The sequence below is a fragment of the Arachis hypogaea genome, chromosome 5 (assembly GCF_003086295.3).
Source record: "Arachis hypogaea cultivar Tifrunner chromosome 5, arahy.Tifrunner.gnm2.J5K5, whole genome shotgun sequence".
NCBI classification, from domain to species: Eukaryota; Viridiplantae; Streptophyta; class Magnoliopsida; order Fabales; family Fabaceae; genus Arachis; species Arachis hypogaea.
The window spans coordinates 10,761,713-10,822,660 of record NC_092040.1 but is presented as its reverse complement, the minus strand read 5'-3'; the positions used below and the strand labels follow the sequence as shown (position 1 = coordinate 10,822,660).

At 36.0% G+C, this 60,948-nt stretch overlaps 6 protein-coding genes and 1 non-coding gene across 12 annotated transcripts in view; 1 reads left to right on the top strand and 6 right to left on the bottom strand.

The window, feature by feature from the left end:
• Positions 1-4,208: 4,208 nt before the first annotated feature.
• On the bottom strand, positions 4,209-13,750 carry LOC112800725 (uncharacterized). Of its 5 annotated transcripts, none has more exons than XM_072236683.1 (27): positions 13,397-13,750; positions 11,625-11,998; positions 11,378-11,539; positions 11,098-11,263; positions 10,902-11,018; positions 10,659-10,789; positions 10,391-10,541; positions 9,887-9,951; positions 9,459-9,557; positions 9,240-9,355; positions 8,637-8,811; positions 8,429-8,539; positions 8,255-8,333; positions 7,981-8,124; positions 7,759-7,872; positions 7,480-7,601; positions 7,305-7,387; positions 7,093-7,217; positions 6,887-7,004; positions 6,670-6,807; positions 6,284-6,380; positions 6,064-6,189; positions 5,702-5,794; positions 5,505-5,610; positions 5,066-5,208; positions 4,889-4,978; positions 4,209-4,772 (listed from the first exon to the last, which is right to left on the bottom strand). In XM_072236683.1, exons 2-27 carry the CDS (start codon positions 11,787-11,789, stop codon positions 4,644-4,646), a joined length of 3,165 nt encoding a protein of 1,054 aa, XP_072092784.1. In that variant the 5' UTR covers positions 11,790-11,998; positions 13,397-13,750; the 3' UTR covers positions 4,209-4,643. The 5 variants fall into 5 exon arrangements, with proteins under 5 accessions (XP_072092784.1, XP_072092785.1, XP_072092782.1 ...); XM_072236684.1 differs by having other exon boundaries at positions 6,887-7,007; positions 9,887-9,954; positions 13,376-13,738; XM_072236681.1 differs by having other exon boundaries at positions 9,887-9,954; positions 11,625-12,181; positions 13,397-13,723.
• A 6,497-nt stretch (positions 13,751-20,247) lies between these two features.
• LOC112800724 (laccase-11) lies at positions 20,248-22,780 on the bottom strand. Its single transcript, XM_025843096.3, has 5 exons — positions 22,618-22,780; positions 22,343-22,494; positions 21,886-22,259; positions 20,860-21,783; positions 20,248-20,597 (listed from the first exon to the last, which is right to left on the bottom strand). Exons 1-5 carry the CDS (start codon positions 22,738-22,740, stop codon positions 20,467-20,469), a joined length of 1,704 nt encoding a protein of 567 aa, XP_025698881.1. The 5' UTR covers positions 22,741-22,780; the 3' UTR covers positions 20,248-20,466.
• Positions 22,781-31,880: 9,100 nt separating this feature from the next.
• LOC112800723 (laccase-11) lies at positions 31,881-34,437 on the bottom strand. The gene is made up of 6 exons (XM_025843095.3): positions 34,245-34,437; positions 33,967-34,118; positions 33,636-33,880; positions 33,423-33,551; positions 32,372-33,298; positions 31,881-32,232 (listed from the first exon to the last, which is right to left on the bottom strand). Exons 1-6 carry the CDS (start codon positions 34,359-34,361, stop codon positions 32,102-32,104), a joined length of 1,701 nt encoding a protein of 566 aa, XP_025698880.1. The 5' UTR covers positions 34,362-34,437; the 3' UTR covers positions 31,881-32,101.
• Positions 34,438-38,831: 4,394 nt separating this feature from the next.
• On the bottom strand, positions 38,832-51,581 carry LOC140184807 (uncharacterized). Its single transcript, XM_072237986.1, has 5 exons — positions 51,458-51,581; positions 40,298-40,605; positions 40,191-40,201; positions 39,698-40,063; positions 38,832-39,345 (listed from the first exon to the last, which is right to left on the bottom strand). Exons 1-5 carry the CDS (start codon positions 51,579-51,581, stop codon positions 38,832-38,834), a joined length of 1,323 nt encoding a protein of 440 aa, XP_072094087.1.
• Positions 45,074-45,181, bottom strand: LOC112804809 (small nucleolar RNA R71). Its single transcript, XR_003203427.1, has one exon. It is a non-coding gene; the product is annotated as a small nucleolar RNA R71 (small nucleolar RNA).
• A 603-nt stretch (positions 51,582-52,184) lies between the features above and the next one.
• Positions 52,185-53,716, bottom strand: LOC140184806 (uncharacterized). Its single transcript, XM_072237985.1, has 3 exons — positions 53,008-53,716; positions 52,344-52,744; positions 52,185-52,235 (listed from the first exon to the last, which is right to left on the bottom strand). The coding sequence occupies exons 1-3, from the start codon at positions 53,714-53,716 to the stop codon at positions 52,185-52,187; spliced, it is 1,161 nt and encodes a 386-aa protein (XP_072094086.1).
• Positions 53,717-58,740: 5,024 nt separating this feature from the next.
• The window catches only part of LOC112800722 (ultraviolet-B receptor UVR8), a 2,842-nt gene continuing 634 nt past the window's right edge, over positions 58,741-60,948 (top strand). Inside the window, exons 1-4 of one of the 2 annotated variants that reach the window (XM_025843094.3) lie at positions 58,741-59,559; positions 59,831-60,047; positions 60,130-60,436; positions 60,614-60,948. The exon at positions 60,614-60,948 is cut by the window's right edge and continues 634 nt beyond it. In XM_025843094.3, the coding sequence (XP_025698879.1) occupies positions 59,243-59,559; positions 59,831-60,047; positions 60,130-60,436; positions 60,614-60,948 (1,176 nt within the window). In that variant the 5' untranslated portion in view covers positions 58,741-59,242. Of the gene's footprint in view, positions 59,560-59,827; positions 60,048-60,129; positions 60,437-60,613 lie in introns of both variants that reach the window. The other variant, XM_025843093.3, reaches the window with a different exon arrangement.

The window sequence follows — 60,948 nt, the reverse complement described above, 5'->3', positions numbered from 1 at the left end:
TTCCACCCCTAATTGCAGCATCTGCACTCTGATTAAGTTGGTAGTATGAAACTCACATGGTGTCTTGGCAGAGAAGATCATTCTCAACAGAGGCACATGGGATATGTAGGGAAGATGGGAGTAGAAATTAGGAGTTGTGTTTTTTTATCAGGAGGAGTTATGTACTTTGAATATCTCTCTTTCTCTAAATCCAGTTTGTATTTGGCCTTAGTTCTACTATTATTAAATTTATTTTCACTTATCTCATTAACAAACTATAAGTCTAATGACCAGTATAACTTGGATTAATTTTCTTCACTTTTTAACAAGAAATTCTCATTGTGGGGCACCGAAGACTCTAATTTCTATGTTGAGTGAAATTTGAGAATGTGAGTCTTGCGTACCCAATCCAATAGCTCATCTCAAATGATGATGATGGTGGTTTTGAGTTGGTCCTTATGAAAGGTTAGGAACAGGTTCATTTTTGATAATGTATCAACTAGTGTGAAAGAAATAATGGCGTCGACTTTAAAACTGCAAAAAGAGCTTCACAAATTCATAATTCCTAATTGATGAGTACTTTATTTTATTTTATTTCTTTTATTAAATTATTATATGATGTTACTTCTATAGTAAAATGTTAAAAGTTTTCTATTTCTTTTACTTGTCCCATATATAAACATTTATATGTTTCTTTCGTTTCATGAATAAAATTATCTGACTTTGTAAAAAAAATTCTCATTGTAGGCCCGCTTTTATTCATACTGTCAGATCCTATAACTAGATATATCAGTTAATTTGTATCTTAGACACGCATCCAACTCAACATTATTAACAATTTTGTCTTTTAGCACCATAAAATCTTCCAAATTAAAAAAAGAAAAAATCATATGCTTTAAGCGAAAAGCACATAATAAATACCGAACATCTTTCTAGCATGTTTTTTTACTCAATGTGCAACACATAAAGCAAGGAAAAAAAAAACAATTCATTAAAGAGAAAGAGAAATAACTTGAATTGTTAAGAGAGTAGTTAATAGAAGGTGAGAAGCTTAAAAACACTAACTTCTTACTGTTTCTAAGGGTTTATGTAATCCCCTAAAAAGCTTTAGTTTGCATTTTCACAAATATATAGCTAAATCAATTAAAAACAATGTAAATAATGTGAGCAAAAATATAAAGATTTTTCTCGAGGCTAATAGCGATTCAACATAGTGTGTGTATATCTCTCTATTCTATTGACCAAAATACATTTCTATATTATATGAAACTCCTAAAATTTAGTGCAGAAATCAAATAATATACATAAACGAAGGAGGACATTGAGATATATTATCATAGGATAATTTCTATTAAGAAATACATAGTGTTGGAACATTGGAACGTGTTGGCTAGCCAATTAACTCATCTATATTAGTAGGTAGATAAATAAGAAAAAATTAAGGAACACCAAATGATTATCATACCGGAACACCAAGTTATAGAATAAAGACATGATTAAGAAAAGAGAGAATAACATCCCTCTTAACTTTTGGAGAAGAGATTGGTTTATTAGAGATTGAATCTCTTGATCAAGCTTTTGTAGTGCTTTTCTGGTCTTATCTGGTTCTACCTCGTATTGCTATGAATCCTCCTTCACTTGAATTAAGCCATGTCAATATTTACTAACCCAAAAATAAAGTAATTCTTCACGGCCGACATATAATTATGAATGTAATGACAGGAAAAGGGTGGTGAAATTATTGGAATAATAGAATGGAATTTGTTATTAATGGATACAATAGTTTAGAGAAGAAAGTTGAATTTAAGTTTTTTTTTAATTTAGTTTGCTTATTCTTTAAAGTGGGTGTATTTTATAAATTTTGTTAAGTCAATTCCTGCATAAAAATAAGAGATACTTTTATTTTGTCTTGTATTAAAAGAAGAGCCAAAATAGAATTGAGTGCAAGGTATATAGTTACGAGGTTAATCTGGATAGAGTAAATAGGAGATAATTTTATTTTGTCTTCGAAAGTATAAAACCAAAAACATAGAAGAGAAAGAGAAGTGACACAGCTATATATTTTGGTTCAGCTACATAGTGCAATGTAATTTATATACAATCCATCACAACAATGATAAAATTTCACTATCTTTAACCAAGATATATTCACCAATTTTACTAGGATTCAATCTAATTATATTTGGGACAAACTTAATTTCTAAACCAAATCAAATTTGACTAGAAACTCACCCTAATCTTCAACTGCGAAGTACTCATCCAACTTGCAAAGAAATTCCCTCAAGATTATGAAAAACAAAACAGAAACACATACAAAGAATTTCTGAAATAAACATGGATTTTTCTCCAAGTCTAACTCTATCTTTTTACTCTCAATAGCTTTTTTCTTACATTCTTTATCATAATGCCTTTTTTCATTAAAACAAAGAAAAATTAGACTGAGACAGAATATTCAATGAGAACCATGAAAGAGAAGAAGGTAAAAACTTTGTATGAGAACTCAAATTTTGCGCTCTCACTCTTTGCTCCAACCTTTGGCCGTTTACCCTTTTAATAGAGGGTTAAAGCTTCCAAAACTTAAAATTCTTCTTCAGCACATTTAACTTCTTCTTTCCTAATATCAGCAGCAGCAGCGGCGTTCCAGAAGAGATATAGAGTAGAAACAGTGATTTAACCATATATATATTCATACCTTCTATCTTCTCTTTCATCATTTTTTAAATTTCTTCTTGAATCTAAGCCCTTTTATTTGTACTTTGCCTCCAAATAACTTTTTTTACTATTGATTTTTTGAAAAGATCCCTAACCTCCAAATATTTGAGCTTTTCGATTCGGTGTATGCAAAGAAAAAGTTTTCTTCTATAAACTTCAATGTTGCACAAAGATAAAAAGATTTCTCTAATAAGCCTTCGCATGTGATCTTTACTTTTTACCCTAACTTTTTTTAACTTTCTTCTTTTTTATTGAAATTAGTAACCCACTTTTTGTACTTTTTAGCCCTAATCAAAACTTTTCCTTTTTCTTGCTTTACTTCCGTGATTTCAAGTGGGTAATAAAAAAAGAGAGAAGAGAGAATTCACTTCGGTGTGATTTGATTATGATGAAATTTGAGTTCTATTGCTTAGTTAGCCACTAATTCAAGTGAATGGGCTTGGATCATCAATTGGACTTATAAAAGTAGTGTGAATTATATTCAACCACTTATTCTTTGAAATATATAGGTATATATGGGCCTAAGAGTGTGATTTGTATTCAGCCACTCATTTTCTTGGAGCTTATGGATTTAAACTATTGTTGGACTTTGTTTGCTTGTTATTGGGCTAGTTTAGTTAGTTAATTTTCAGCACATTTAACAAACTAATCACACAAATAATTAGACTTTTAACTCAATAATAATATTTAGTCATCATCAATAATATATTGTTAGTTTTTCAAACTCAACAACTATGGTGTTTAAAAATTATTGTTTAATTGCTAAAAAATTAAATAATTAATTTTCAATTTAAAAGTATAAAATTAAAAATTTTAAATATTTAAAAATTATTATAAAAAGTAAATTAGACAAAAATTAAGTACTAAATGAAAACCTATAAAATTAGCCATAATAGAATATTGCCAATCATATATTTTTTTAGATATTAATAAAATTTTAATGTAACACTTATTATTGGATTTTATGGTGTTTTTCAAAATTTTGAGGACGAGACAACCCGCCCCTAAAATTTTAAAAACATCATAAAATTCAATAAATAAACGTTACACTAAAATTTTACCCATATAAAAAAATTATTGCAAGTTGGTTAAAAATCTTTTTTCCAATTTTCATTCTCTTTGTTTGCAACCACTTGTCAATTGTTGAAATTTAGTACTTGTCAGGATTTGAATTCTCTAAATTTTAAATTTTACTTTAGAGAGCAAAGTATAATCTTTTACTCTTAAATAATTTCTCTCTCATATTTACTTTTGGTCCTACCTATCAAACTAATGGTGAAAAATTACACTTTATCTTTTAAAGTAAAAATTTAAAATTTAGAGAATCCAAATTCGTAAAAAATTTAGCTGCTCCACTTATCAAGAAGCTAATCATCTACGGCTCTTCTATTATATATAAAATAGAGAGATTCTTCCACCATAATACGCCAATGCTTGATTTTCTTTTATACCAAGAAATCAACTAATTGATAATTCATTTAAGTTTAAGCTAGACTACAGCTTTGGCAAAGCTTTAATTGGGCAATATTAGGACTTCTGTATTGAATCTAAAAAACGGTTGCGCTAATATTCAGATATAGCATTACATTTTCCAGCCTTCTTTTCAAAGGACCGTGAAAAGAATATAAATAAATAAAATTTCCCAAAAAGCATACATTAATATGCCAATCAGATTACACTAATGGAAAACATAAGCTCTTCATACTTGTTGAGCTGCCGAGCTGTGGAGGACTTGTGGTTATAGTGACAAATATAAATATTATACACACCAATCTGCACCAACTCTTCTACCTACCAAAATTGTATTCTTGTGCTGCACACAACCGGTACTATATTCAACCATTTCCTCCACAATAATTAGTGATAATTTTATAATTGATCATATTAATGACCTCGAAAATTATCTCGTAATCATATTGACAACTGGAGGGAAAACAAAAATGGAATAAGGATTAGTTTGTGAGCTTTGGAGGCTTTAGAAAGCATATGCTCCTCACAAACCCTTTCCCAACTTGACCCACTGCTTTTAAAACCTTGGGTGGGTTGTGTGCTTCATTCACATCTGTCTCTTGCTTCCGCTTCTTTAAAAGAGAATGGAAAAAAGGAAAGAAAACGGTTACAAAAGAGAGAGAGATTTGTTTTTAATGTACTTTGCACTAAGTCCACAAATATAAAATTCTGAATGCAATTTTCATACCTTTGACGAGTAAGATTCTACCCACGTTAGGCCAATTACATCACCTCCCAGAGAATCATGCCATACCTTGAATGTGTTGGAGAACTCTTTCTGCAAGTGATAGATGGAAGTATCAAAATTAGGCATAAGAAACACACCATGTTATGTTCACCGTCAAATTATTTTCACTGTACTTGCCTCTAAATCTCTGACAAAGAACCTTGATGGATCAAAGTCTATAAGCAACTTATTTTTAAGTGCTGCTGGTTTACCCTTCAAATCTTTAGGCAACAAGAAGGGTTGAAAAGACTTGCTAGCATGCCCTCTAGCAATGAGTTTTCCTGCCAACATTGCAAATATGAATATCATTTGATTAGTCAAGCACAAAATCTGAAATTGAAGCAGAGAAGCTAAAAACATATAATATCCATGCTGTCAACTACTTATAGTCCTCGTTATCATATGAATCATATATCTTGAACACTTTTATATAACCATCAATGTTGATCAGATAAACCCGTTATAGCTAGCAAAATCACATAATTGCATTGTATCAGTAATAATCACACTTCCCATCACACTTAAACCATTCATGGACTGTACAATTGTATAAACTACCAGTTATTAGGAATTGTACCATTATCAGCTTCAGATGGAAAGAGAAGTCTTTGGGGATATGGGAGTTTGTCCTTGTGGAGAAGAATTATGGCATCATAATTGTTTAAAGGAGTTCGAAAAAGGCACTGCAGCAATAATTTAATAACTCATCAAGTTTGTGAAAAAGATATCTCATTTTTTTATTAAAATTTGAAACAATTAAGGTGCTCCACTTACCTCCCATCTATATGGACCAACCTCCTCCTGAAAAGTGAGTTTTGTCAACAAATTTGCACTGCTTCTGGCATATGCAACTAACCTTTTAAGTTCCTGTTAGAAACAAATAATGCAGAAATTAAATAAGCAGAAAGAATTACTTACATTTATTCTTACTCAAAACACAATCTGGATCCATGTATGACCATATATCATAGAGAATTACTCCAATATTTAAATGCATTACCAAAACGACAAGTTCAAAGACAATGAAATTATCAAACATATAAAGGTGATGCATTTTTTTCTTTCAAAAATCAGGCCTTAATAACTGGGAAAAATGCTGTAAAATATCCAATCACAGGATGACAGGAAGAACTAACCAGAACACTTGGTGATACTCCAGTCCAAGACTCGGATGCCTTATCATAAACTGTAGCTAAGAACATTCCTGCTTCCGTACTTTTCCCATTCTCTCCTTGACCTTTCCTTCTTAGCAAAAAGTTATCCTGAAAATCCACAGTTGTCAAGAAGATATTACGTTTGACTGAAGACCAACATAATCAATCAGTCTTTACTGATGTGCTCAATCACACGACTTACATTTATTTCTTTCTCATCACTTGGGCTTAAGTCATTATTTATGTCAACAATCAATGGTGAATAAGTCCAATCATACTGTGAGAGTAATCTCAGGAACCTGTCAACAAATCGGACACATATATGAAAACTAGAAAAAGTGCTAGAAAACACCCAAGTGCTTAACAGCAATCTGATATATACTGAATCCTAAATCTAAGGAGAATTATCCGCGCAACTTCACACCCAATTTTGTGATATTTCAACATAGAACATAAGTTTCCAGTAATATAAGTTAAGAGAGTACGTGATGCAATGTTTAAGCAATCTCAAAATAAATAATTAAACATTCATCTCTAGTCAAAATTATGATTGTTGATTTGATTACCAGCAATGATTTAGATATGCACCTTAAAAACCCATTGATTCTTGCGCAAGGAACACCAAGCGGAAAGGGATTCAGAAAGACATATGCAACCAATAGCTCGACAGCCTCCTCTAACAAGCAAGCTGAAAATAAATGTGAAGAAACCCATCGTTTTGCAAGTCTATCAACATGAAAATCCATGTATTAGTTCCACATTACAAATGTAATATAGCTTAACAAAGAAATTTTCAAACATTCACCTCACTACTGTCCCATATATTGGGTGACGACTTTGTAAACCATTGATCATGCTTGCATGCTGACTATGAATAAAAAGTTTCTTGTCAGTAGAATGAACACGCTTTGCTTGATCATTTCCTGCTGCATGTTAAATGGTTTGATAAGTAGGATTGAAGTAAGATTTCCAATAAGTCATCAAATTCATATAAGTAGTGGAAGCCCGTACCTTCCTTGTTTAACAGAGTAAGTCCCCTTTCGTGCAAAATTTTAAGACGAAATGCATATCCAGCCATCAAAACATCTACATCATTCTCAGTGGCAGTACATGTCACCCCCCATGTCTTCTGAAGACTGCCAATAATAACCAAAAAAATAAATAACGAATGAAATACTGATAAAGAATCCATCCTAAGGTAAAACAAAGATTCAAGGCCCCACCTCTCTCCGATTTGAATAAGAAAACTAGATTTTGTCTTTTCAATAGCAATTTCATCCATTGGCCAGTTTCCAGAACCCTCCAGCTGTGAAAAGCCCCAAAAATAGGAAGAAAGTTGTCATAAATTGCCTATATCAAGCTTACTTCATTTAACACTGCCGGTGAATAAATCCATACCTGAATCATGACTTCCAGAGGTTGAATGCACGATGGAACATACTTATTAAGTCTCAGAGATTCAAATTTTTCATTAGCTAGAAGATGAGGTTCAGGAGGAAAGACTGATGTAAACCTGAAAGCTGTAAATAAAAAATAAACATGCAACATTGATCTGGCTCAGGTTTCAATAATTACTTTTTCTTTTTTAGAAAAAAATAATAATAATAATTGTTAATTGTGAACTACAATGCAAACGCAAATAGAAGCACTGAAAATGACAAGTTTGAGGTAAAATACCAGAGTCTAAAGGTTGTACACTTGACACCTTCAAAGGGAGGTCTTCAATAAGACGCAAGCGCTTTGATAAAAGATCAAATGCCCCAAGCAAATTTCCAGAGTATGATACAGGATCTGCCAAGAGTTAATCGTTTCAAAAACATTGCAGTTATTAATAAGGTAAGCACGCACACACAAAAACACGAGAGAGAGAGAGAGAGAGAGAGAGAGAGTTCCCAATACCTCCAGCACCATGAACCAAAGAGAAATCCAGTTGATCAACAGCACCTATAATATTTTCCATGGATAGAGAAAGATGCCGACCAATCACATGCTCAACTATTCTTTTCAAAACAAGATGCCTTGACCATTGGTCACTTTCCCATACTATGATTTTTCATACAATAAAAAATGCCATTATCATGTTAGTCATCAGGATATTTGACTTCAGCCACAAGGATAGAAAGGTATGATAGTCAAACAACTAAACGATAAGTCAGAACACAAGAAGCCAAACCTGTGCTTTCAGCAATTCTACCATCTTTAAACCTTCTAAGCTCTGCTTTCTCTCCCCAAAACTTCCGGAACTCCAGAGCCTGCTTCAAATCATGAGTAACGGCTGTATTGCATGCAAGGAAACAAATTTGAAAACAAAATGAAAAAGAGATTATATTTGGACAAAAAAATATACCTCATCTTTACTTTCAGCATTTGGGCCAATATCAACTATCCTAAATGCTTTCTCCAAAGTACTCACTGAAATTCCTATGAACAATGGTTCTTTATCAAGTACAGACAATCCCTGGAGTTGTGAATTCAACTAGAGTTAAGAGAAAGAACAAAGTATCCAAAACATGATATTTAAATGAAATAGTGAAAAATCATGTTTAAAACCATACATCATTCACACTCCATTGGCATTGTGTGTTTCTCCATGTAACTTGGATCGACTTTGCTCTGTCATTCAACGCTTTGGCTAAAATACCATGTACTTTCTCCTCATACAATCTCCAGCACTCATCATCCAAACAAAATCCTGATACATATACCTCCTTCTTTCCCTTCAAATTTAATCTATAAGAGCAATCATGTAATAAAATAGATTTTTAGCTTACAAGTCAGTCTGTCAGTCATCAAGAAATTGATCCAAGGAGGGGAGCTCGGAACTTTTCTGTTCAAACTTCCTTTGATATAATCCGCTAAAATTTTAATGACACATAAACAAGAGCTGCTAAAAATCCAAATATGATAATTGAAATTCTTCATTTTCCTTTGTATCTATATTACATTTCCAACATATTACATTGATCAGATTCCAATTGTAGAATGTAATTAATCTACAAAGAACATTGAAAAGTATACAACAAAGTAAAACATGCAAAAAGTTTTGCACTAGAACATGGAGATCGCAGAGTAACACTCCTATGACTTATATTACCATCCAACAGGAAAAGCATTCAATCAGACTAACGGACACAAAAAAATTAAATGGAATAAGTTACCTTATGCAATAGTCGTATTTAACCGCATAGTCTATCTTGGTCATAAAAACTTCCTCAAATCCGCCATCTCTACACTTTTCCATGCACTTAAGTGTCAAAGCAGCCTCATCTTGAAGCTGAATATAAAATATGTGGAACAAAAGCAAAGAAAATAAGGAGAACAGCAGCTATAGAAAAAGGAAAAGGAAACATTTAAAATTGGTATTATGGCCTACATACCTGATTTAAACCATTTCTAGACATTCGGAAAGCCAAATTGAATCCTCCAGATGGATGGCATATGATAACAGGAAATGACTCTTTAAGCTGAATCTTTTCCTGAAAATGAAAATCACGGACACAATGATTGTATTAAGACTAACATGTTGTGTCAGAAAATTGCAAATATATTATATATTATGCAAAATCATAGGTATGAGATAGTCAACAACTAAGCCTTGTTTCACTAGGTCGGGCTGGCTCCCTCTCTCGAGTATAAAAAAACAGACAATATGGAAATAGAGAACCAAATCACTCAAGATGTTGATATCAGAACAGATAACAAATGGAAGGTGAATGCAAATAAATACCACATAATATGATAACACAGTTAAAAGAAAAACAAAACCAAATAATGGAAAAATTAAAAAACAAGTAGAGATGTGGACCTCTTTTGTAATACTACTCAGGCCTGTCTTTGGAAAGTATAGCCCTCGGCTCCACGACTCCGAAGCTGCTACAAAAAAAACATTTGCAACAATGAATATATACTTATTACACAACATATGTGCATTGAATGTCAAAACCTAATCCCCACTCCCAAGTCCCAATCTGTGATGGTTCTTTGTCAATAGCAAATTGGCTACAAAATTAATTAAGAAACTACATGTGACACTGGATTGAAAGGATATGGCATAGGCTTCCATAACAAAACTATCAAATTGGATATACCAGTAAAGAGGAACAATGTTAAACAATTGCAAAATGCAAATACAAAAAATACAGTAGACACCAAAACATTAGCCAAGTATAGCGCAAAAGTTACAATAATTTTGTCCATAGCATTTACATGAAAGAAATGGATGTCTATCTTAAGCGCAAACAATCTGAACAGATACACTTTTGTACTGACCAATCATGATGATGATACAAAGGAGAGTCTATGCACATACCAATGAAGTTCAAAGTAACCCGAACTATTTCGATTGCCTTCATTGAATTGCTGATTTGTTGCCTAGAAGCAAGATATGCCAGTATGACAGAAATCAAAAACCCATTCAGGCAATCATGAACATATATTGAACTTCTCTGTCGAGCCCAAACCTAGATCAATGGAAACAAGAACTCAATTCCGTGTTCCCTATTATATATATATATCTTTAACATTATTAGATGTTATCATGTTATGCATGATGCAAAAGTAATATTCAAATATCAAACCTTAAGCAGGATCAAAGCCTCTCTTATTTCCTTCCAACCAAGAAATGTTTTGTTGACAAATTCTGTATCCTCTAGAAACATGTCTTCCAGAATGCTAGAATTGTACTTTGGCGTAGCTTGAAGTGTGGTCCCTTGAGAATATTAACAATCAATGATTAATAGGATGTAGAAAAGGGAAGAAGCCATTATCTCAATGAAACAAAATATAGATAACTAGATATCCGGGGAAGTCGAGGAACAAACCATGATTCAAATTATGAATGTTATTACGCTTCATGTTCAGCTTTGATAAGGTAAATAGAGACGTAGCTGACGGAATGATTCTTACAAAAAGACCAGGAACTTCAGCAACCTTTGCAGCTGCAATTTTTCCCTTTTAATGTTAGCCATGCCACTATTGTTTTAAGGTAAAATGTGTGCAAGAACAAAAAGAAATTACCTGGATAAACAAGCAGCAGAGGCTTTCGGGCTTCATTCTGAAAGGTAGACCATTCAACCTTACCAATAGATGGAGAAGCCTCCAAGTACTTCTTGATCAAGCAGAGATAAAGGCACCTTTTGGCATGGTACCTATAATTTAAGTAATCTTTCTCGTGGAAACACCCCTAACATAATAATAGGAAAATAGCGTGACATTAATACCATGAACATTAACATGTATATAAGTTTGGTTATCCCTTCTTTTAGTTTAAATTTATATGAATATTAAAATAATATACCTTGGGTAACCTGATAATAAGATCAACATTGAGCTCAGGTCTAGCGAGACTCTGAATAGAATAACTGCCTCCGATTTCGATGAGTGATGGCTTCTTAAACATGAAGTCAACCTTATCCGCACCAATGTCCCTAACGAATTTCGGTGCTACATCCGCAGTTACCTGAAAACTCATCAGCACTCAAAGAATCAGCGTTGAATGCTCCAAAAAGAACAAATTATAATAATATGAGCTTGAAAGAGCAGACCTTGAAGTCAACGGGGATTTCGTCGATGCATGACTTTATGGCGGAGACGGTTTTATCAACGATGCTGGAGAAGTGAGAGGAATGATAAAGGTGGACCTCTTTCAATAACTCACTAACCTTCAACTCCGTTGAGTCCATCATAGCATGGCTGCCTAAACCCTCCATGTTGGCACCAGCGGAGAAAGACGAAGGCAGACGGCGGCGTGTGCGAAGGTTGTGGTGTCGGCGAGCTCGCAGGACGGTTGTCTGGAATAGAGCGTGACTTGCTAGTGGCTTCAGGGAACAAGGAGCGTGGTTCCAGCGGTAGAGAAGAAAGGGGCGGTGGTCAGAGGCGGCGACGGAGGAGGATGAGGAGCTGGTGCGATTCTGAGCTGCTGGAAGCAGAGGAGGGAAAGAGTGTGTAATTGGCAGTGTTTGATATTAGGGTAGGGGCATTTCAGGAATTTTGTTCCTATGGGTTCGTTTCTTATGACTTCCTAACAGGGTAGTAGGGTTTATGGCGGATTCACGGTTTTCGGGTCAATTGGGTGTAGGGTTTATGGGAGAACCTCTACTGTCTAGACCATTATAGGAAAGAAGACACTAATAAATGTTAATTCATGTGTAATTATCAAGGTTCTGAAAACCGAATCGGCTCTAATTACTAGTTTAATGATTTATAGATTCAACCGATTTGATCGTAATTGAACCAAAAAACTATTTTATAATAAAATAATAAATAAAATATAAATAAATAACTCGTATAAAATGCATGTAGAATATGAATACACATTAAAAATATATAAAATAAATAATATATGTATATACATAAATATATAACAACTTTATTAACTAACTTTTATTGTGCCCATTATTTTTAATTCCAAACAAGGCTCTCAAAACCGGTAAATAAACTCTGTAACTAAGTATCGAACATGGGAAATTACTGGACAATTTGATTTAATAACCCAGAAAAGGAATTTTATATTGATTTTATTTTATGGCTTTGGTTTCTAAATTATTAACCAGTTTATTCAATTAAGTAAAATAATTGAACCCCTTTCATTCATTTTTGTGTTATAAATTTATTAATTTTTAATTATTAGCTGTGGCTGTATTTGCAAGCTGAAAAATCGAAGTAGCAGAAAGAATAGAAGAGAGCGGTGTGAGGTTAGTGGGTGTGGCATTCCTAAAAGTTTGTTTTGAACAAGAAAGCTCAAAATTCATCAACCATTTTTTGCGGTCCTCATTCCTTAGTGTTGTACTCATGAAAGCATCTTCTTAATAACCAGCAATTATTCAATTACAATATCACAGCAACTCATCACCCAATAATCTCAACAAACAACATTCAAAATAATCCAAAATTATTCAACAATTATTCAATTATTAATCATGCTTCAAGCATTCAACTTCAACAATTAAACATTTAGTCATGCTTCAACAATTAATCAGCTTCAACAATTAATCATGCTTCAAGCAATTAAAAACAAGGTTTAGAACAAACAATTAGTCAATTTTGATGTGAAGAACATTCCAAACAGTGTGTGAAAAATATTCTAATAACCAGCAATCAGCTTCAACAATTATTCATGCTTCAAGGCTTCAAGCAATCAACAGCAAAGTTTAGAACCAACAATTAATCATTTTTTATGTGAAGAACATTCTGTCTGAAAAATATTCTAATAACCAACAATCAGCTTCAAGCCTTCAACAATTAAATGAATTAATCATGCTTCAACAATTATTATTACAATCAACAGAATTTATACCTAGAGTTAAAAGCTGGAAACCTGTAAAAATGCAGAGCTGGCGGGGACAGTGGCGCGATGGAAAGTGTCGAACAGAGCTGGCGGCGGCGGGGGGAAGACACTGCGCGACAGAAGCTGGCGATGGCAGTGGCTGCGATCTTCGAAGGCTGACTTCGCGACGGTTCGTGGCTGCGTGAACAGAGCTGGGTGATGTTGGCTCAACGGATGTTGCGACGGCGGCGGTGCTGAACGGAAGTGGCGGTGGCTCAACGAAGAGTGAGAGTGGAGACTGGAGACGTGAGAGGTGAAAGTGGAGGCTCGAGAGAGGAGAGGGGTGAGGTGAGTCCGTGAGTGGGTCTGTGTGCCTCTGTGGGAGTGTGGGTGACTAGGGTTCCCTTTGGCCCTTCGCAAAACGCGGCATTTTGGGGAAATTTAAAAAACCGGCCCAGTACGGTTCGATTCAACCAACCGGTTCTCGTCCGGTTCGACAGACCAATTTCAGTTTTCAAATATTGCGGTTTTGTCCTCTGTTCAAAGTTCAAACCGTATTATTAACTGTTTATGGTTCGACCGATCAATTTGAACCGATTTTCAAAACATTAATAATTATATTATTATTATTATTAAAATTAATTTTGAAAATATGTAATATATAATTAAACAGAAAATATAGACTATTTCTTTTAGTTATGTCTAGTGTAATTTTTTCTTAATATTCACCATAATTATTCGATTGAGTGGAGATATCAAAGGGAGAAAAAAATTTCTGGATTCTCCTAAATTACATTTTGAAACATAAATACCCTGTTTCCACTATTATATAAATCATCATAGGGAGTTAGAGGTTATATAATATATTAGTCTTACCACCTTAAGATGATTTATGCATGCATATATATTTCAAAAGAACCATAAATTGTGCCAGGGCTCAGGGGGTTAGGAGTGGACATAAATTATTTTAGACTGGAGTGAGTCATGTGTTGACAGGTTTAACCTCACCAAGGAGGCACGATTTACGTGCAAAAGAGGACACCATTCACCTTGGCACGATTTACGATCATTTATGAGACCCTCAACAACCTGCAGCGATTAATGTATCAGGGAGCTAACCCTAAGGAGGTCGCAACGATTTTATTTAACTAAAAAACCCACATCAAAAGGTAATTTGATAATCTTATTATTACCATTATGTCACGGCCTTGGACACACTCCAACGCTACCGTGCCGGCACTCGGACTTACTCAACCTCTTGAGCTAAGACCAAGTCAGCCTAACCCTCAATACTTAGCAAGAAAGCTAAGAATACAAGAGAACACAAGAGAAAGGAAGCTTTGGTGGAAGAACACTTTATTGCTCAAGTGTGGTTACAAAATGATTCACACACACCCACACTAACTCTTACCTCCTATTTATAGTCATCCACCTCCTCAATGGATGGTTAGGATTAAATCTAATCAATGGTCTAGATTAATCATCTAGAACCTTCTTTATAAATATGTATCATACTACTACTTTCTAAATACTTCTAGATTGTTCCATACAACTCTTCATACTTTTATATCAATCCACACTCTTCTAGAATATTCCATGATCTTCTAAAGTCTTCTAGAACCTTCTAGGGTATTCCGGGACCTTCTAGAACATTCTAGAATGTTTCGGAACCATCTAGAGTATTCTCAAATACTCCAGAAAACTATACAAACACTGTTAAATCTAACCTTCTAAAAATTTACCGTGACATTCTCCCCCACCTAATGCGCAGACGTCCTCGTCGCGTTCTGTTCATGATAGCGCTCTAGGTGTTCTTGGAATTGCCACAGATCTTCACGAGCTTCCCAACTAGCTTCAGTTATCGGGAGCCCTTTCCACTTGATCAAATATTGAATACTTGGTGGTACCCCTCTTCGTCTCACAACGCGATTAGCTAAGATCTCTTCGATTTCTTTATCGAAGGATCTAATCACCACAGGCGGAGCACGATTCGAGTCACCTCTACTCGGTTCATCTTGATCTTCATGATATGGTTTAAGCATACTCACATGGAAGACCGGGTGAATCTTCATAGAGGGAGGAAGTTGTACTTTGTAAGCAACCTCCCCAACACGTCCAATGATCTCAAATGGCCCTTCGTATTTGCGAATTAAGCCCTTATGAACCTTGCGAAAGGCTTTGAATTGTTGTGGAAGAAGTTTGATCATTACCTTGTCTCCCACTTGATAGCTTGCATGCCTCCTCTTCTTATCTGCCCATTTCTTCATCCTCTTGGCAGCTTTGTCGAGGTAAGAACGAGTGACATCTGCTTGTTCTTCCCATGACTTAATCATATGATAAGCTCCAGGGCTCTTCCCTGAGTAAGAGGAAGAAAGAGAGTGAGGTGTAAGCGGCTGTTGTCCAGTCACAATCTCGAATGGGCTCTTCCCTGTAGACTCACTCCTTTGCAGATTGTATGAGAATTGAGCAATGTCTAGGAGTTTTGTCCAATCCTTCTGATTAGCGCTTACAAAATGCCTCAAGTAACACTCGAGTAAGGCATTCACTCTCTCAGTCTGCCCATCGGTTTGAGGATGGAAGCTTGTTGAGAAATGAAGCTCCGACCCAAGGAGTTTGAACAGCTCTGTCCATAGTCGTCCTGTGAAGCGTGGATCTCGATCACTAATGATGCTCTTAGGCAATCCCCAGTACTTCACCACATTCTTGAAGAATAGTCGTGCTGCTTCCTCTGCAGTGCAGTCAGTAGGGGCAGGTATAAAGGTAGCATACTTCGAAAATCGATCCACTACCACGAGAGTAGATCCAAACCCCTCGGACTTCGGTAAGGCAGAGATGAAATCTAGAGAGACACTTTCCCACGGTCGCTCTGATAGAGGCAGAGGTTCCAACAACCCGCTTGGTGTCTTGTTTTCAATCTTATCTTGTTGGCACACAAGACAAGTCTTCACATAGCTCTCCACTTCATCTCTCATTTGAGGCCAATAATAAGAATATTCAATGAGTGCTAAGGTCCTTCGCTGACCTTGGTGACCAGCCCACTTGGTGTCGTGGCATTCTCTTACCAACTTCCTTCTCAGATTTTCCCATTTAGGAACGTATAGTCTTCTCCCTTTTGTGTAGAGAAGGTTGTTTTCTAACCAAAATCTTTTGGTCTTACCTTCTCTAGCCAACTCCACCAACTTCTTGGCTAATGGATCGTGATGCAACCCTTCCTTGATGGTATGCACAATATCTCCTTCAACCATAGAAATGGCCCCCATCCTGTATGGTTTTGAGATAGGCGGTTTCGCTCCTAACTCCAATTCAATGTTGTCATCCATCTTTCTTCTAGGTGGTAACTGCTTTGGCAACTCGAAAGGTATCACATCCTTATTTTCTTCAAGGACTTCCTTGATTTTATAGGGAACATCTTCTCCTTTGGCTGTTGACTCCTCTTGTAGTAAAGTCAAAGACATCATCTCCTCCTTCTTGAAACCTTTCTTGAGTTGCATGGTCGAGAGAATCGGGATTCCTCCCGCCGTTGAGATTGTAGGGACCATGCATGGAGACCCTTTCTCCATGACGCATACTATATTGTAGTATGGCATAGGTATTATATTTGCCTTCCTTTGCAAATCGAGCCCGATGACTATTTTAAAATCGTCCATGGGTGCTACTGAGAAATCCACAAGGCCCTTCCAAGAACCAAGAGTCATCTCAACCCCTTTTGCTACTCCCTTAAGGGGTTTACCCTTGGTATTCACGGGTTTGAACCAGCCATTCTTTTCGGTGATCTTCAACCCAAGCCTTTTTGCTTCATCAGGCGTGATGAAGTTGTGTGTAGCACCAGTGTCGATCATAGCCATGACGGGTTTTTCATTGATAAAGGTTTTGACATACATCAAGCCTTTCTTTTCTGCAGTGCTTGCCTCTTTGGCCTTCACAGCATTTATGTGTTGGATAGATCCAATACACTCAGTTACTTGAGTTTGAGCTTCTCGTTCCTCAGCGATAGATGCCAAAGTCCTTAGCTTGGGACAATCCTTCATTTGGTGTGGTCCCTTGCACACGAAGCATCCTCCTTTGGGCACGAAAGCCTTCTTCTTTTCTTCGTACTCTTTCTTTGAAGAGTATTTTCCTTCCTTCTTGGTTGAGAAACTCTTCCCTTTGTCTCCCCCACCTTTAGCAAAACTAGGCTTGGAGGAAGACTTGGGTTTAGAGTCTCCCCTATGATACTCAGTAAGTGATTCGGCCACCACGATGGCCTCATCGACATCCTTAACATTCCTTCTTTGTAGTTCTTGCTTTGCCCAAGGTTGGAGTCCATCAATGAAGAAGAACAATGCATCCTCTGATGCTAAGTTGGGGATTTGAAGCGTGAGAGTAGTAAACTCCTTTACGTAGTCGCTAATCGTACTCTTGTGCTTCAACTCCCTCAACTTCTTCCTTGCTTCATAAACCACATTCTCAGGGAAGAATTGTCTTTTCAATTCCCTTTTGAAATCTTCCCATGTGGCTATGTTGCAAGTACCCTTTTCCATATCTACGCACTTTCTCCTCCACCACAAAGTAGCATTATCAGAAAGGTAGAGAGCTGCAGTGCGTACCTTTATTGCTTCTTCGACCACCCCTTGGCCTTCGAAGTACCTCTCCATTTGCCATAGGAAGTTCTCCACCTCGTGAGCGTCCCTTACGCCCTTGAACTCCTTTGGCTTGGGGAGATCAATCTTTGTTGTCTCCCTTATAATGGTTGGTCGAGATTTCGCCTCCTCGAACCAAACTCGAACTTCTTCAAATAACTTCAAGGAATTCTCAAGCTTCTCTTCGATTTGGAGCATGCTTTCTTTGAAAGCATCTAGTTCTCCTAACACGTGAGCCTCGAGGGTCTCCTTGTCATGTTCTATCCTTTGGAACCGCTCATCCATAGAGGATAGAACATTTTCCAACATAGAAACTCTTTCTTCTAAGAAGTTAGAGTCCTTACCTCTAGGCTCACTTGAAGAACGTACCTTCTTGCCTCCCCATTGAGAAGGAATAGTATCCCTTCCCCTTTGTGACTCAACATGCTCCATGGTGATATTTGAAGCCATACCCACAAACCACTTGTGCTCCCTCTCGAACCTTGCTCGGATACCAAATTGTCACGGCCTTGGACACACTCCAACGCTACCGTGCCGGCACTCGGACTTACTCAACCTCTTGAGCTAAGACCAAGTCAGCCTAACCCTCAATACTTAGCAAGAAAGCTAAGAATACAAGAGAACACAAGAGAAAGGAAGCTTTGGTGAAAGAACACTTTATTGCTCAAGTGTGGTTACAAAATGATTCACACACACCCACACTAACTCTTACCTCCTATTTATAGTCATCCACCTCCTCAATGGATGGTTAGGATTAAATCTAATCAATGGTCTAGATTAATCATCTAGAACCTTCTTTATAAATATGTATCATACTACTACTTTCTAAATACTTCTAGATTGTTCCATACAACTCTTCATACTTTTATATCAATCCACACTCTTCTAGAATATTCCATGATCTTCTAAAGTCTTCTAGAACCTTCTAGGGTATTCTGGGACCTTCTAGAACATTCTAGAATGTTTCGGAACCATCTAGAGTATTCTCAAATACTCCAGAAAACTATACAAACACTGTTAAATCTAACCTTCTAAAAATTTACCGTGACAATTAGGTATTTATTGGACATTTAAAGTTGCATTTTCATTAATCAAATTAAAGCTATAAATTTAGGTGTTTGTTTTCCATAATAAATTTAGATATAGTGATATGATAAAAATATAAATAAATAAAAATACTAATGTGAATTATATTATTTAAGTCAATATTTAAGTTTTTTTAAAAATATATCATATCATTATATTTATTAAAATATCTTTATAATTTATTAAAAAAATAAAAATATGACATGTGAATTATACTTAGGATTTTTTTTTTCTAATAAATTGTAAGAATGTTTTAATTAATATAATAATATGATATTTTTTTTTTAAAAATATATATATACTGATATGAATAATATAATCTATATATCATATTTTATTTGTTAAAATTTTTATTTTATTAGTATATATAAATTTATTATCATATAGAAATAAATATTATAATATTGTATAAAATGAGAATTATAAAAGATAATTTTTAATATATATATATATATATATATATATATATATATAAGATTTTTTTTACAATATCTTTTAAGCTGGCAATGTAGATTTGAATTCCAAAACTAATTTAAGGGAGTGAGTGAATGACAAAGTTACTTGATATATATTGTTATATCAAAATTATTTATATTACCTCTCTAGATTTAAGTCCGGCCACGAATATGGTCCATGACTTTTTTTTGGCGATAATTAGACAAACGGAGTGTTGAGATGGTACTTCTCTATCACATTGGATGATGAGTAAACGACGTTATTTACTTTTGGCGCCCGACAAATCAAAAATGAAGAATAGTGGAGGTAGAAAGAAAATTTATTTTGGGTCTTCATTGTTTCTTCTTCCTTCATATACAAAACAACCACATTTCTGACTTGTTTGGGTGCCAAAGGTAAATGACGTTGTTTATTCATCATCTTTACTCAACATTCCATTTGTCTGGTCATTGTCGAAAAGAGTCGAAGAACCCCATTAGTACTCAAACTTAAATATGAAAGATCAGTATAGATAATTTTAAATTTTGACAACCAAAATAGATAGTCATATGAATCTTAGCGACCAAAATGGAGATTTAGTCCACATATCTCTCTAATCAACTTCTTTTATATTTATATTCATGTTATTATAAAGTTAATTAGTATATAACAATAATCAATGTGGATTTAGTGTAACCGTGTTAGTTTCGTAACCGATGTACTTTGAGTTCAATCATAGCTAGAAATCAACACTCACACAAATAACAAGAAAACAGTAATGAATCACATTTGAAAATTCAACAAAATAAATCCCAAAAAGCTTCCTTACATTGCTCTGTTCTTATTAATTCACAATTAAAAGCCTTCTGCAAAATTTACCAGCGGAAGGCTAAGCAGACAAATAAAAGAACACAACAAAAACATTAGAAAAAACGTTCAATACAATACAATCCTTGTTTTCCTATAATTTAGTGTAGACGGCTAGCATGTGGGAAGGTCCTTTGGTGGTGGCAAAACAGATTGATCTTTTTCTGGTCCATCTTCAACAAGAAAAGCCATTTTCAATCCCCAACCAGTGTGCAGCTCCAGATGACAATGCATGAACCAAACACCTATATACATATATATATGTCACCATACATAGGGGAAAAATGTCACTACAGAAGAAGAATATGACTATTTAAGAGAAATATTTGTATGATTTATAGTTTTATTTGCAAAAATGTTTAATAATAAAAAAAATTAGCCAAAAACAGCTAAATATTATCTTATTTAGTATTCATTAATTATTGCTAAATAAGTTAGGTTCTGATTTTTTTTGTGTCCCTAATATTACTGTTTTATTCGTGTGTGGTGTTTAAACAGTGTTTTTACCTGGATTATCGGCCCTGAAACGAATAGCTACCCAACCACCGGTGGGAACTCCAACGGTGTTCCTTTCAATGGGGTCAACCAAGTTGTAGTTAGCAGGGTCTTTAGATGGATCAAAGTTACCAACACCAGTTCCAACAACAAAGAAATTATATCCATGAAGGTGGAATGGATGTGACTCAACTGAGAGGAGATTGGTATCTTGCAAAACCAGCTCCACCGAAGAATTGAAGGCAATCTTGCTAAGCCGTGTCCCCGTTAAGGTGGCAAGATTTGCGGTTAGCGGTGCACCGGTATAGTTGAAAGGTTTTGAAGGTCTATCAGGAAAATCAGTTCTGAAAACGCCCTTGAGTTTTAAATAGTGAGCTTGAAGAAGTGCAGTTTGTGGCATCACAAATGAGACATTGTTCAATGAAGCAACTAGTCTTGTTCCATTGACACACGTAGGGCAAGGATTCATGCCTAAACCAATAGTGTAGAAGAGGTTTCTATCAATTTTGAGAGGAACAAGAGCAGGGTATTGATCAGAGTTTAGGCTTCTGAGTTTCTTGTTAAGACTCAGAGCAAAAGCTGAGTCATTTCTAGCAGGAAGTTGAGGCAGAGAAGGGATCAGAGTGTTTGAGATGCCTTTGTATTGGAATATAGCCGTGGCGGTTTTGTTGTCAACTGAGATTGGAGCATCCATGAAGACCCTTGCGGCCATGAAGTATCTGCTTGGAACATTGTTGGCATGGACTAAAACGTTTGTGGTTTGTCCTGGTCCAATTAGTATGGAACTTGTGATGAATGGTTTTGTGTAAACTGCATCAACCTCCACAACTGTCATGTTGTGACCCGCAATGGCGAAAAAGAGTTCATCATTGAGTGCAGCATTGACGATTCTCAGCAGGTAACTCCTCCCTTGTTCCACCTCCATTACATAAGTGTCTGAATAAATTGAAACAAATACGCAGTTAAAACAAATATCTTGCATAATATAAAAACATATATGTTTAATTTCATGCACTAATATTTAATTAATTTCCTTACGCTTCTCAGAGCAAGGAAATAGAGGTCCTGGTTTGCCATTGATTGTATGTGCATCTGAGATATTTGGTGGCACTCCCATTTGGGTCCCTTGTTTCTCAATGTCTTCCACATCATTGTTCCACCATTCACCTAGGAGAATTTCGAACTCTCTAGCTGGCTGTGGGAAAGGAAATGGTGTTCCAAGTTTAGGCATAATGACAATTGCACCATGCACAGTGGCCCTGAGCCAGAGAATGTGTGCATGCCACCACAGTGTTCCTCTTTGCCCAGTAACATTAAAGTCATAAGTGTAGCTGTTTCCGGTTTGAATAGGACACTGTGTGATATAAGCTGGTCCATCAGCCCACCCATTGCGATGTTGTTTCAGCCCATGCCTATGTATTAATTAACATTAACTAATAATTAAGCATAACTAAGTCATTAATAACATACATTTTAAAATATTAATTTGGCTTACCAATGAATGGACAAGTTGTATTGTACATGGTTGGTGACAGTGACTTGTACTCTATCTCCTTCTCTAGCATAAACAGTTGGCCCTGGGTACCTTCCATTTACTGTTACAATGGGTTTTGCATGGCACAGCCTACTCACATTCTTCAATTCAATCTGTGTACATAGAAAGCAGAAAAATGAGATATAAATCAAGAGAAGTTGTTTTGCATTTTTGCATGGATATCTAAGCAGTAGATTATGATAATTGATATGGTCAAACAAATATAACGTACTCACATCAAATTTGTATTTCTTTATGGCAGCTTCAGATGGTGAAGGCATTATTAAGCCAACAATCATCATGCAGCAGAAGAGAAAGGTTAAGACATTGTTATGCATGAAACCACACAAGCCTGCCATTATTGCTTATGAAAATTTGACTCTTGTGTATGATTAATGCATCATGTAGTAGCACACATGAAGTATTTATATGAATAATAATGGGAAGGTAGGAAGAACTTTTCAGTTTGTTGCATGAAGAATTAAATAAATAAAAATACACCTTAGAGTAATTAGTTGGTAATTCAATGAGTTGTACACGTAAACTTGTAAGCGAAAGGAAAAGTCTAGGGGCCAGCAGTTTTATTGAATTTTGGCCAGTATGTAACCAGCAGAGGAAGGTGAGTCATTGGATGAAATTTCACACCAATCTCACACCATCAAATCATCATTGATGGCTAGTTGATGGCTAACAATCACAAAAATTGCTGGTCCCTAGCATTGATCGTAAGCGAAATTCTGATAAAGATATGCATGTATATATATGTATGTTACAGGTAACAGGCCATATAGTTTTATTTGATCCGTAGAGGCTGAGCTAGGTTTTTGAGCTGAATGTGAGAGTTACATGAAACCAAACAAACCTTAATATACATTGGCTAAGCTTTATCTTTAAGGAGAAGTAATGGTTGAAGGGTTAGTGTGCTAATTCCTAATTCCAGAAACCCTTTTTGCCGTTCTAGCTAGTGAATATTTCTCAAAAATTTAATGCAAGAAAAAACATGTGCTTATCATGCATGCCATGATAATGGTAAAACATCGGTGTTACTACCGACAGGATTTGATCTCCTCATGTGTTGTTTGTAAAATAGTATTGGCTTTATATATATGATCTTATTATTTATGTGTTTCGTCATTATTTGAAATCATATTTTAATCATGATTTGCTTAAATCGTACTTTTATTACAAGAGCTACCAAATCTTTTGCTTGTTTTAGACCATTCTTTGTCGTTGGTTCCATACTAAGAAGTTTCTTCAGTGATGGACTTTTCTGTTGCTTATTATACTGCTGAAACAAAAAATAATAGTAACTCGATCATGTTCTTTTTATAATATAATTTTTTGGGCAAATTAATTGTGAAACCAAAATGTTTTCTGTTGTATGATCCAAATCCATAATAAGTTGTGTGATCATCTTGTATATAAGCGCAATTGTCAAATACTAGAGGCTCTTCCTTCTTATTTTATTTTTGTGATAAAGAGTTATTCAAATAAATATACTTAAAAGATTTTTTTAAAAGATATTTTTTAGTAATTAAAATTTAATACACATCATGATTAAATCGTATTATTTTTATTAAAATTAAATCAGATAAATTAATTTGACTAAAAAATTAATAAATTACACTTTAAACCAGTTTAAATTAATATTTTTTTATAAAAAATTACTATAATATATCTTTTTATAAAAAAATGACTAAAATATTATTATTATTATTATTATTATTATTATTATTATTATTATTATATAATTTTGAGAACTCTAAGTTTGAACCGTTCTCTTCTTTTTGTAATGTCATAGAGTTAGGATTTAGAGTTTTCAATATTTAATATATATATATATATATATATATATATATATATATATAAAAAAGTATTTTAGTTATTTTCTATAATAAGGTTATTGTAGTCATTTTCTATAAAAAATATATATTTAGACCGATTTAATATTTGGTTTACCGATTTTTGGCTAAATCAATTTATCTGATCTAATTTTAACAAAAAGAATATAGTTTAATTGATTATATATATTGAATTTTAATTACTAGAAAATATTAAAAAAAAGACATTTTAAACGTCTTTATCTGAATAACTCCCTTAGTAGAAACTTTGAGTTTCAAAAGCTTTAATTATTTATTAGAGATTTAGAGATGTCTTTATGGGGTATTTAGTTTTAAGAATTGGATAAGACAAAACACTTAGAACACGTAAAGACATAAAATTTAGTGTTCTTGTATTTTATTTGGTAATAAACTAAAATAAATTATAAAAATTTAATTTATTCTTTTTTTATTCAAAAAATTTGAAAAGAAAAATATAATAATAAAAAAATAAAAAATAAGTTGTGTTTTTTATTAGTGTTTCAGTGTTCCTGTCAGGATGAAGATAAAATATACTAATCCAGTGTCTTTGGATACAATGTCTCTATCTATATGCGTTTGGTTATAAGAATAAGACAAGACACTGAGAACAATATACAAAAAACAGAGACACAAAAATTAATATTCTTGTATTTTGTTTGATGATAAACTAAAACAAATTATGAAAGTTAAATTTATTCTATTTTTTTCATTAAAAAAATTTGAGAAAAAAAATATAATAATAAAAAATATAATTATAAAAAATTAATAAAAATAATAAAAAAAAATAAAAAATAAATTGTATCTCTTAATAATGTTTTAATGTCCTTTCCATTAGAATGGACACAAAATACACTAAATTAAATTAATATTTTTTATAATACAATATTTTTGTCTATATCTCATTTGTCAAATATAATTTTGTATTTTATATTTCTGTTTCAATATTCTATCCTTATAAACCAACATAATCTATATTATCTATCAAATAAATTTTAATATTTTATCTTTTTGTAATTTTGTCTACCAGAAAATAAACGCGTCTACGAGATCTCGTCAGAATACCAATATGATTGGAAATCTGAATAATTATTGAATGCAAGGAATTTTTTTTTATATATCTATAGTGATAATTAACTTAGATTAGCTACGACTTTTTAATATTATTCAAAGAATTATATGTATGCATATCTTAAAATTCTAAATTAATTACTCAAATTAAGAAAGTTATTCTTCCTCTCTGAAATCATTTACATTACATCTATTTGGTTTTACCAAAAAATTGAAGGGCAGCAATAATAAACAAACAAACAACAGCCACAAACAAACAAACCTTTGTATTTTTTTAAAGATGAAAATTATCACTAATACTAATTTTTCAATTAAATATTTATAAGATACTAAGATAAAAGGTAAAATGTGTCATTCATACTGAATAGAGCCCACACCTTATTATTATTATATATAAATTATTTTTTTATATATCTCTTTTATATTTTATAGTTATGTATATATTAAAAGTGATTAATAAAAATGGAAAAGAGCAAATAAAATTTTTTTCTTTTACGTCATAAAATAAAGATGTATAAGAAAAGTGTAAAAAATTAGTATAAACATTATTTCTCTTATAAGTCTTATTAAAGAATGTTATATCCATTATTCTTTTATATACATCTCTTTTATATAGTTTTCATGTTCTGTATATTATTTTTTTATATACATCTCTTCTTCTTCAAATCCCACTCCTCCTCCTTCATCATATCATCAGCGACAGGCTTACATGCTACACCTTCAGTCCTTTCCGATTCATCATGGTTGCCTGACACTGGTGCAACACACCACATTATATATGATGCTCACAATTTCATTCAGTCTTCAGATTATTATCTTGTTAGGTAATGGTACAGGTAGTGATATTTCTTCCATTGGTCAAACATATCTTGTTAATCTTAATTCACATAAACGCTTTATACTTGATCAATTGTTGCATGTGCCTGACATTACAAGAAACCTGGTCAGTGTGCAAAAATTTGCACAAGATAATTCTTGTTTCTTTGAATTTCATGCTCATTCTTGTTTTGTCAAATCTTAGGTTACAAAGGAGAAGGGACATCTAAGAATGGAGTATGATAGTAATCAGTGGTTAAGAGAAGGGGGTGTTAAATCTTAGCCCTTTTTTTGCTGAATTTCAATTTATGATTTTTCAACCAAATTTTAGGAGATATTTCTGCTTTTGTCTCGTGTCGAATTGAGAGACACTTTTGTTTTTGTCTCCTGATTAACAGAAACAGAGAAAGGAGTAGAGAAGAAGAATTAATACCAGATATATCATGGTTCAGTCACTAGGTGTAATGTGGCATACATCCAGTATCCATCACAATAATGATGAAATTTCACTATGTTATTACAACATTACAAACACCAATTTCTCTCTAAGAACTACTCATTCCTATTTGGGACAAATTCAGATTCTACACCCAATCTGAATTTGACTAGGACTCAAACCCTAGTTTTCAACCGCAAAGTGCTAACTCAACTTGTAAGAAAATTCCCATAGGATCATGAAACACAACAGATAGATGTACAAAGAAACTCTGAGATATTTATGGTTTTTTCTCTAATATTGTTCACTGTCTTTTTCCTCTCACTGGTTTTTTCTTACAAACCTCACAATATTTGCCTTTTACCAAAGACTCATACAGACAATACTAAGAAAAAGAAAACAAAATGAACAACATTGAAGGAGAAGAACTCAGGAAACTTGGGTAGTTATGAGAACTCTGTGCTTTCACTTTTTCTCCTTGATTTCAACCCTTGACCGTTCACCCTTAATATAGAATGGAAAGCTTCCAAGATTGAAACCCTAATCCAGCAACTTCTTCTCCTACCAATAAGTAGCAGCGGTTTCAACAGAGAGATATGAGAGAACTAAGGCCGATGCATGCAAGCTTATCTCATCTTTCTCAACCTTTTTCATCAAGCTCCTTCAATCTGAACCCCTTGATCTTGTCTTTGGCTCCAAGAAAGAATTTGGACCCTTGATGAGCTCCTAACCCAGGACAGCTTCTTGCCTTACATTTTCGCTTCTTCCTAAGTATAGCACAGCGGCTATCTTTTTTCTTTGATGAACAAAAATGGAACTAAACTTTTTCAACTTAGATTTGCTTCTTCACTGAGGCAGATTGTTTCTTTTCTTGGCATCAAAATCTTGAAGCCATCTTCCAAAATCTTTCTTTATGTAGTAAAGATCTTCAATAGCCTTTTTCTTTTAGTAGCTTCTTCTATCTTTTTCTCTATTTATGGACGTGACTGAAAGCAAAAGAGAGGGGAGAGAAAAGAGAGAAACTTTCTAAGAAAACATTCAAAACACATTAAATTCAATTGAAATCTCACTTCCATTTCCCAAGACCAAAAGTAATGTGTAAGACTTTCAATGTAATTAAATCAAATTGAATTTTTACTTTCAATTACCAAGATATGGAGTCACGTGTTAGGCTTTTGTTTACTTGAGGAATGAAGTCAATTGAGCTGAGATTTGGATTCCATGTAACGGAAATATGCTTTGAAGTCTTTGGGTTCTTTTCTTTGATTCATCATGGGCTTGTGATATGGGCCACTTTAGATATCTTTCTTTTTCAATATTCAACCACTAATATTAAAATTAATTTTGTCCAAAGCTAAATTTTCTTTAATGTCCTATTTGGGCTTATGTAGCTTTGGCCCAATAAAAAACTAATTTGCTTCCTGCACACTTGAACAAAAATCATTAACCAACCAATTGGAAATTAATTAAGTAAGCTTTCAATAATATTTTTAAGTTTCTAATATATATTTTAATAATGTTTGATCATCATTTCTCAGCTTCAAATACCTACATTTAATGTTGTTTCATACATATCTCGTCATAGTAATCATGTTCCTTTAACTTTAAATACTGAATCCAGTTTATACAATCTCTGGCGCCATAGACTTGGCCATTGTGCCTCTAAGACAGTCATCTCTGTAATGAAAATATGTAATCTCCCTATGAGTACTAATTCAATAAAATCAGATTTATGTGATTCATGTTGCAATGCTAAGATGCATTACCTACCTTTCTCTCTTGATAATTAAAATTTTTCTGCTCCTTTAGAGATGATTTATTTAGACTTATGATTTATTTTTCGATTATTATGTTTCATTTGTTGATGTATTTACTCGTTACACATCTGTTTTTCTTTTGCATTCAAAAAGCTAAACTTTTCAAGCATTTCTTCAATTTCAAGCTAACATTGAAAAACATACAGGTTTGAAGATAAAAGCTTTTCAAACTAACCATGGAAGAGAATATCTTTCTCACTCTTTTACACAATACCTTGCAGCTCTCATGCCCATACACACATCAACAAAATAGGAAGGCAGAGAGAAAGCATAGACATACTATAGAAACAGTTTTGGCAATGTTAGCTGCAGTCTCTCTCTCTTTGATTCATTGGGATGATGTTGTGCTTTCAGCCACTTACATTATAAATCGATTACCATTTGTTAATACTAACTCTATTTCACCTTTTGAAATCCTCCACAATCATAGCCCTGACTATTCCTTTCTAAAAGTTTTTGGTTGGGCAGCATATCCTTGTCTCAAGCCTTCCCACAAAATTTAATTTCAAATCAGACTTGTGTGTTTTTCTTGGGTAAAATCATTATAACCAGGCATGTTGTGTTTGATGAAATGAAATTCCCATACTACTCTTCCAAAACAACAATTCCCTTATATCACTATCACTTTTTCCTAATTTTACCTCTACTGATCAGAACCTCAACACCTCTTCTTCACCATCTTCAATTATGTCTTCTACTAATCATAATATTTTTCCCACAAATGCTAACATTCCTACTTCTGTCACTGGTTTTAATGAAAATCAAAACCATACACAATCATATAAATTTGAATCTGCATCTGCTTCAGATGCTGAATTCACATCCCAGTCACCATGTGTCACTCCTTTTACTCATCCTCATTATAAATCTTTGCATAAGGATAGTATCCTTACTTCAGATATTCAAATTCAGCTTGGTACTAATCCGAGTACTCCTCTAACAACTAATAAGCATCCTATGATAACTAGATTGAAAGTTGGTATCTCTAAGCCTAAGGCACTTGCTTCTATTGTTGATAAATGCACTGATCTTGTTCATAATACTCCTAACAGTGTTTCTACAGCTTTACAATCTCCACATTGGCATAAAGCAATGTTGGAAGAACTGATGCATTACAGAAAACTCAGACCTGGTCCATTGTTGACCCACCCATAGATGCAAAAATCATTGGTTACAGATGGATTTTTGCCATCAAAAAGCGTCCAAATGGAACTATATTGAAGTATAAGGCTCGCCTTGTAGCTAAAGACAGTCATCAGATTGAGGGAGTAGACTTTGATCAAGTCGTTGCTCCTGTTATTAAACCTGTAACAATAAGAGTCGTTATTACTTTAGCTATGTCCTCTAATTGGCAGATTCGTCAATTTGATTTTAACAATGCATTTCTAAATGGGGGATCTAAATGAGTTTATCTTGATGAAACAACCACCAGGTTTTCACTCTGGTCAATCCAATCAGGTTTGCAAATTACATAAATTCTTGTATGGATTAAAACAGGCTCCTCAAGCCTGGTTTCTGAAATTGGCTGCTACTCTTGATAGTTTTGGATTTGTTAAGGCAAGATCAGATCATTGTCTATTCATGAAACATACTTCTCATTTGAAATTATATATATTAGTCTATATGGATGACATTTTGATAACAGGAAGTGATCCAACAGCAATTCAAGACACTATCAATAAACTTCACAGTGTATTTTCATTGAAAGATTTAGGCGAATTCACGTACTTCTTGGCAGCAATTATCCTCAGGGGTATATCGTTTGTCTCGAACAAAGTATGTTAAAAGACTTATTAATCAAAGCTGGTTTGGCAGAGGCAAATGGAGCACTTACTCCTATGGTTACTACAGCTAAACTCTCTAAAGAGGGTACAGATATATTTGAAAATTCATCCTTATACAGATCCATCGTTAGTTCTTTGCAATATGCAACATTGACAAGGCCTGAAATTCTTTATTCAGTAAATAAGGTCAGCCAATACATGCAGAATTCTTTAACATCTCATTGGAATGTGTTAAAAGGATTCTCAGGTATTTGGCTGGAACAGCAACTCAAGGCCTTATATTTCATCCTAGCACTGATTTGCCGTTGTTTGGATTTTCAGACTCTGTTTGGGGTTCCGATTTAGATGATAGAAGATCCACTTATGGTTTTTGCATTTATTTTGGAGCCAACCTCATTTCATGGTCCAGCAGGAAACAGTCATCACTCATCAGTGAGTAGGTCTTCAACAGAGGCTGAATAGAGTAACTCCAAAGAAGTTTAGAAGTTTAGAAGCAAAGTTAAAGTAACTCCAAAGAAGTGACTTTAATTTTGAGGGAGGCTAATAGAGTATATTGAATTATGGTTAATCAAGATTATTTCTTTAAGCTCAAGATTGGTTCTTTCAGATTGGTTAAATAATAGAATGGTTCTGTTTTCTGTTAGCAGCTAATGCTATATATAGCATATCTTGTGTTGATGTAAACACAGTTTTTAGTCTACAGTTTCTTTACTCAATAATAGAGTTCACTCTTATTTCTATTCCTTCCGAACTGCTTTCCTTTCCGTTTAAAATTTAATTTTTTAACACAAATTTTATTAAAATATTTTTTATAAGTTTTATAATATTATTTTCTATTTTCACTTTTTATTATCATTTTGATGTTTTTTTTCTCATTTTACGAATTTAATAATTTTTTACTAGTTGAATTTTTATTTATAATTTTAATTTTTTAAAATTTTTTAAGATATATATTTTAATTTATTAATTTTTATTGATAATCTATTTTTAATCTAGTAATTTTTATTTATTTTTGAATTCTTTATTTAAATAAAATTTATTGTAAAATTGAGATTTTGAAAAAAAATTATTTTGTATAGATTTAAGAAATTCAGCGTCATTTAAATAATATTAGTTAGAATTATTAATATAATTATTTTTCTCTTAAATCTTTAATTTTATTCATAATTTATACTTTTATTATTAATTTATGTTTTTTACAGTATGTTTTTTTACCAAAGCCAAATAAACAACTTAAAAAACAAAGTTGTTTTTGCCATTTTTATATGAGTGGTATCCATAAATTTTATGTCTAAATTATCTAAATGTAAATATTGAGAAATAAGACGTACTTTTTTTATTAAGTAGTTAAAATATGTGTAATTTATAGAAACTACCATAGATCACCCCAACAACAACAAATAAAGTTGCAATCATTTTACTATGTTATCCACTCCCCAATCCCCATATAATCATGCATGTGGCCACGAGGGAGTGTTCCAACACTTACCTCCTTTTCTTTAAAAGCATATGAATGCGTATAACCTGTGATCATATATAGCATAGCACTTAAACTTGTTATTATGTAATAAGCAAATATATTACTTATATCGTTTTAAATATCTTTGGTGAAATCGTGAAGAAAGTTTTTATAGCAATCTCGATCGTAAAAGGGAAGTTAAAATGTTAAATGATGAATGAGAAACAAAAAATAATAATAATCAACAATATATATAATTACAGAAAGAATATGTAACATTTTTTTAATATATAATCCAAATCTTTGCTTGCAATATTTCTCAAATTTAATCCCTTTGCTTAAAAATCAAAACTGCAACTTTTGCAGCAAGTATTACACACAAACACAAACATTACAATTTGAGCCTGCTGACAACAACCTTTTATAGCTGTCAATTAAGCTCCCTTAATCATAATCTGTCTTATGATCATTATTATTATTAGCATGCTGGAAGGTCCTTTGGTGGAGGAAGAACAGTCTGATCCTCTCCTGGTCCATCTTCTACAACAAATGCGGTCTTCAAGCCCCAACCAGTGTGCAACTCCAAATGACAATGAAAGAACCAAACACCTATATATCCATATATAATATCAAAATAATTTTAGTGTATCTTCTTAACAGTTTAAATCTTTTGGAATAAGTCTTTTCATAATATAGTAACAAAAAAGTTTAGAATTTTATTATTGTTCTTTGGTGAAGAGGTACATACCTGGATTATCAGCCCTGAAACGAATAGCTACCCAACCACCGGTGGGAACTCCAACGGTGTTCCTTTCAATGGGGTCAACCAAATTGTAGTTTGCAGGGTCTTTAGATGGATCAAAGTTACCAACACCAGTTCCAACAACAAAGAAGTTATATCCATGGAGGTGGAACGGGTGTGACTCTACTGTCAGGAGATTGGTATCTTGAACCACTATCTCCACCGTGGAGTTGAAAGCAACCTTGCTGATTCTTGTCCCTGTTGAAGTTCCAAGATTGGCCGTTAACGGAGCACCGGTGTAGTTGAAAGGTCTCAAAGGCTGGTCAGGGAAATCAGTCTTGAAAACTCCCTTGATATCGAAGTAGTGTGCTTGAAGAAGTGCGGTTTGTGGCATCACAAATGAGATATTGTTCAATGAAGCAAGTAGCCTCGTTCCATTGACACATGTTGGGCAAGGATTCTTGTCTAAACCAATAGTGAAGAAGAGGTTTCTGTCAACTTTGAGAGGAACATTAGCAGGGTACTGTACAGTGTTAAGGCTCTTGAGTTTCTTGTTGTAACTCAGAGCAAAAGCTGAGTCATTGCTAGCAGGAAGTTGATGAGGAAGAGAAGGGATCACAGTGTTTGGAATTCCTTTGTATTGGAGTATAGCTGTGGCAGTTTTGTTGTCAACTGGGATTGGAGCATCCATGAAGGTCCTTGTGGCCATGAAATACCTGCTTGGAACATTGTTGGCATGGACCAAAACGTTTGTGGTTTGTCCTGGTCCAATTAGTATGGAATTTGTGGAGAATGGTTTTGTGTAAACTGCATCAACCTCAACTACTGTGAAGTTATGCCCGGCAATGGCGAAAAAGAGTTCGTCATTGAGGGCAGCATTGATGATTCTCAGCAGGTAAGTTTTGCCTTTCTCAACCTCAATTGCATATGTATCTAACAGACATAACAATGAAATAAATTTGTAATCAGAAGATTGAGTAATTTGCATGCTCTACTAGTAACTATAACTCTTTCTTTTACAAAAGTGATAGATTAAAACTTGGTAGATTTTCCTTACGTTTCTCAGAACAAGGAAATAGAGGTCCTGGTTTGCCATTGATTGTATGTGCATCTGACATGTTTGGTGGTAACCCCATTTGGTTCCCTTGCTTCTCAATCTCTTCCACATCATTGTTCCACCATTCTCCTGTTTAATGATTGAATTGTTAACTTGCAAAGTCTATAATGAACTATTAACTATTAGTTATGATCCAGAAACTGAACCAATTACCTAGAATAACTTCAAATTCTCTTGCTGGCTGTGGAAAAGGAAATGGTGTTCCAACTTTGGGCATGATAACAATTGCACCATACACAGTAGCCCTCAACCACAGAATATGAGCATGCCACCACAGTGTTCCTCTTTGGCCTGTGATATTGAAGTCATAGGTGTAGCTGCCACCTGTTTGAATTGGACATTGTGTAATATAAGCTGGTCCATCAGCCCAACCATTACGATATTGTTTAAGTCCATGCCTGTAATAATATATTATAATCAATCATCCACATATATACATATATCATTGTGAGAATTTAGTCAATTATTAAAACTTATGGCCTACCAGTGAATTGACAAATTATATTGTGCATGGTTGGTGACATTGACTAGTACTCTGTCTCCTTCTCTAGCATAAATAGTTGGCCCTGGGTACCTCCCATTTACTGTTACAATGGGTTTTGCATGGCACAGCCTACTCACATTCTTCACTTGAATCTGTGTAAGTAGAATATATGATATATAATGTCACCAATGATAATTACATCAAATTAAATAACCATGCTTGCTGATAATGACCATTTATGTATATATGCACATATATTATATATTCAGATAACTCACATCAAATTGGTATTTCTTTATGGCAGCTTCAACTGGAAAAGAGACTAATCCAAGAAAGACAAAGGATAGTAGTATTAACAAAGACGCTTGACAGCAGAAGCTCTTCCCTGCAGCCATTATATGTTTTTTTTTCTCTTTGACAACTTTTATATATGTCTTTACTTCTGTTTGTGGAAGAGACCATGGAGGTGAAGAAAGGTGGTGAACTAGTATTTATACAAAATTGGTGTAAAGGTTAGGTTGGAGGGTACAAATCAGTTTGTTAAGGAGTGGATAAAATAACAAAGAAACAAGGGTTAATTAGGTAATGAAGTTTTTTTACATCAAGGCTTTTAAGCAATATACTGATAAGGACTTGGAGGACTTTGGAATGCCTTAGAGGCTGAGATTGCTATATGTGCCAAGAAAGTAAAAAAAAAAAAAAAAAGAACAAAAAAATGATTATCTAAGCTTTTATTATTGGTGGACTTGCTGTGCCATTTTGGTTCATATGGGAACTGAGAGTGAGAGGTATTGGAGACCAAACAGTTAACATTGGACCAAGCTTTTTCGTTAAGGAGAAGAAATAGGTATCAAACTCTCGATTAATGGTAAAATTGACTGTACGGAATCATACTATTGGAGGTGCTTAAATGTCATTCTCTTTGTATTAGAGAACTTATCACATTTATTAATTGATAATTACCTATTAGCATGCATGTGGTTAACTAATGGAGATTGTGATGCAAGCTTTCTGTTGAGGTATTAGAATATAAGGTTTTTCTTGTTTTAGGGCATCACCCTTAGTGAGGATCCTTTGTTTGTGGACTAGGTTGTCGTTGGAGATAAATAACACAAAGTTATAAGTTAAGATACTGCTACGTCAAATTAAAGTTAAGAAAAAGTGCTCCCTGGCAAGTCTAGTCATCATCAGTGTAACGACTTTAAACTCGTCAAAATAAACAGCTAATTCATGCCAATGAAACCATGTATCATGTATGAGCATTTTTCCATTAATCCATTTGTGCTCATAACTCAAACTATCAAATCCGTAGTCAATCCTATTTTCAATAGGAGCAATTTACAATCGAATCCTATTTTTTCTATTATTTTTGTATTTGTAATAGTGTGAAAAGATGCACGGACAATAAATTAATGATAGTATATAATAAATATTAAAAATTATTATATTTTGTAAAAATAAATTAAATATGTGTAAATTGAAACTAAATTTAAAAGGTGTTTTATTTTAAATAATTTATAGTACAAAAAATTTGGATGTTGGAATTATACAAAGTGACATTTTTATTTGGCAGTTTGATTTTTGCATTTGTTTTAGTTGATGGACTTAGTCTTCTTATATAGCGCTCGTCCTCCTTTTTTTTGTTGGTTGTTAGGGTTGGTGATTTCTTCTTTTTGTCGTAGGTTCTTGCGTAGACATGTTCTATATGAATTGTTGAGTTTGATGCACTTTCTATTGTGTTATTTGGTTCCATCTTTGTATGTATGTTCTTCTTTTAAAGATGTGTCTTGAATTTGTATGATTTTCTTTCTCCTTAATCTCTTGATGGGGTGGTGCTTCAATGTCATTATTTTTCTGAAATGTCATTAGATTTGAAGCAGTTGTACCCAATAAATTTTTTGCGTCGCCATCAAATAGTACAAAAGTTGTTGCAACACTTTGATGTAAAACCTTTAATTGAATTCTGAAACTAAAATAAGTATTGGGCTAGCAAATAATAATTTGATAGATGAGATTATGAAAAGTATATGGAGTTACCTTATTGTTGGATATTGTGGTGTTTGATTACATGTGTCACAAATGTAGTTGTTTTTTTTTTATATGCTTTCTTCTAACACTTTTTATATTTAATATAGTTGTTAAAATTATGAAGATCTTTTCCTATTCCAATATTCAATTTATCTTGTTCTTGTATGGATACCTGGAGGGAGAACTCGGTCTCTGGGAATCGACGCCGAGTTATTATCTTCGGTGCCGACCTTCGAGCTTTGTGGTAATCCGAGCTTTACTCCAAGAGGATGTCCAATCGCGTAGAGCTTTGAGCAAGAAACAGGGGGAGTGTACCTACAAAGGCACTCCGAAGCTTAAGTTAGTATTGAGAATTCAATGTGTCCTTAAAGGAGAAAATATCATACCTCTTATAGGTGGAGTACTATTGGTCCGTTATACCTTTGTTGGTCGTCCGACTTAAAAGGCAGTTATTGGGTTCTTAATGATGATATTTTGGTCGGGCGTTACCTTGTTGAAATTGTAACGTGTAATGGCCGAGTTGTTACGCAGATTGCCGAGTTATGACCATAGATTGCCGATTAATAATTGTAATGTCGAACTATAACGCCAGCTTTCTGAATCATAACGTGAATAATGCCGAGTTATGAATGATAATGCCGAGTTTATGATGTTGGATTTGTAACGGCCGGATCATAGCCCCCAAGCTTGGCCTGAGAATTGTGTTTAATGAAGCAGGTTGAGCTTTTTAATGAACAGGTCGGTTATTTGAGTTGGTGCATAACTCGACATTTGACGTGGTCTTGGAGCCCCCAGTTCAAGATGCTTTGTTAAACAATTAATAAATTAATATTAATGAGAGAGAGAATACTGCATGTACTTATTAATGACGTGCGTCTTCTCAATGCGCAGCTTATCTCTTAGGATAGTTGAAGTGACTGTTTGGTGGTATTGGGAAGCAGTTTTTTGGGTTTTAAAATTACCTTTGGAGTTGAAAAGGTTTGGTAGTTTGACATAAGGTTATGTGAACTTTATCAGAAGAAGTTTTGAAGTAAAATATGAACAAGAGAGGTATTATCTTTTTCTGACATTTGTGACATTTGCTTTCCTTCTTTGTTATTTTTTTTCTTGTTCTTTCTCTTTTTGTTATTTGTTTGATATTTTTATGGATGACCAATTTGGTTCCATTTTCCTTTGTATAAGGTTGTTGGTCTGAGGGTTGCCAGTTTAGGGCATAGCCGAGAAAAGAAATATCGTCAAATGGCCGAGCAGAAGCCAGATGCAAAGTTGGAGGAACAGTTGAGCTTGAAAAATGTAAGGGTTACAGAACTTGAGAGTAAAGTAGCTAATTTTGAGAAAGAGCTAAAATTGATGAAGGAAAACTATGCAAAAGAGGTTGAAGATTTGAAGAAGAAAGAGGCCGAGCTCTCTTCTATGACTTCCCAGGTTGTAGAGATAACAGCGAGATTGAAGGAAGTTGAGAAAAGTAAGGTAACAGAAATTTTAGACTCTTTTGCTGAGGGATTTGAAAGCGCTTCCTTGCAAGCAAAGTTTTTGGCTCCCGATTGTGATTTTTCTCAGATGGATTCGGGCAAAATTGTCAGAGATGGAGTTATGGTTGAAGATGATGGAGATGCCGAGGAAGAGGATGAAAATAGTTGATCAGTGTGTATGTTTTGTGTGTTAAAACATGTATGTTGATGATTTGTTTTGCTCCTGTAGTGAGCTTTTGACTGTTTATGTTCTTAATTTTGGTACTATTTATGTAAACAGTTTATTTGACTTTTGGTTATTTGCACATGTTGATTTTGTAGAAAACATATATATTGTTATGATAGGTGAATTTCACCTAGTTGTGATTGTGGCTTGGAGCCAATTTGTTTTTCAGGCAAAAATTGTGTTAATGGTATAATGCCATTAATTTGATAGAGAAGTATCATTGAAAGGCGGAGTGGGCGGAGTTTATTGAGATGCCGATTTAATAGGCATTGATAGTATATTGTGTAACTGTATTCTGTTTAATGGTCCGCAGTAATTCTGAGTATTGCTCGGCAATCTATTATTAAGTCCGAGTAGTTTGTTTAAGATCGTGGATTTGTTTTTACTGATATTTGCCAAAAGGTCGGGTTCAGATTATAATTGGATATTTGATTAAATGATAGTGTTCGAGTGTTCGGATTTTGATTAAGATTAGTTACTTGATGGAATGATTGTATCCCAGAGGTTGGATTTGGAGTGAGATCGGATATTTGTTTAATTTTGAATGATCGGCTTCCGATTTAGATCGGAGGTTTGTTTGATTGAATGATCGGATTCCGATTTAGATCAGATATTTGTTTGGTTGAATAAGCTGATTTCGATTTAGATCGGATGTTGGTTTGATTGAATGATTGTATCCGAGTGATCGGATTCATTTAAGGTCGGCAGTCGGCTTGTCTAATTGTATCCGAGTGATCGGATTCCGTTTTAAGGTCGGCAGTCGGATTGACTGATTGTATCCGAGTGATCGGATTCCGTTTTAAGGTCGGCAGTCGGATTGACTGATTGTATCCGAGTTATTGGATTCTGTTAAAGGTCGGATATCGGATTGACTGATAGATTTCGAATGACCTATTTTGGCATATAATCGGTGTTGATAGTATCCGAATGGTCGGATTAATAGTATAGGTCGGCATTATATGTTTATAGATGAAGCGGAACTATGAAATAATGATTTGATAAAATAAGAAATTTATTTATTGAAAAACCCTTGATTTCAAAGGCCCAAGTAGGCTAGCCTCGTTAAAACCTCTCCAAGCAAAACTCTTGTGGGAAAATATCTTGGTAGTAGGAAAAAGAATACTGGCCTGTCCTTGGTATTAACTGTAATATAACTTTAAGGAAGATACATTCCAAGTGTTAGGGAGAACTTTACCCTCTAAGGTTTGTAGTCGGTAGGCTCCCTTGCCGATTACTTCTGTGACTCTGTAAGGGCCCTCCCAATTAGCTGCCAGTTCGCCATGTGCTGATGGTTTCCTAGCTTGTTCTGTTTTTCTGAGCACAAGGTCGTGGACTTGGAAAGACCTTGGTTGAAGTCTCTGGTTATATCTTCGAGCTATGTGCTGTTGCATGGCCAAATGTTTGACTGCTGTTGATGATCTTATTTCTTCTGCGAGGTCGAGTTCAGTTTGCCGAGCTGTGTCTTGTGTAGTCTGGTCGGCTAGTTCAGTGCGCAGTGAGGATTCAGAGATCTCCACGGGTATCATTGCGTCGGATCCGTAGACTAGCCGGAAGGGTGTTTCCTTTGTTGTTGAGTGGACAGTGGTGTTATATCCCCATGTGATCTCTGGGATAAGCTCGGCCCAGAGGCCTTTTGCTTCATCTTGTTTCTTTCTTAGAGCATGTAGTATTACTTTATTTGCAGCTTCAGCTAACTCGTTTGTTTGTGGGTGCTCTACTGAGGAAAAATGTTATTTGATTTTCAAGTCCTGCAAGAAGGATGTGAATTTTTGATCGGCAAACTGGTGACCATTATCTGTGATAATGTGCCGAGGAATGCCAAATTGACAAATAATATATTTTCAGATAAAAGAAAGCATTTGTTGTGATGTAATCTTGGCTAGAGGTTGTGCCTCTATTCGTTTGGAAAAATAATCAATTGCTACACAAGAAATTTTACCTGTCTTGCTGCTGTGGGGAAGGGGCTGATGATATCTATGCCCTATTGGTTGAATGGCCAACTTACATCGGAACAGTGTAAGAGTTCGGCCGGGAGATGTGTGATCGAACTATGTTTCTGGCAGTTGTTACACCTTTTAACTTTGTCATGGCAATCCTGTTGTATTGTCGGCCAGTATAGTCCAGCTCTGAGTATAGACTTCGGGCTCCGAGGTGTTTACCACAGATCCCTTCATGTGCCTCGGCAAGTGCAAGCTCGGCTTCTGTTTTGCAAAGACATTTTAGTAATGGACGAGAGAATCCTCGTCTATATAGGCAGTTATTATAAACTGTAAAATAGGAGACTTGTCGGCGGAAGTGTCGGATATTTTTGACGTTGCCTGGCAAGTTTCCTGTCTGAAGATAGTCCATGTATAGATCTCCAGTCTGCTTCCTGTGTAACACTTAAGATTTCTGTTAGTTCAATACTTGGCTTAAGCAATGTAGATTGGTAAAGGGATGACCTGTTTGGTTGAGTACTAGCGAGTTTAGACAGGATGTCAGCTCGGCCATTACTCTACCTGGGTATGTGCTGTATTTCGTATTTAGAAAATTTTGAAAGTAAATTTTGTACGATATCAAGGTATTTAGAAAGCAAATGGTCCTTTACTTGGTATAAGTTGTTTACCTGCTGGACGATGAGTAAGGAGTCACAGTATACCTTAAGTTCGGTGATGTTTAGGTCGTCAGCGATTCTAAGGCCGGCAATTAAGGCTTCATACTCACTTTGATTGTTGCTTGCTTTGAATGAAAAATGGAGGGAATGCTCGATGACGTTGTCATGGCCATCATCAAGTATGATACCTGCTCCACATCCTTGTGGGTTGGAGGAGCCGTCGACGTATAAGGACCATTCGATGTAGTCTTCGGCTGTGTCTGAGACTGAGAACTCAACGATGAAGTCGGCTAAGAATTGGGATTTGATAGATGTTCGGCCTTCATGTTTGATATCAAATTCCAAAATTTCAACCGACCATTTTACTAGTCGGCCCGCCAGCTCTGGTTTCTGAAGGACTTGGCGTAAAGGATGAGCTGTTCGAACATGGATTTTATGGCTCTAAAAATATGGTCGGAGTCTTCTGGCCAAGAAGACAAGGGCTAGGGCCAGCTTCGAAAGCTTTTTTCTTTTTTAAAGTTTCGAAAAAACATAAGGACTTAGAAGCTAGACAGGGTAAAAATCTAGAGAGTGCAGCAAGTCTCCCTGTTAATCGTTGGACTTCTTTGATTGTTTTTGGGCTTGTCATGTGTAAAATAGCTTGGCATTTCTCTGGATTAGCCTCGATACCTCGGCTAGTGAGCATGAAGCCGAGAAATTTGCCGCTCTAGATGCCAAATGCGCACTTTTTGAGATTTAACCGCATGTTGTATTTTCTTAGTTGTCCGAAGATTTCTGCAAGGTCATCAAGGTGATTGTTGCCGAATTTTGTCTTGGCGACCATATCGTCAACATGGACCTCAATGTTCTTGTCGATCTGTTTGGCGAAGACTTTGTCCATTAGACGTTGATATGTTGCACCTTGATGAGCGGATAATTTGTACGCTTTTTGGCATTGTTTTTAGTATGTTTTTGGTATGATATAGTTAGTTTTTAGTATATTTTTATTAGTTTTTAGTTAAAATTCACTTTTCTGGACTTTACTATGAGTTTGTGTGTTTTTCTGTGATTTCAGGTATTTTCTGGCTGAAATTGAGGGACCTGAGCAAAAATCTGATTCAGAGACTAAAAAGGACTGCAGATGCTGTTGGATTCTGACCTCCCTGCACTCGAAGTGGATTTTCTGGAGCTACAGAAGCCCAATTGGCGCGCTCTCAACGGCGTTGGAAAGTAGACATCCTGGGCTTTCCAGAAATATATGATAGTCCATACTTTCCCAAGATTTGATGGCCCAAACCGGCGTTCAAAGTCACTCTCAGAAATCCCAGCGTTAAACGCTGGAACTGGCACCCAAATGGGAGTTAAACGCCCAAACTGGCACTAAAGCTGGCGTTTAACTCCAAGAAGAGTCTCTGCACGAAAATGCTTCATTGCTCAACCCAAGCACACACCAAGTGGGCCCGGAAGTGGATTTTTATGTCTTTTACTCATCTCTGTACACCTTAGGCTACTAGTTTTCTATAAGTAGGACCTTTTACTATTGTATTTGAATCTTTTGATCTTTGAATCTTTTGATCACTTTAGATCTCTAGATCATCTTTGGACATCTAGTTCTTAGATCATTGGGAGGCTGGCCATTCGGCCATGCCTAGACCTTGTTCTTATGTATTTTCAACGGTGGAGCTTCTACACACCATAGATCAAGGTGTGGAGCTCTGCTGTACCTCGAGTTTTAATGCAATTACTATTGTTCTTCCATTCAATTCCGCTTGTTCTTGTTCTAAGATATCACTTGTTCTTCAACTTGATGAATGTGATGATCCGTGACACTCATCATCATTCTCACCTATGAACATGTGACTGACAACCACCTCTGTTCTACCTTCGATTGGGTGAATATCTCTTGGATTCTTTAATCGGAATCTTCGTGGTATAGGCTGGAACTGATGGCGGCATTCAAGAGAATCCGGAAGGTCTAACCTTGTCTGTGGTATTCTGAGTAGGATTCAATGATTGAATGACTGTGACGTGCTTCAAACTCCTAGCAGGCGGGGCGTTAGTGACAGACGCAAAAGAATCGATGGATTTTATTCCGGCCTGACCGAGAACCGACAGCTGAATTCCGCGTGCTGTGACAGAGCATATGCAATCGTTTTCACTGAGAGGATGGGAGGTAGCCATTGACAACGGTGAAACCCTACACAAGCTTGCCATGGAAAGGAGTAAGAAGGATTGGATGAAGACTGTAGGAAAGCAGAGAGACGGAAGGGAAGGCATCTTCATGCGCTTATCTGAAGTTCCTACCAATGAATTACATAAGTACCTCTATCTTTATCTTGTTGTTATTTTCGTTAATCATCATATCAATTGAGTTTGCCTGACTAAGATTTACAAGATGACCATAGCTTGCTTCATACTAACAATCTCCGTGGGATCGACCCTTACTCGCGTAAGGTTTATTACTTGAACGACCCAGTGCACTTGCTGGTTAGTTGTGCGAAGTTGTGTAATGCCATGGTATTGAACACCAAGTTCTTGGGGTTCATGACCGGGGATTATGAGAGTTGTGAAAAGTATTGTTCACAATTTCGCGCCACCAAGTTTTTGGCGCCGTTGCCGGGGATTGTTCAAGTTTTGAGCAAGCTTTTGCTAACATCAGTGCCAAGGATTGTTAAGTTTGGACAACTGACGGTTCATCTTGTTGCTTAGATTAGGTATTTATTTTTTTCGAAATTCTTGAAGATGAATTCTAGAGTTTCATGGTGATTTGTTGAAATCTGGCTGGCTGAGAAGCCATGTCTAATTTCATTGAACCGAGGTTTCAACTTATCATCACAAGAGCTTGTTGATTTCTATCAATCTTGCTTTTGGAGCAGTGATCTGCTAAGGCTTGGCTGGCCTCTGGCCATGTCTAGTGTTTTGGACCGAAGCTTTCCTTGAAAGCTTGGCTGGCTGTGAAGCCATGTCTAATTCCTGGACCGGAGTCTTAGACTAGCATTGCAATGATTTCTGAAATTCTCATTAAGAATTTTGATACCTTTTTCCACTTAATTTTCGAAAAAACACAAAAAAATCAAAAAATCATAAAATCCAAAAATTTCTTGTTTGAGTCTAGTGTCTCATCTTAAGTTTGGTGTCAATTGCATGCATTCATTCATGTGTCTTAAGGATTTTCAAGTAGTTCTTGATGATTTCTTACTCTAATCTTTGAATTCTCTTGACTTGAGTATTTGTGTGTCTCATATGCATTTTCATTAGTGTCAGTAGTATACAAACTGCTAAGTTTGGTGTCTTGCATGCATTGTTATTTGATTCTTATTGCATTTCGATTTTTCCTTACTATCAAAAATCCAAAAATATTTTTAATTTGTGTCTTCTCAAGTCAATTATACAGAGAATTGAAGATTCAGAACATACAGCAGAGGAATTATACAGAAAAAGCTGGGCGTTCAAAACGCCCAGTGAAGAAGGACAGACTGGCGTTTAAACGCCAGCCAGGGTACCTGGTTGGGCATTTAACGCCCAAAAAGGTATAGCTTTGGGCGTTAAACGCCAGAATGTACACCATTCTGGGCGTTTAACGCCAGGATGGCACAAGGGGGAAGATTCTGTTTTTCAATGCAATTTTTTTCAGGTTTTCAAAGTTTTTCAAAATCAAATCTTTTTCAAATCATATCTTTTCAATCATATGTTTTCAAAATTGATTTCTTTCTATCTTTAAAGATACTTGCTACCAATTAATGATTTGATTCAACAATTCAAGTATGTTGCCTTTTCTGTTGAGAAAGGTTTAATGTTTGAATCATATCTTTTCTTGTTAGCCAAGTTTTTAATTTTCAGAATCAAATCTTTTTAAAATGTTTTTCAAATCATATCTTCTGAATCACATCTTTTTAAAACCAATCATATTTTCTTAACCACATCTTTTTCAAAATAATTTTCAATCAAATCTCTTTGATTTCTAATTTCAAAATCTTTTTCAAAAATCACTTCACTTCTTTCCCACTTTCATTTTCGAAAATTAAGTAATGTTTTTCAAAAAATGTTTTCAAAATTTTTACTTAATTTTCGAAAATCACTTCCCTTCTTCTCACATCCTTCTATTTATGGACTAACACTATTCCTTAATGCAAAATTCGAACTCCATCTCCTTTGATAAGTTCGAATTTTCTACTTCTGTCTTCTACTCTTCTTTTCCTCTGACACTTCAAGGAATCTCTATACTGTGACATAGAGGATTCCACATTTTCTTGTTCTCTTCTCTTTCTTATGAGCAGGAGCAAAGACAAAGGCATTCTTGTTGAGGCTGATCCTGAACCGGAAAGGACCTTGAAGAGAAAGCTCAGAGAAGCCAAAGCACAACTCTCTTTAGAGGACCTGACCGAATTCTCCAAAGAAGAAGAACACATGGCAGCCGAAAACAACAATGCCAACAATGCAAGGAAGGTGCTGGGTGACTTTACTGCACCTACTCCCGATTTCTATGGGAGAAGCATCTCTATCCCTGCCATTGGAGCAAACAACTTTGAGCTTAAGCCTCAATTAGTTTCTCTAATGCAACAGAATTGCAAGTTTCATGGACTTCCATTGGAAGATCCTCATCAGTTCTTAGCTGAGTTCTTGCAAATCTGTGACACTGTCAAGACTAATGGGGTTGACCCTGAGGTCTACAGACTTATGCTATTCCCTTTTGCTGTAAGAGACAGAGCTAGAACATGGTTGGATTCTCAACCTAAAGAAAGCCTGGACTCTTGGGAAAAGCTAGTCAATGCCTTCTTGGTAAAGTTCTTTCTACCTCAAAAATTGAGTAAGCTTAGAGTGGAAGTCCAAACCTTCAGACAGAAGGAAGGAGAATCCCTCTATGAAGCTTGGGAAAGATACAAACAATTAATCAGAAAGTGTCCTTCTGATATGCTTTCTGAATGGAGCATCATAGGTATTTTCTATGATGGTCTCTCTGAACTATCCAAGATGTCTTTGGATAGCTCTGCAGGAGGATCTCTTCATCTGAAGAAGACGCCTACTGAAGCTCAAGAACTGATTGAAATGGTTGCAAATAACCAATTCATGTACACTTCTGAAAGAAATCTTGTGAACAATGGGACTAGTCAGAAGAAAGGAGTCCTTGAGATTGACACTCTGAAGGCCATATTGGCTCAGAACAAAATATTGACTCAACAAGTCAATATGATTTCTCAAAGTCTGTCTGGAATGCAAAATGCACCAAGCAGTACTAAGGAGGCTTCATCTGAGGAAGAAGCTTATGATCCTGAGAACCCTTCAATAGAAGAGGTGAATTACATGGGAGAACCCTATGGAAACACCTACAATCCTTCATGGAGGAATCATCCAAATCTTTCATGGAAGGATCAACAGAGACCTCAACAAGGTTTCAATAACAATAATGGTGGAAGAAACAGGTTTAGCAATAGCAAGCCTTTTCCATCATCTTCTCAGCAACAGACAGAGAGTTCTAAGCAGCATACCTCTGACTTAGCAACCATGGTCTCTGATCTAATCAAAACCACTCAAAGTTTCATGACTGAAACAAGGTCCTCCATCAGAAATTTGGAGGGACAAGTGGGTCAGCTGAGCAAGAAAATTACTGAACTCCCTCCTAGTACTCTCCCAAGCAATACAGAAGAAAATCCAAAAGGAGAGTGCAAGGCCATCAACATGGCCGAATTTTGGGAGGAAGGAGAGGCAGTGAACGCCACTGAGGAGGACCTCAATGGACGTCCACTGACCTCCAATGAGTTCCCCAATGAGGAACTATGGGAATCTGAGGTTCAAACTAAGACCATAGAGATTCCATTGGACTTACTTCTGTCATTCATGAGCTCTGATGAGTATTCTTCCTCTGAAGAGGATGAGTATGTCACTGAAGAGCAAGTTGCTAAATACCTTGGAGCAATCATGAAGCTAAATGACAAGTTATTTGGAAATGAGACTTGGGAGGATGAACCCCCTTTGCTCACCAAAGAACTGGATGACTTGTCTAGGCAGAAACTGCCTCAAAAGAGACAGGATCCTGGGAAGTTTTCAATACCTTGTACCATAGGCACCATTACCTTCAAGAAGGCCTTGTGTGACTTAGGGTCAAGTGTAAACCTCATGCCTCTCTCTGTAATGGAGAAGTTAGGGATCTCTGAGGTACAAGCTGCAAGAATCTCACTAGAGATGGCAGACAACTCAAGAAAACAAGCCCATGGACTTGTAGAGGATGTTCTGGTTAAGGTTGAAGACCATTACATCCCTACTGATTTCATAGTCCTAGAGACTGGGAAGTGCATGGATGAATCCATCATCCTTGGCAGACCCTTCCTAGCCACTGCAAAGGCTGTGATTGATGTTGATAGAGGAGAGTTGATCATTCAAGTGAATGAAGAATCCCTTATATTTAAGGCTCAAGGATATCCCTCTATCATCATGGAGAGGAAGCATGAAGAGCTTCTCTCAAATCAGAGACAAACAGAGCCCCCACAGTCAAACTCTAAGTTTGGTGTTGGGAGGCCACAACCAAACTCTAAGTTTGGTGTTGAACCCCCACATTCAAACTCTAAGTTTGGTGTTGGGAGGTTCCAACATAGCTCTAAGCAATTCTGAGGCTCCATGAGAGTACTCTGTCAAGCTAATGACATTAAAGAAGCGCTTGTTGGGAGGCAACCCAATGTTTTATAATTAACTATTTTCTTTTGTTATTTTATGTTTTTGTAGGTTGATGATCATGAGAAGTCACAAAATTAATGAAAAAAGCAAAAACAGAATGAAAAACAGGAAGAAAAATAGCACACCATGGAGGACGCACCCACTGGCGTTTAAACGCCAGTGAGGTTAGCTGTTGGGCGTTTAACGCCCAGTCTGGCACCATTCTGGGCGTTTAACGCCAGAAAGGGGCACCAGACTGGCGTTAAACACCAGAAAAGGGCAAGAAGCTGGCGTTAAACGCCAGAAATGGGCACCAGCCCGGCGTTTAACGCCAGAAATGGCTCAAAACGTGATTTTGAATGCCATATGGTGCAGGGATGACTTTTCCTTGACACCTCAGGATCTGTGGACCCCACAGGATCCCCACCTACCCTACCACTCTCTCTCTTCTTCACCCATTCACCAATCACCTCAACACCTCTTCCCCAAAAACCCTTCACCTATCAAATCCCATCTTTCTCTTCACCACTCACATCCATCCCTCATAAAACTCCACCTACCTCACCATTCAAATTCAAACCACTTTCCCACCCAAACCCACCCTCAAATGGCCGAACCCTACCATCCCCCTCTCCTATATAAACCCTCCTTCACTCCTTCATTTTCACACAACATACACACCACTTCTCCCCCTCTTGGCCGAAAATAAAAGTCATTCCCTTTTCCCTCATTTCTTCTTCTTCTACTCTCTTCTTTCTTCTTTTGCTCGAGAACGAGCAAACCTTTTAAGTTTGGTGTGGTAAAAGCATTGCTTTTTGTTTTTCCATAACCATTTATGGCATCCAAGGCCGGAGAAACCTCTAGAAAGAGGAAAGGGAAGGCAAAAGCTTTCACCTCCGAGTCATGGGAGATAGAAAGATTCATCTCAAGGGTGCATCAAGACCACTTCTATGAAGTTGTGGCCTTGAAGAAGGTGATCCCCGAGGTCCCTTTTTCACTCAAAAAGGGTGAATATCCGAAGATCCGACATGAGATCCAAAGAAGAGGTTGGGAAGTTCTTACCAACCCCATTCAACAAGTCGGAATCTTGATGGTTCAAGATTTCTATGCCAATGCATGGATCACCAAGAACCATGATCAAAGTGTGAACCCGGATCCAAAGAATTATCTTACTATGGTTCGGGGGAAATACTTGGATTTTAGTCCGGAAAGTGTGAGGTTGGCATTCAACTTGCCCATGATGCAAGGAGATGAACATCCTTACACTAGAAGGGTCAACTTTGATCAAAGGTTGGACCAAGTCCTCACAGTCATATGTGAAGAGGGCGCCCAATGGAAGAGAGATTCAAGAGGAAAGCCGGTTCAATTGAGAAGGCATGACCTCAAACCCGTGGCTAGAGGATGGTTAGAGTTTATACAACACTCAATCATTCCTACTAGCAACCGGTCCGAAGTTACCATAGACCGAGCTATCATGATCCATAGTATCATGATTGGAGAAGAAATAGAAGTTCATGAGGTTATAGCCCAAGAACTCTATAAGGTGGCGGACAAGTCCTCTACCTTGGCAAGGTTAGCCTTCCCTCATCTCATTTGTCACCTCTGTTATTCAGTTGGAGTTGACATAGAGGGAGACACCCCTATTGATGAGGACAAGCCCATCACTAAGAAGAGGATGGAGCACACAAGAGACCCCACTCATCATGAGATCCTTGAGATTCCTCAAGGGATGCACTTTCCTCTACAAAATTATTGGGAGCAACTGAACACCTCCCTAGGAGAATTAAGTTCCAACATGGGACAACTAAGGGTGGAGCACCAAGAACACTCCATCATCCTCCATGAAATTAGAGAAGATCAAAGAATCATGAGAGAGGAGCAACAAAGACAAGGAAGAGACATTGAGGAGCTCAAGCACTCCATAGGATCTTCAAGAGGAAGGAAGAGCCGCCATCACTAAGGTGGACCCTTTCCTTGATTTCCTTGTTCTTTATTCTTCTATTTTTCGAATTTTAGTGCTTATGTTTATCTATATCTGTGTCTTGTGATCATTAGTGTCTTAGTGTCTATGCCTAAAAGCTATGAATGTCCTATGAATCCATCACCTTTCTTGAATAAAAACGTGCTTAATTGAAAAAGGAAGGAATTGCATGAATTTTGAATTTTATAACAGTTTAATTATTTTGATGTGGTGGCAATATTTTTGTTTTCTGAATGTATGCTTAAACAGTGCATATGTATCTTGAATTTGTGGTTCATGAATGTTGGCTCTTGAAAGAATGATGAAAAAGGAGACATGTTACTGAGGATCTGAAAAATCATTACAATGATTCTTGAAGCAAGAAAAAGCATTACTATTCAAAAAAAAAAACGAAAAAAAAGGGGGAGAAAGAGAAAAGAAAGAAAAAGAAAGAAATAAAGTTGTGATCCAAGGCAATAAGAGTGTGCTTAAGAACCCTGGACACCTCTAGTTGGGGACTTTAGCAAAGCTGAGTCACAATCTGAAAAGGTTCACCCAATTATGTGTCTGTGGCATGTATGTATCCGGTGGTAATACTGGAAGACAGAGTGCTTTGGGCCACAGCCAAGACTCAATAAGTAGCTTTGTTCAAGAATCATCATACTCTACTAGGAGAATCAATAACACTATCTGGATTCTAAGTTCCTAAAGAAGCCAATCATTCTGAATTTCAAAGGATAGAGTGAGATGCCAAAACTATTCAGAGGCAAAAAGCTAAAAGCCCTGCTCATCTAATTAATACTGATCTTCATAGATGTTTTTGGAATTCATTGCATATTCTCTTCTTTTTATCTTATTTGATTTTCAGTTGCTTGAGGACAAGCAACAATTTAAGTTTGGTGTTGTGATGAGCGGATAATTTGTACGCTTTTTGGCATTGTTTTTAGTATGTTTTTGGTATGATATAGTTAGTTTTTAGTATATTTTTATTATTTTTTAGTTAAAATTCACTTTTCTGGACTTTACTATGAGTTTGTGTGTTTTTCTGTGATTTCAGGTATTTTCTGGCTGAAATTGAGGGACCTGAGCAAAAATCTGATTCAGAGACTAAAAAGGACTGCAGATGCTGTTGGATTCTGACCTCCCTGCACTCGAAGTGGATTTTCTGGAGCTACAGAAGCCCAATTGGCGCGCTCTTAACGGCGTTGGAAAGTAGACATCCTGGGCTTTCCAGCAATATATGATAGTCCATACTTTGCCCAAGATTTGATGGCCCAAACCGGCGTTCAAAGTCACTCTCAGAAATCCCAGCGTTAAACGCTGGAACTGGCACCCAAATGGGAGTTAAACGCCCAAACTGGCACTAAAGCTGGCGTTTAACTCCAAGAAGAGTCTCTGCACGAAAATGCTTCATTGCTCAACCCAAGCACACACCAAGTGGGCCCGGAAGTGAATTTTTATGTCTTTTACTCATCTCTGTACACCCTAGGCTACTAGTTTTCTATAAGTAGGACCTTTTACTATTGTATTTGAATCTTTTGATCTTTGAATCTTTTGATCACTTTAGATCTCTAGATCATCTTTGGACATCTAGTTCTTAGATCATTGGGAGGCTGGCCATTCGGCCATGCCTAGACCTTGTTCTTATGTATTTTCAACGGTGGAGCTTCTACACACCATAGATTAAGGTGTGGAGCTCTGCTGTACCTCGAGTTTTAATGCAATTACTATTGTTCTTCCATTCAATTCCGCTTGTTCTTGTTCTAAGATATCATTTGTTCTTCAACTTGATGAATGTGATGATCCATGACACTCATCATCATTCTCACCTATGAACATGTGACTGACAACCACCTCTGTTCTACCTTCGATTGGGTGAATATCTCTTGGATTCTTTAATCGGAATCTTCGTGGTATAGGCTGGAACTGATGGCGGCATTCAAGAGAATCCGGAAGGTCTAACCTTGTCTGTGGTATTCTGAGTAGGATTCAATGATTGAATGACTGTGACGTGCTTCAAACTCCTAGCAGGCGGGGCGTTAGTGACAGACGCAAAAGAATCGATGGATTCTATTCCGGCCTGACCGAGAACCGACAGCTGAATTCCGCGTGCTGTGACAGAGCATATGCAATCGTTTTCACTGAGAGGATGGGAGGTAGCCATTGACAACGGTGAAACCCTACACAAGCTTGCCATGGAAAGGAGTAAGAAGGATTGGATGAAGACTGTAGGAAAGCAGAGAGACGGAAGGGAAGGCATCTTCATGCGCTTATCTGAAGTTCCTACCAATGAATTACATAAGTACCTCTATCTTTATCTTGTTGTTATTTTCGTTCATCATCATATCAATTGAGTTTGCCTGACTAAGATTTACAAGATGACCATAGCTTGCTTCATACTAACAATCTCCGTGGAATCGACCCTTACTCGCGTAAGGTTTATTACTTGGACGACCCAGTGCACTTGCTGGTTAGTTGTGCGAAGTTGTGTAATGCCATGGTATTGAACACCAAGTTCTTGGGGTTCATGACCGGGGATTATGAGAGTTGTGAAAAGTATTGTTCACAATTTCGCGCCACCACACCTGCATTCTTAACGTCGAATGACATGACTTTATAACAATAGTTTCCATATTCAGTAATAAATGCTGTCTTATTTTGATGGAATGGATGCATCTGGATCTGGTTATAACCAGAATATGCATCCATAAAGCTGAGTTTTTCATAACCAGAGGAATTATCAACTAAGTAATCAATAGAGGGCAAATGGTAGGAATCTTTGGGGCAGGCTTTGTTGAGATCGGTGAAATCAACACACATGCGCCATTTACCATTGTGTTTTTTCACCATGACGACATTCGCCAGTCATGTTGTGAATCTGATTTCTCGGATGAAGCCAGCGTTGATGAGCTTCTTGGTTTCTTCCAGGGAAGCTTGTTTTTGGTCATGGCCGGGATTTCTCTTTTTCTGTGCTACTGGTCGGACAGATGGATTTAATGCCAACTTGTGGGATATGATGAATGGATCAATGCCTGGCATATCAGCTGGGGTCCAAGCAAACAGGTCAGCATTGTGCTGTAAGAATGCTCGGAATGATGATTTTTCTTCTGAGGATAATGTTGAGCTGACGTATGTGAATTTGTCCATGCTTTCTATGAAATAGACTTTATGCAGGTCTTCTGTTGGGGTTGGTCTTTCAAAGGTTCCTGCTCTTGGATCAAGATCGGCCAGGACTGGTAGATCGTCCATGCTGCCGATGTTATGAACATGGGCTTTTGTGTTTCGGTTAGGTCTTTTGAGACTGTTGTTGTATCATTCCATGGCTTCTCGGGCATCACTATGAATGGTTGCAATTGTGATATCCTGCAAAGGGAACTTTACACAGAGATGAATTGTAGATACTATAGCGCCGAACTTATTTAAAAAAGGTCCGCCAAGTATTAAATTGTAAGGACTAAAATAGTCAACTACCAAGTATTGAATATCTGAAGTTTTTGACGAGGAAAACTCACCAAGTGTGGTTTGTAACCACACAGAGCCCATAACCGGGACTCTCTCACCTGAGAATCCTACCAAGTCACCAGTGGAAGGTTGGAGGATGTTACTGCTCAGTTTTATTTTCTGGAATATTGAGTAAAAGAGAATGTCGGCACTGCTGCCTGGGTCGAACAACACCTTTTTTACTAGGAGATCTCTGAGATGTAGAGAGATTACGACCGGATCATCTAGATTTGCTACAGTGTTGTCATGATCGGCTGTTTGGAATGTTATTTGTGGAGATTGTGGTAGTGGCTGCTGTTGAGTTTGATCGGCATTGATGAAAAGCATAGCTCGGTAAGATCTCTTTCTTGCCGAGCGTGTGGCTCCTCCGCCTGCAAAACCTCCGAAAATACAGTTAATTATACGTGTTGGTTGTTCGGGATGGTTGTTGTTAGGTCGGTCTTTATCTCGGCCATGCTGTGTGGCCGAGCTTTGGTCTCCAGAAGGGGGTGCTCGCCGCTGTATGTGACCGCCGATGTATTTGTCGAGGTGATCTTGCCAAGCTAGTCGCTCCAGTAGGTCTTTGGCGATGACACAGTCATCGGTAGTATTCTGTGCTTCTGGTGGAAGGAGCAATATTTTAATCGGTTCATGCCTTTTGAATCTGGGTAACTGCCAGCTTTTCTTGGTGGCTTGATTAATTTTGAATTCAAGATCTCCTTGATGATGTCGTCGCGCTTGGTATTGAATTTGGTGTAGGACTCATATTGTGGAGTTGGTTTGAAATTCTTCTTGTTGTCTCGCGTTTTGTCGTTGTCTCTATAGTGAGGCTTTTCTATTTTCCGAGCTTGTCGGAGTTCTTCGATATCGATCTGTCCTTTAGCCTTTTCACGGAACTCGGCCATAGTCTTAGGTTTGGCTACAGCAATAGTTTTCAGGAATTTTCCTGGTCGCAGTCTGCTTTTTATGGCGTGCAGTTCTACCTCGGGGTGAAGGTCGGGTATGCTCATGGCTATCTTTGTGAAACGCGTCATGTAATCTTTGAGGCTTTCTTGCTGGTCTTGCCTGATTGTATTCAGGTAATCGGAGTCGTGTAGGTAAATGGCTGATCCGGCAAAGTGCTCCTCAAAGAGCTTTGATAAGTCTCGAAAGCGAGAAATAGAACCTGCAGGCAAAGAACAAAACCAATCAAGTCCAAGACCGTCTAAGTAAGATGGAAAGTAATGACATAAAACTTTATCAAATGCACCGTTTACTATCATTATGGAGGTGAATTTTTTGATGTATTTCTTTGGATCACTCAACTCGTCATAGGGAGTCAGGGTGGTCGGCAAAGTGAATCTCCTAGGTAGCACGAAATTCATCACTTCGGCTGTAAAGGGCCCAGGAGAGCTTTCTATGTTGTCATTCTCATCTTCTGGCCGAGCTTCCGGAAACCCTCGGGTTTGTCTTCCTCCTGCCGAGCAGTGTCAGAGACGTGTGTTGGTCCTGACCGATGCTCGGTCTCTCCTATCGGTTCTTGCCGATCATTGTTATTGTTGATCCGAGTGTTATTCAGGTTGGCAATTTGATTTGCCATTCTTTGATTCTCTTCTGCCATGCACTGGTTAGCTTGCCACAACTCGGTCACCATCTGAAGGAGCTCGGATGGTGTGGGTGGAAGTTGTTCAGCCATGACTTTAAACGAGAACCTCGAGGCCGATGATATATGGAAGGGTTTATATTTTCGGCCCCACGGTGGACGCCAATTGTTCTTGTATGGATACCTGGAGGGAGAGCTCGGTCTCTGGGAATCGACATCGAGTTGTTATCTTCGGTGCCGACCTTCGAGCTTTGTGGTAATCCGAGCTTTACTCCAAGAGGATGTTCAATCGCGTAGAGCTTTGAGCAAGAAATAGGGGGAGTGTACTTGCAAATGCACTCCGAAACTTAAGTTAGTATTGAGAATTCAATGTGTCCTTAAAGGAGAAGATGTCATACCTCTTATAGGTGGAGTACTATTGGTCTGTTATACCTTTGTTGGTCGTCCGACTTAAAAGGCAGTTATTGGGTTCTTAATGATGATATTTTGGTCGGGCGTTACCTTGTTGAAATTGTAACGTGTAACGGCCGAGTTGTTACGCAGATTGCCGAGTTATGGCCATTGATTGCCGATTAATAACTGTAATGCCGAACTATAACGCCAGCTTTCTGAATAATAACATGAATAATGGCGAGTTTATGATGTTGGGTTTGTAACGGTCGGATCATATGTTATCATTAGGTATACAGTATTTGAGTAAGTATGAATGTATGATGCATGTTGTGATTTTTTTTTGTCATACCTGATCATCAGATTCTCATTGCAATTCGGAAATAAATTTTTTTGTGCTAAATTTGATGTTATGTGAAGGAATAGTGATAAGAGACTTATATATGTAGTTTAAATGGTATGAACTTTAAATACTTATAACGTAAAATTTATTATGATTAATAATATTATTATTATGACATTTGTAATATGGATGTTTATTACCTTTAGTGAGTTATTTATAAAAATTAATAAATTAATTGTTGCGGTTATAAATTTATTGTATTATTTATAACGGTAAGATATAATAAAAATAAGAATATAAATTCAATGTATTTGGAGGTTACAAATTTATTGGATTCTATTTTTTAGTGTTTTATTTGTATCTAATATGAAAATGTATGTCTAATATCATATTTTTTGGTTTCGTTTTGATATTCTTTTAATAATTTTTTTTTTAGTTTTCAAATATTCTTTTCAAAATTTATATTAGTAAAATAAAATAGAACTTGTTTTTAATAATAAGTAAAAACTACAATAATAGTTCTTTATACCTAGTGTTACTTCTAAAAATTAAAATGATTATTTTTTTTATCAAAGATACAGAGGCTCGAACTCGCGACCAATATGGGAGACTATTCCATTTGAGGTATAACTCATTGGCAAAAATTAAAATGATTATAATAAACATAATTTTAATAATAATAAAATATAATTTTTATTTTTTAAACTTTTAATTTATAAATTAATTGTTGCGGTCATAAATTTATTGTATTGTTTATAACGGTAAGATATAATAAATATAGGAATATGAATTCAATGTATTTGGAGTTTACAAAGTTATTGGATTCTAATTTTTAGTTTTTAATTTGAATATTTTATTTTTTTGCTGATTTGAAAATAATAGTTGATTTGGCAAGAATTGAGTGGTTGATTCTAAAGTTGTGCCAAATAAGTAATATTGTTGACATGGCATTAGTAAGAGAAAAGAAATGTCTCAAAAATAATGTGGTGCATGCTTATGTATCTACTTTTATATTTAAGAATAGATTATATGACAAGACAAACTGATAAATATTTGTTCTGTATTCTTATTTTTTGTATTTTTCATTTTTAAAATTTTGTTCAAAAAACACAAAAAAAGGTAATCCAGATAATAGAATTTTATTATTTTTACAAAATTGTAAAAACAGAAAATATTTAAAAAAATAATATAAACACAACTCAAACTCACCTTAATGATTTGCATAACGGTTTAATTATTTTGCAGGTCCCTATAGTTTTACCGAATTTTTAATTAGATTTTTATACTTTTTTTCTTTTCAATTGGGTCCCTATACATTATTTTTTGTTTCAATTTAGTCCCTGTTAACGTTAAACGTCAAAAAAATGTTAGTAAATTGTGAAATTACTTGTATACTCTTAGGGACTCAATTGAAAAGAAAAAAAGTATAGGGACCTAATTGAAAATTCGGTGAAACTATAAATAATTAATGAAAGATATTCATATAATTCTTTTTTATTTTTTCAATATTATTCCTTTTGCTTATTTATATACAAATTATACCAAAAATTCCTTTTATCTATTTGCAGCTTCTTTTTATATCATACTACAGTAGCAGCCAAAATCTTGAGCTCAATATAGAACATAGCGGCATAGTCTTATTAGCCATATTAGGAATTTATAGGATCACTTCTCAAATCTCAACACAGTTCAATAACTACAACATTTAATTAATTGATCGATTTTCACCCAGAATAACTCAAATTTTTGTTAAACAAATAGATATAACATACTCAATCAACTAAAAAAGAAAAAAATTATCACTATATATTTGAATGATGAGTAGAATCTACTACATTATAACAAATTTAGACAACAATGATTCAAAAAGGCAGACATGATTTACTTATACAATTTGAACAATTTCAAAACAGAACACTTATACTGATGATCGAGGTAGAATATTTGAAATTGATACTTCACTGACCAAAGGATCCTTATCAAAAGCATTTGATGTTGGCTCTTCTTTGATCTTTCTTCCAACTGAAAATGTAGGATAATTAGGAATAGGAAGTGTCATTGTCTCACAACCACTGTGGACATTGTTGGCCGATCTATTGCATCTTCTTGTACACATAATAAACCAATATATAACCTTAAATTTTCAAAGCCAACTAAGCTCTCAATCCACATCTATAATCTAATTATATTACAAACTCTACAAAAACATAAAATTTTCCTTCTTTTTCTCTAGATTTAGCAGCAAAAGGTGTTGTGATGCATCTTCTAGTGGTTGTGAATGCTTGGGGACCAGCCAAACTGAAGTTGTTACAGCAATGGATAGAGATATGTGACATTTTTCTCTTCCCTTTCTCTTCTAGGTAATTCTATATTCCTTCCTCCTCTCTTACTATATATGGCATCAAGATGCTAGTAATAATGATGATACCAAAGCAACAACATTAAGTACCTTAATTTTCTTAAGTAGCTCATAGCCTGTCATTCTTGGCATGCAATAGTATGTGATAAGCAAATTAACTTTGGACCTCTACAAAGCATAAATTAATCCAACTATTAGCGCTTCTAAGCAGCTATGTTACATGCAATTAGAGTTACAAAGCTTTGATTCATAATCAGGTAAAAGAGAGAAGAAAACTTACCCCATTCATGGCATTCTGCTCACTATCGGTCAAATCCAAGAATTCCAATTCCTTTGACAATGATCAATTAAACTCATAATCAATTAATTATAGATAAAATACATAATCAGAACTCATAATTAATTCAATTCTCTCAAATGCATTTAATCAAACGCCTTATCTCCAATCTCACCTCTTTCCTTATATCTAACATAATCAATTAATTACAAATAAAATACATCATGAGAACTCATAATCAAAATATTTTAACACAATCAAAACTAATTTTAGCAAACTAAGCTTCACAACTAGATCAATTGGTTCTCTTTGTCATTGAGGATGCTAATTACCTAATCAAATAAAGTCAAATTATATACAAGCGGCAACAAAAAATAAGCATAAGCAAAATTAGAGATATTTAACAATCAAGATTTCTCAACATTATACCTGAAACATTAGAATCGGGAGAGGATGCCGTTTGACTACTAGTTGTTTTAAGCATAATATTTTTCCCGTTTTTAGTGTAGTGGGAGGAAGACATTATTGAGAAGAATTATTACCCAACGCTAACAGAAACCCACATGTTCATTCTACTCCCGATCTTTGCAATTCAAACAAATGAAAGTCATCTGACTGTTTTCTTCCCACATGCCACGTGGTCGCTTCATCTCCTCCGATCCAACAGTTGAAAAACTAAAACAAAATTCAATTATCACCTGTTGTTGCAGAATTAGTCCAGACAGCAAAATGGAGTCGAGGAGCAGCAATTCAAGGCAAGGCACCGCAAGGCACGGTGAGGCAAGGCGGGACGAGGGAATGCAATAGGCAAGACGAACGAGCGGAGCAGAACAGAGCACCCGTGGGAACGCAGAGGGACGACGACCACCCAACGACGGATGACGACGACGCCATGGAAGATGGCAGCAAAGTGTGACGGAGGAGAAATGGGACCTTAGGAGAATAACTTGCAGGTAGTTAGAGTTCTCTGATTTTGGGGGACAAAATATAAAGAGTATTTATGGTATTTAAAAAAGTAGAGGTGTTTTTAATTAGGTCTTTTAACTAAATTATGAGAATATTTGATTTTTTAATGGAATATTCTGTTATTTCAAACGGTTTTATGACGGTAGGGACTAAATTGAAAAAAAATTAATGTATAGAGACTCAATTGAAAAGAAAAAAAGTATAGGAACCTAATTGAAAATTCGGTGAAACTATAGTGACCTGCAGAGTAATTAAACCTTGCATAACCGGCCCCAGCAGTGGTCCAAGTATTATTTTTCAACAGTATTTTGATTGATAGGCCCAATTAGATCTTACATTTAATAGAAAGACTGATGTGTGCTTTGGATGGCCCAATTGTACAGCCCAATACAACTTGAACTGTGCTTCACAGGCTGCCACTTTAGATTTGTGAAAATATGTACATATATATTCTCCATATATTCCACTTTTGAGACGCTAGAGAGGTAGGGTGCTTTTTTTTTTTTTTGCCTTTAGCCCTGTTAATACACCAAAAAAATAATTCCCCCCTCCAATTTCAAATAACTTTTGTTAAAAAAAAAATAAATGAAAGTGTTGAGAAGAGATAAGATCGCGGCAGCTAGTCCTTTTCAGATCGAGTTTGAAACTGTTGATCAGCAGGGAGGACCATGTCGTTTTATCGTGATTGCAATAATGTTAGATGGGAACTCTTATCTGATAATATTTTTCGCCAGAAAGAATTTATAAATTAACTGATATTAGTGTTAACCGACTGGGAAGCTGCTAGAAGGAACGACTATTCCCTGTGGAGCTTGATCCCAAACATCCCACTTCTCCACCGTTACACTCAAGCGCCTCTTCTCTCTCCTGACCTTTCCTGCTCGGATTCGGCGCTTCTTTATGGATCCGCCTTCTAGAACGTTCCCTTAACGTCCAGTTCTCGTTTTCCTTTCTCTTTGTTTTCTCTACAAAGATGATGATGTGGAGATCAAAACACTGCTTTTGGGGGAAACTGAAGGCGGAGAATTTGGTGGTGAGATGGATGAGCAGCGGCGGCGCAACCGTGATGAGCTTCGGAGACGCGAGCCAGGGTGCTCTTGGATTGCCTAGTGCACAATTGGGCGTCGGACAACACGCTTACGAGCCAACACCGGTGCGCTCTCTCCCCGGCGACGTGGTTAGAGTGGGTGCTGGACACTACCATTCCCTTGCCATCACTTCCCTGGGCCATCTCTGGGCCTGGGGCAGAAACAATGAGGCCCAACTTGGTCGTGGCTCTTTTTCTTCCAGGTACCAAAAGAAAAAAAAGCAAATATACATCAATAAGTATGGGTTTTTGAAGAATTAATTTATCTCATATTCGTATGTTGTATCTATGTAACAGCTTCAGGTGAGAAATCATTATTTTAGGCAATGACTTTTGAAATAACCGGTGTTTAAATTAAACATTTTTACTGATGTATGTAGTAATGTCCTATTAGATGGTTTATGTAGAAGTTAAATTTATTTGAGTGAATCTTAAGAAGCTGAAAATTGATTAGTTGGAGTGTTTGCTTAGTAGGGAATCATGGAATGAGCCAATGAGAGTAATGGGATTGGATCATGTGAACGTGTCTGCTGCTTTTGCATCAGGTGTTGTCTCTGCTGCTGTTGGAGATGATGGTTCTTTGTGGGTGTGGGGGAAGTCCAAGCGTGGTCAACTTGGTCTTGGTAAACACGTTACTGAAGCTGTTACACCTGCCAAAGTTGAAGCACTTTCGGGAGAGAACATAGCAAAGGTACCTCATTTTCTATTTCCTGAATCAACACTGCAGAATTCTAATAACTTGATTGAGTTATTTTGTTTGTGCGATTGAGTAGGTGTCTTTTGGTTGGGGGCATGCTCTTGCTCAGACTGTGGATGGGAAGCTGTTTGGTTGGGGATACTTAGCTGATGGTAGGATAGGAAAAATGGGTAATGACTTGGTGGAGGCATCTCCATTGGATTCCAGTGCAACCCCCTTTGGAGATAGTCCAGACCTTGAAGTTGCTGAGAAGAGGGTTTTAGAAGGAATGGAGAAGGAGAGTGATATGCCAATAGTATGGGAACCTCGCTTGGTGGAAGAGCTTGAAGGTATTGAAGTTGTGGACATTGCGTGCGGCCTTGACCACTCACTGGTTCTTTGCCGTAAGTTAACACTCATTCACATTCAATTTTGAGCTGTATTATTTTAACATAGTCATTGTTGTACTTTGCCTTAACATACTATCTATCCTGATATGTTTGTCCATAGAACAAAGATTCCAATGCTCGTTATTCAGGAAACTATTTTCAACTTATGATTCTCCCATGATGTTGTATTAGGTGATGGTGCACTCTTAAGTTGTGGGAGCAATGCATATGGTCAATTGGGGAGAACTAAAACAGATTTGGGAATTTTCCCAGTTGACATAAACTTGAGCCCTGTATCTATAGCAGCAGGGCTTGGCCATTCTTTGGCAATATGTCAGCTTCCTGAACCAGATAATAGTATAGGGACTACAAATATTGCTTCATGGGGATGGAACCAGAGTTCTCAGCTTGGAAGGCCTGGGCCTGGCAACATTCCTTCATTGATTGATGGATTGGCCGGGGAGAATCCTACCGCCATTTCCGCGGGGCGTGCACATTCCATTGCCCTCACGTCAAAGGGAGAATTG

Excerpts from the sequence above, each read along its gene's own strand:
- LOC112800725 (XM_072236684.1), bottom strand. The coding sequence starts at position 11,789 with ATGGAGGGTTTAGGCAGCCATGCTATGATGGACTCAACGGAGTTGAAG. Across the intron at positions 7,008-7,092 it reads TACTCTGTTAAACAAGGAAG|CAGGAAATGATCAAGCAAAG; the intron begins GTACGGGCTTCC and ends TTTAACATGCAG. Across the intron at positions 5,795-6,063 it reads GAGTATCACCAAGTGTTCTG|GAACTTAAAAGGTTAGTTGC; the intron begins GTTAGTTCTTCC and ends TGTTTCTAACAG.
- LOC112800724 (XM_025843096.3), bottom strand. The coding sequence starts at position 22,740 with ATGGCAGGCTTGTGTGGTTTCATGCATAACAATGTCTTAACCTTTCTC. Across the intron at positions 22,260-22,342 it reads TACAACTTGTCCATTCATTG|GCATGGGCTGAAACAACATC; the intron begins GTAAGCCAAATT and ends ATTAATACATAG. Across the intron at positions 21,784-21,885 it reads ATTTCCTTGCTCTGAGAAGC|ACACTTATGTAATGGAGGTG; the intron begins GTAAGGAAATTA and ends CAATTTATTCAG.
- LOC112800723 (XM_025843095.3), bottom strand. The coding sequence starts at position 34,361 with ATGGCTGCAGGGAAGAGCTTCTGCTGTCAAGCGTCTTTGTTAATACTA. Across the intron at positions 33,299-33,422 it reads ATTTCCTTGTTCTGAGAAAC|ATACATATGCAATTGAGGTT; the intron begins GTAAGGAAAATC and ends TATGTCTGTTAG. Across the intron at positions 32,233-32,371 it reads TTTCAGGGCTGATAATCCAG|GTGTTTGGTTCTTTCATTGT; the intron begins GTATGTACCTCT and ends ATGGATATATAG.
- LOC140184807 (XM_072237986.1), bottom strand. The coding sequence starts at position 51,581 with ATGGATGCATATTCTGGTTATAACCAGATCCAGATGCATCCATTCCAT. Across the intron at positions 40,606-51,457 it reads ATTCGACGTTAAGAATGCAG|GCCGAACATCTATCAAATCC; the intron begins GTGTGGTGGCGC and ends TCAAACATGAAG. Across the intron at positions 39,346-39,697 it reads AACTCTTACACTGTTCCGAT|AAAGAAACAAGATGAAGCAA; the intron begins GTAAGTTGGCCA and ends ACATGCTCTAAG.
- LOC140184806 (XM_072237985.1), bottom strand. The coding sequence starts at position 53,716 with ATGAATTTCGTGCTACCTAGGAGATTCACTTTGCCGACCACCCTGACT. Across the intron at positions 52,745-53,007 it reads CAGTTACCCAGATTCAAAAG|GCGGAGGAGCCACACGCTCG; the intron begins GCATGAACCGAT and ends GAGGTTTTGCAG. Across the intron at positions 52,236-52,343 it reads CTTCAGATATTCAATACTTG|GATATCACAATTGCAACCAT; the intron begins GTAGTTGACTAT and ends TTCCCTTTGCAG.